Consider the following 72089-nt stretch of genomic DNA (forward strand, 5'->3'; position numbering starts at 1 on the left):
CGAGACAGTAAACAACTATGTAAAGTGAAGCAGACACACAGCACTTAAAGGAAAAAGAAAAATGCTACTTTAGGAACCACTTAAGGTGTTCTTTTACCTTTTTTAGATTGTTGTGCACATCGTATTTACAACAGCACAGCAGTTTCATGCCTGACTTGTGCTGAATCATCTCCTGAGGCATAACAGACAATTTAGTATTGATTAAGTCATTTCTCCTCTCAATGTCTGCCTCTCTAATATATGCTCTATCCAGTTACCAGCCCTCAAAAAGAAAGCAATACAATCATATTGTTACGATGATTACATCACGGGGACACACTCTATTATTCTTCTCTGCCACTATGTGAATTAAACCAACACTTTAATGGCTGTATTGGCATGCTTTAACCTGATGTTGTAGAGCTACTTGTAAACTCATTTTGAAATTTAACGCTTGAATGTTCTCACAGATGACGAGTGGTTTCATTAACGATGAAATACTTCATTTGATATGGAGCATAATTGCAATATGTTTACTGGCCTGTTTATGTTTTGTTTTATTGAGCGATTTGTCTTCTGCTCCTGGACTCAGTGCAGTGCTGTTGCTGTGATATTATTTTGCAGTATCACTTTCGAAAAATTGGCAGCTCCATGCAGTGAACCACAGAAACAATTCAGTGAAGAATGTAAATCTCCCTGCATCAACTTGTTTGGCTGATGCCAGTAAATGACATTTTGTAAGCTTCTTTATTGTCTCCTCTGTCTTTCTCTGCATTGCCTTGATTCTGGTACGTTTTTTAGGAAAATGTTTGAAAGGAATACACATTATGTGAACTATGTCAAGTATATATGCAATGAATATGCAACATGCAATCAATCTGGCCTCTGAGCAAGGTAATGTACTTTGCACAATAAATTCTAGCTTATGCAGTAAAAATGATCTCTAAGAGGAAGTTCAGCCAATTTTTTTAAAATGAATTGTATGATAGCTTTGTAAAATGTTTTCTTTACATTTCAATTGTATCGATGGAGAAAAAAAATTCTGTTGACTGTGGCCAATGTACATGCATTGTCTCTGTGCACTCATTTGCATAGGCTTTAGATAGTGAGCTAGTTGCCTTAAAATGTCAGAGAAAGGTATTTGTGTACAGTTAGCTTTGACAATAATATTCTGACCTCTTCCTTTATGTGTTTTGGGTAGAAGCTTTAACATATCTGCTTCTCTTGCTAGCTCTTACAGTTTAAAAAAATAAATTTCAAAGTTGCCTACCACAGCTTTAAAACACACAGTACAGCTGTCTTTGACGGGATCCCTTACATCAAATGACAAGTAGTTTTGTCCTCATCAGCTGCTCTAAAGATTTCAATCCAATGTGCAAAATCACATTGTGTTAAAAGGGGTTTCACCAATATTGTATTGCACTTTATTGGTATTCAGTAAAAACTGTTGATTAATTACTTTTTTTCAGTACCTTCTGTTAACTTGCTAACATCTGGCACCTGTATTGAACCAGGGGTTCCCAAACTTTTTGGCCCACAACCCCCTGAAATTACAGCACTGACCCGGGGACCCCCACAGTCCCTGAAGGTGGTTAAAGCATTAAACGATGAACCCACCCTGCACACGAACTAATAGTCCTATCCAAAGACTGGCATTGGAACAACACAATTTATAGTAAGAAACGCTAGAAGCAGGACACATGTAATCTCCATGTATAGTTGGTAGCACTGAGTAAATACATAAATGTTTAAACAGACACACAGGTGTAAGGTGATTTATTTGTAAAGAGCAACAAACACTTACATTGTCGCAGTCATGCGCAAACTTAGATTTTAAATATGTTTTACTTATTACTTTAATTTCAGTGTAAATCTCACTTAATGACTTAGACTTATTTCCAGTTGAACTACTTTTTCGTGTATATTTTCATAATAACGGCTAAAATATGCAATTTCAAATCATTATTGGTCACGGGCACAGGAGTGTTATGCTAGTAGCGGCTAATGTAGCCTCAAGCAGCTAGGCTGACTCGAGATAAAGAGCCAGCTTTAGAGGTCCAATATGCACCCTTACATCTAACTCCACACACAGATTTTGTATAGATCTTGTATCCTTCAGCCCCGATCCAATTCCGACTCCAGTGACATCACATGTGGCAATGTAGCTGGAGATTATACTGATGTCCTAAGGAGCTCTGTTCCACAGCTCAATATCCTCTTCCAGTTATATGGCACATTAAGCAGACCCTCCAGAGGCATTTATGTTTTCTGCAATGATTTATTCCTGTAAGTTAAATGTGTTTGTGTGTGGGACAATATGTTGAAATTAAAGGCATCAATCTTGTAACATACTGAGACTGATTCCTCAAAACCTACAGTATGTCCTCAAATGTGCAGGGAGACAGTTATCGTGAGTTTAGACATTGGTATCTCGGCGGTTGTCAAACAGCTCCATACCATTCAAGCTAAGTAACAAATGTCAATCTCCCTTTGCTCTAATGAGATTTAAAATGTTAATGATAGCATTACCTGGTAGGGATTAGCCTTTATCAGACACCATTCATCCATTCCAGAGCAACAAAGGCTGTAGAAGACATTTTCACATATTCAGTTAGACCTGTATACTGAGCAATAAGTACAATTGGTGGCTTTACAAAAGAACTGCCTAACACTTATTTTGAACGATTTTGTTCTATACATCAATTGTTACCAATTCTTGTGAAAAAGAAACCATGGGGGGAAAAAAAGTAATATCATTCCTGCATGTGGTTACAAGGCAGAGTCACGGCTGCTTTTGACCCACATGTCTCCCTCTGGTACCATTACCGTAAGAATTTTATTTTCCTTTGGTATTCTCTCTTGTAAGAGGCATTTTAATTAAAGTATCTGAGCGTTACCTCCTCAAAAGGCTATATCACCATCCTCCGCTTCAAGCTCAAACAAAAATGTTTACACGTTTTTTTGCCCGTAGCTTTTTCTGCAAAATATTCCAAATCCCATGTTCCCCTCACGTTGATAATTTATGAATGCTTCAGCAAAAACCAACCACGAGGCTTTGTTCCATGTTGCTGTATTTTGTCTCTTGTGTTTCTGTTCCCCCCGTACCCATGAGTGTGTTCATGGCTTTATGCATGACGTGCACATGAACATTTGGATTGTGGCTCACGCTTCATTGCTGCCTTTCCTCATGTCATTGTTTTACACAGGGACCTTTTATGAAGTTCAGATTGTTCGGGGATTTGGAGACCATCAGCACAATTGGCAAACGCGTAATGAATGTTTTTCTATTTTCTCCTCTTGTGTGGCCAGTTTGCAGTTGTAAAGAAGGTTAAGATGCACTGAGGCTCGTAGGTCTTTGCAAATATTGTAGCAGAAACAAGCAGAACATTTACAAAGGGATATCCCCCCAAAAAAAGCACAGCCCTGGACCAATGAAGGATTTACAGACGGATAAACAGTTTGTAAATTCTGATTTATTTTTTTTGCATTTTCCCAAACTTATATTGCACATTATTCATACAGCAAAGATAGGTTAGGGGACATTTGAAGGAGAAATGTAGCATGAACGGAAACTCACTGTGGATTCATCTTTATATTGCAAATAGAATAAAAGGTCAGAGCTAAAATGATATTAAGAAATCTGCAGCTGTGGGTTGCCATCAATTTGAAGCAGGCATGTTCACAACAAAAGCATTAGCTTTCAAAGTGAAATAAATAATTCCTTATGAATGATTCTAGCTTAAGGTCACAGAGATCAGGCGGATAATTCAAGTGTAAAAACTGGCTTATAAGCTTTGACAAAGTGCAGGAGAGTGAAACTCGACACGGCCATTCAGAGTAATCTCATTCTATGGGTAATAAGGGAATAATAGGAGTCCTCTGCAGGGGCATCTGCTGGTCACTTGTAACACAGGCTTAGACAGCATACAGGTATTGTTAAAAAAAAAAAGTGTCTATACACGCTGGATTTTCCTGGGCAGCCATTTGAACAGAGTCTTGTACAGCTTTTTGCTTTTCACCTTTGACTTTTTATATCTCTTCAGGATGAGATTTCTGAGCAGGCCAAAGTTCAAGGGCTGGGTCAGGTGCACTGAGAAAGAATGATTTCCTTTCACTGAATGATTCAGGACCTCCAAGAAGCGTCTCTCCTGCTGCCTGAAGTCATACTCCACACTGAGCAGAAGGAAAGGGACAAAATTACTTAAAACCACCAAAAAACACACACGTCCAATAGGATAAAATGTTTGAAATTCAGCTCCTGCTAAATGACTTGCTTTTAGAATTACATTTTTAGCCACAATTCACTTGATAGTGTTGTTTTCCTTCATGTGGGAAGCTTTTTCCTTGTCAGATTTCAAAGTGGTTAATTGGTTTCGACAGGCAGGCATTCTGGGTTCCTTTTTTTCTTTTTTTTTTTTCTCAAGGTGCGCACATCTTGTCTGAATGTCTTTATCTCCCACTTGGCCTTTAAGGACCAGATGCCAACACACAGCAGTCAGCAATCAACTTATGTAACATCTTTTTGTCATGCAAAAGCCGTCTAGAAAATAAACGGATCAAGACACATGCTTTGAATATTTCAAGATAAAGACCTTTTTCAGGTTTTTGCTTTGTAGAGCACAAGGCTTTTTTCCCCTTTCAAAAAAGACGATGAAAAGATTTCGATTTCTTACTCCTCCCTTGCACCCACAGAATTTCTGGGAAAATTGTTTTTTAATCTTTATTTTTTCTGTTGCCTCCACCTGATGCAACATTTCAGCTAATGGGTGCAAACCAAGAGGGAAACACATGGCTAAGCACTTTTGAATAATGAGTCTTTGAAAATTGTCAGGGACTGTAAAAACACTCTTCATTCCATTGGACAAACAAGTCAGGATGCCTCATTTTAAAATAAAGCTGAATTCCCGAACCTCCTAAAGCAGATCTCTATCTGTTAAACTAAACAGATAAAACATATATATTTCCTTTTTAAATCTTTTAGCCTGCATATAAACAATGCCAACAATGACTTCAGCAAGGTGACCGTGATAAATCCATCCTGCAGCCTGCTTGGGCATGTTTTTCTTCCTCTTTGGCAGCTTTAATTTAAGAAAGTCTCAATCTCAATCTGCATAAATCTGCTGTGTGAACAGATTGAGTCACAATCAGTCGGTGCTTAAATTTGACAGTTGCTCCAAAAAGATTGATGGTTTTCGCTGTGAGAGGAAAATGTAATCTCTGTATGTATTCTGAGCGGGAAACAAATGAGGAGTAAGGAGCTTTTCATTTGGTAAGCTGCCCGTTACAGTAAGTCATTCCTTTTCTGTGAAGTGAAGGGAGCCGGCTGGCGGGGAACTGCCCGGCAACTGCGATTGCCAAATGGGTTTAATCTTGATGAATACTGTCTCATGAACAAAGGAAACTTTGTGAAAAAAAAAGTATTTAAAAATTTTGTCCTTGAATAAAGTAATCCATTGTGGTTTTGCTGTGTCAAAAATATTTAGAAAAGTCATTTTGAGAGCAGCTCATGATATGTCTACAAAACAGTCTTGTTTTTAAATACTGAATCTCTTAAATGTTTAGAGCCCACAAAAGTGTATCTTAAAAATGTCCTGTCCCAACCAGGAGGACAGCACACAACTAACAAAAAGCATTCTCATTCTGTCAATACATGAATTTATGCAACAATAGTTTTGTCATTTAGGCAAGAACCGACTCCCCAGGCTGCTTTCGATCACTTATCACTCTTCATATTGCATGCAGGCAAAACTGTTAGTTGCACTATTATCTCACCTGTACACAATGCAAGCAGTCTTCTGGCAGGTTGAGCAGTTTTTGAGGTCCTGCCCAGTATTGTGGCATCGCCTCCTGGGATAAAAATAGAGGTAAATGAAATAGCAGACAGTAAATAAGTGCATCATTTTCTCTCCACTCATCCTCTCAGTCTATTAACTCAAAGTGCTGCTGGCAGCGATTAGATGTTTAACATGCATTTTAACGTCAGACATCAGTCAGTTATAAGGAGTTGGTTATTCTGAAACATGACCTCAGAGGCAGTCAAGACTTATTAGCACACAGGAGTCAATGAGAATGATTGACAGAGACACGTTGCCAGAAGGCGGTGTTAATTATTTGTATTTGTCCCAGAAGAGTTATAGGGCTAAATAAACCTCTCCAAGACGTGCCCATGTGAAACGCAGGTTTTTGACACACTCACAGCGCGTTCGCAGACCAGTCTGCAAATTAGGAACAATGAAACAGTGGATTCACATCATCACACTGAGACATGATTGTGCCAGTCTTACAACATCTTCACATTCTGTTTGCCTTCAAAAGCTATTTGGGCATCTTGTCACATATATTAGGTCTGAGTTTGTAACTCTTTTAAAGACTTATTATTACCAATGTGGATACTTCCAAAAATCAGAAGAAAGACAATAACTGACCATATTGATATTGCACATCAATGAAATATCAACATATCTTCTTAATAATTACACATGAAAAAAATGCAAACGCAAATTACATTTTGGGGCAGACAAGTAGTGCAAAGATACATTTTTTATTTTTTAATGCATCACACAGGATCCCCAAATGTCCGTCAAACTTGCACTGTCAACATTTTTTACCTGGTTATTACTGACCTAATTGGGGGTTAAAACAAAATATGAATGGTAAATCAACTTGAGCTTGTATAGCGCTTTTCTAGTCTTCTGACCACTCAGCTCTTTTACACCACAGGTCACACCTACCCATTTACAACCATTCACACACTGATGGCACTATGTAAAGAGACCATCAGAAGTAACTAATCCCATTCATACACATTCATACACTGCTGACGAAGCAGCTGGTGCAAATAGAGGTAAAGAGTCTTGCCCAAGGACACGTTGGACATGTAGCGATGCTGGGGATCGAACGCCCAACCTTCCGGTTAGTAGGTTACCAACTCTATATCTCGTGAGCCACAGCCGCCCCATTTATCTGTGTTGCATCCGTTGATGAAAAACATGTCTACCCCATACAGTTGATCTTCAATTGCAAACTTTCAGTCATTATAAGCACGTTTGCCTGTAAGCTATTGATGTCACAGTAATCGATAATTGGATAAGAAATGTACACACAAATACTGATTAAACATCAAAAAGTTTGACAGATAGCGAAACAACGTAGTGTACAAGTGAATTACAAAGCAATTTAATCGTTTCAGGAAATCCAAGTGTTTCCCACTGGGAAGACAAATATCAGCAATGCAGAACCGTTGTTTAAGTAATCCTCTATACCAGATTTTGGCAAAAAGCTACACCTGTATTGGCCTTAAAGTAGAAAATATTAATAATATATACATCATATCCAACCCTGCAGGTTCTGTATTGCAGCTAAACTATAACCTAAATGTTTAATGAGCACTGAGGAATCTTTTATTGCATTTCTAGAGGTTAAAAAAAAAGTATAAAAACCTTGGTCTTGTTACTGTGAGTTTCACTTACACCACACTAATATTCAGACACACACACACACACACACAGACTACCTCTTACCCGCTGGTGGGAGTGTAGCATGTCTCCAGGTCATGGATAATGTTAAGCAGAGTGGTTATCCTGTCCTTGTTGGCTGCCAGGCTGGCCTCCACTGTCTCCAGTCTTTGCTGAAGGGCTGCTGATTTGCAGCACTGCGGGGAGGGAGGCAGCAAAAGGGCTGCTTCAGCTGGGTGGGAGTGAGCCAGGTGGGGATCCTCCGGGCATAGCCGAGGGGCAGCGGGGCTAAACCTCGAACCCTGTCTGATGATTGCTTCTGCCTTGCAGGTCTGGAGGAAAGGAGGGGATGCCTTTTGCATTGTCGAAGATGTCAATACAGGCTCACATTCAGGGCCTGGGCGGGAACAAAGCTCTCCCTTGCTGTTAACAGGGGCTGTTGCAGTAAAATAAAACTCTGGATGTGTGTGTGCTGGTGGTAGTGATGAAGTATCTGAACTCGAGGTTTGGTGGACTGAAGATTCGATTACAGGGTGGGCATGTTCACTTGCTAGTGCAAGTTTTATTTGCATTGTGACAGAGGGTGTTGACTTATTTGGATGTGTCTGTTTTTCTGCATTGGATTTATGTTTAATGTGTGCATGCCTGACTGATACTCCCAAGGCAAACTTTTCTGCATTTAAATCTGTGTCCTGGGCTTTTTCCGCTGGTGGGCATGCACCAAAGTGTCCCTCATGTTCTGTGCCTGTGCATCCTTGATAATGTGGGAGTCTTTGTTGGTCTGTGTTTATGCAACCCTGCAGACAAGAGCTGCTTGACTTCATTAGGGAAATGTTGTTCAAAAGGCTAGTGACTTGTGATAGATTAGAATTTTCACGGTCTTTTGACTCACACGCTGCTAATTCATTGATTAGATTACCATTGAATTTGTTTTTGTCATTGTACGACTGCGTGTTTGGTATAATGGTTGATTTAGGGTTTCTTGCATCAACGCCTCTGTTTTGACTTTTTGACACATTTAGCGGCTCAGAAAATGCAACTGGAGTTGTTTTCGAGTTGTTTTCCTGATTGGAAACTACGCCTGATAAAGCACAATCATTATAAGTTTGAGTCTTTGTGTCTTTTGCTTGTTGATTTGTGTGTGTATCTTCATTTCGACCAAGTTCTTTGCCATGTTTTGTCGCATCTGCTGATTGAGACTTTGTACCTGAAAAACAGACAGTACTTTGGTTTTCTGCCATTGTAGATGAACAGATGGCATCGGTGGGAGGTGAACTTTTCAGATTGATTGAGGACTTCCTGAGGGTTTTATTTTTGTAAAGAGGGCTGTTACATGTGGATGTGGAAGTGGAAGTGGCAGCAGCTCTTGATGGCAACCTAACTCTTGAGTCTCTGGCTTTTGTTGCTTTTGGAGATGCTGTAGAAACATGAAGTGCAGGTTCAGACTTTGAGGAGGTAGGTCTAATTAGATGAATTTCAACTGAGACCGTTTTATGTTTAGTGCTTGTGTGCATAATTTGGTCTGATTTTGAGTTTTGATTCAAAGTGTGCTGTGTTACAACAGTGCTGAGAGATGGATGTGGCTTTGTGTGTGGTGCACTTGTCAAGATGTCGGTAAAAGACGATTTACCTGATGATTTGTTGACGACGTTTGGGGATGACTTAGCTTGTGGTTTATGACCTGGATCAGATGAAGTACGAGGTGGCCTTGCAGGTAAAGATCGTGCAGAAGCTTCTGGTTTATGAAAGGGGTCTGATGCACTCATTGTCCTTGATAAGGTTGGACATTTGAGGGTCATTCTTGGGCTATCAGTTGTATGCGCGTCTATATTCACTCTAACTGTGTGGATTGAGGGCGGGGTTTTATGAGTAGCAACTTTAGCAGGTACACTTTCAGTAGACATCAGTGCAGAATTAAAGATGGGAGTTGTTTGGTGAGTGTTGGTTTTGGAGGTTTTTGTGTGTAATCCAGCTGTGGTGTATGAACAAGAAGGTGTGGTTAATGGAGCAGCATGTACAGACACACTCACGTTTTTTGGCTCATTTAGTAGCGTTGAGTTCTGCTCTGATATTTTGATTGGCCTAGGATAAGTTTGTGCTAGGGGGTTATTTGATTTTGTAGCTGTGGCCATCTGTGGAGTCAATATGAGACTCGTCGGTCGTTGGGTTTTACATTCTTGTGATGTTGTGTCCAGGGAAGGTTTTGTTCTGTAATCGTCTTTTCTGGTTTCAATGGTCGCTTTAGTGACAGTGATGGTGTTGGCATGCAGGATAGTGGTGGGTTGGGTGGATGTTGAGTCGCTGGCAGAATCAATCTGTGACAGAGTGACTACATGGGCTTTAGAGTGCACTGGGCAAGCTGGATGGGGTGCTTTGCGGTTCTGTAGTTCTTCACTAAGATATAGCAGATGCGGATTGACTGAATTGTTTGTTCTATTGTCTCTGGATGTGGTGCTCTCTGGGATTTCATTATGACTTGGCATTTTCTTGCTCCCAATATGGGGTAGGGTGAGGGTTGACTTAATTGGTTTCTCTCCAAGGCAAGCATCGGCCATAGGGCTGTTCTCCCTCAAAGTGGTTAAATACTGTTTCCCGCCGCAATGGCTGCATATTTTCTTTTGCATACCGAAAGGTCTTACAGCAGATAACAGCAGCGTCTTCCCAACCTGCTCTGCATAATGACCTTCCAGTCTGGTTTGGGCTCTTCCTCGAGATGTCGAACCATTCCCAGGCTCGGCTTCATCGTTATGAACGCTAATTCCACCAATTGCTTCCGAATCCACCACGCTCCCGTTGGTGTATCGGGATGCAGTTTTCAATTTAGGCTTTGCATTAGTGGCATTCCCTGCAAACTTTGGGTTGGTCTTGATTGCTCTGGCAAAGCAATAAGTCCCACTTCTGTTCCTGTGAGTGCAGGTCACATCCTTAGAGGCCTCACCTCCTAGTGCTTTGAAAGTCACTTCCTTTTTTGTCTTTGAGTCCCCACTTTTCTGTTTTAAAATAGCCCTTTTCTCCTTGTCACTCCTTGTAAGCAGTAATATCTCCCTATACTCCGTTTCGGTGGTAATATAGCTGTTGGATGTTTGGATAATGCTATCTGATGGAGTTAGGAGTGTATCAGTTAGTTGCTGTACCGTGGGTGGTCTGCTAATCCCCGGGGACGTCTGAACACCAACGCTGCACTGAGGTCCCCACGTCTGCAGCAGCAGGGCTTCTCCGCTTCTGTCTCCTCCTGTTGTCCTCCAACCACGCACTCCAACCAGTGCAGGGACACCTAAAACTGGAACTGGAGTTGTCAGGTCGGCAGCTCTTCTGCCCATCCCCTTGTCTGTGCGACTCAAAAGTCTGAGAATTGAAGAAAGCGGCAGTGTTTCCACACCATTACATCCATCTAAAAGTAAGAGAGGAACAAGTTTACAACGAGACAGTGCCATGGAAGAAAGCCATGAGTAAGCAGGACAAGTTGAAACAAAACAAAGCTAGAACTGAGACAAGGGCCCGCTTCAATGCCGCAGTAATGAGATATAACGAGAGTGTCAAAAAAAGTTTTGCACATTAGGTGATAAGACAGAACTAATTATGCTTTGAATTTTAAACATTTCTGATGTGGTGTGACTGGGTATGAAATAGAATCTGCTCATGCAGACAATAAAGGGAAAAGTGACCCCATATTACATTAGCATTTCAAACATACCGCATTTCGATCCCCTCTCAATGTGTGACAGCACAAAGAATAATAGATTTGTGGATACATTTCTAAACAATAGCTCCTGTGATGAACACTCTCTGCTGTTTCTCTCGTTGAAATGTTTGTCATAGCATGCAGCTTTCACTCTGTAGTGCTCTACATTCAGCTCACCTTGGAAAGAAGCCATAATGTCGACTCTGATGATACAGTATAGACTTCATTAAGCACTGCGAGCATTTGACTGGAACACACTTTCACCGGGGTGGCACTTTGTGTGTGTGTATGTGTGTGTGTGTTTGTGTGTGTGTGTGTGTGTGTGTGTGTGTGTGTGTGTGTGTGTGTGTGTGTGTGTGTGTGTGTGTGTGTCCATGACACCCATGAATTCACTTGAGCCAGCTTACTTCTGTGTGCAGGAGGTCATTTTAATGATTTGTGCAAAACAACAGGGCACTAATGTGTGCATTTCTGCAAATAAGCATGCACCACACTTAAAATGAGTTTGATTGAGTGTGCTTGCAAACCTTCATTTATGACAACATTTCCATGCAAACACATCCTGACAGGGCTCCCTTAAATCCCTCCAATCCTTCCCAACAGCCTCCATCAAGGAATGTCAAAATTGCAAAAAAAAAAAAAAAAAAAAAAGGACATTTAGTCATCCAGTATTTTGACGGTTGTGTCATCGGATATTACTTGAGCTCAGTCAGGTGACCTATGCTTGTTGTCATCATCTAACATTAAGTGACAACTGTCTTGCTCTGTTAAGATGCCATTTAATCCTCCTTTGGGAGAGGAGATACGATATTGGTATATCACACACTTTTCAAATTACTAGGAATAAAAAGAAAGAGCAGTTTAACATAATTAATACTTGATGTGGTGTTGTGAATCTGTTTAGCATGCTTACCTGTTTGGGTTCCTGCTGCAAGACGTCTCGTTTTTTTAAGTCCAAAATGTCAAGAGCTAGTTTCCGGCTTTCTCTCAGGTCCTCAAGGTTTGGAGGGACTTTGTCTTCATATTTCAAGTCCCTTCGTGGTGGAATTTAAACTCAAAAGGAGCCTGCAGGCATTCAGTTGTTCAGAGCTGAGCTGCTTTAATGAGCCCTCTTCTCCACCGCTCAGAATCTGAACTGATCTACCTTTTATTGATCAGGCATAAAAGCAAGCTGTGTCCTCCTTGTTCTCTTCTCCTCTTGTTTTGGTTCTGCTGCTCCATGCTCACTCCATGCTCACAACACAGCAGTATGCTGCTACACTATGCTGCCCTCCAATACACTCTGTCCTACTATGGCTTGCCTTTTTTACCCCCTCCTCCTCTCTCTCTCTCTCTCTCTTTCTCTCTCTTTCTCCCTCCCTCTCTTGCCTTACTTCCTCTTTCTCCCTCTCTCTTATTTTCAGCCACTATCCTCGCTCCTAGCTTTCATGTATCCTGATCTACAGCTGGGTGGAGAAAGGAAAAGAGCAGGGGAGAGATAGAGAGAGGGAGGAAGTGACTTGCATCAGGGTAGGGACTGTGTGTAAATTACCGTGCAAGTTAAAAAGAAGTAAAATACATTTTCAGAACATTTAAAACTAATACAAACATAATCAAAGCTATGGTGGTCTGAAAAGTGAATAGCGAAAATGATTATACCACAATTACATGCTTATAGACAGAGAGAGTGAGAGAGAGAAAAAAATATTTCTAAAAAAATGTTGATATAATTTATTTTCCGCCATACTGCAATTTGAAGAAATACAGAAAATCAAACCAGTTCAAATGTAAAAAAAAAACAAAAAAAAACGTGCTGACATTTTTTAATATGTAGCTTAGTCTACAAAGCTTAGTCGGGACTTGGGTTGGTAACCCCAGGGTCACTGTTGCCTTGAGCAAGGCACTGAACCCCTCCACCAGCTCAGCAGCGCTCGCTGTGGGCAGCCCCCCTCACTCTGACACCTCTCCATTAGTGCATGTCCATAGGATCCTGTTTGTGCATGTGTGTGTATTTCAGCCTATGTGTGTGTGTATGTAGCGTGTTCAACAACAGAGTGTAAAACTGAATTTCCCCTCGCAGGATTGATAAAATTTATCTTCTACTTCTATGTTCCAATAACAAAATGAAACACAGTAATTAAAGTAATGTACACAACATGCTGGGTGAAAGTTATTTGTTTTGGAAAGAAAATATTATTCTTTTTTTATAGCAATAATTAGAGACCTTTGCACTGGGGAATGCAACACTAACAATAAGTAACAGAAACAACATTGCCATTTATAGTGCAGCCCTAACGGAAACCAAATCAACGGAAGTTTAATGTTGGTGACACTAAATTACTTTCCATTTTTGCAACAGAAAACCTTGGGTTCAGTGTTTCTAAACACCATGATGTGAGTCTGTCATTATGTTAGGTTATGTCCGGTAAACAAAATGACCACAAAGGCCCCGGAAGCAGAAAATGGCTGGGGGAGGAAGTTTTATACATGATCCTGTTTATATTGATCTAAAAAAAAATTAAATTAGCTGCACTTAAAGTTAAGAGTCAGTTTTATGCAGCCAAGCGTCAACCTCTGGTGTTGGAAAATTATGCCAATGTGGAAGTGAAAAAAACTGCAGTTCCTTCAGTGTCCACTTGAGGCTGGCTCCAAAAGACCCAGAAGTCCCATACACTCCCTGTATGAAAATGTCTGTTTTGACAGGAAAAATCTACATTTTTACAGCAAGCAGACAGGATCAGCAAAGAAATTAGGCGGAACTGCTTTGTTCACTGTTCTCAAATTCTACAGCTGATGAAAGTTAATCAGCTGTATTAATTTGTATTGATTTGATTTGATATGAAGCTTCTAAAGAACACTATAGGAAAGAACATCATCATAAGCTAAATACATACCTATGCAGGAGTCATTCCTATAACAGCAAAGATGGTTAAACAATAATGCAACAAATTATCAGTTGGCCTTAAAATAAAATCTGATCTTTAAATAAAAAAATGCATTTAATAAGGCAAACATTTTTTGCATTAGAATAATAATTACTGTACCCAAACATCTTAATCAAAAATTAATAAGCATTTTATGCAGAGTTTTTTTTTACCCATATTGTTCTTCCATCCATGATAAAGGGTCTGAAGTGCATTGCCAATTTAATTTATCTATTATGTGACTTAAGGCAAATATATTAATAGGACTTGTCATTTACTCGGCGCGCTCGATTTAGAGTGATCAGCAGAAAGCAGCCCTGGAGCCGTATAAAACCGTCCCTCAGTGTTGAGCTCTGTCACATTGAATCTTCGTTCCGCACTTCAACAGAAAACAAATAGTGCAGCGTATTTCAGAACTTGTGTGATCAGGACTCATTAAGACAAAGTCAGTGAAAGTCATTTCAAAGTTGATGATGAAAAACTCCCTTATTTATTTATTTATTCGCTTTGAAATCCCCCACAAAGCCACTGGATGACAGCTACACAGAACAGTTTGTGGGCTTCACTGAACCCACACCCAGGATGAATCAACACAGTTGTTTGGGTTTAATGAGAGTAACCTCTCCGCCTCAGATTAAAGGGACTGGAGAAGCACTTTTAAAAAGTCTGTTTGAAATAGAAATGTGGCTGTTAAAGACACAATCCAAAAGAAAAAAAGAGAAGGACATAAGATTCCCTTTAAAGAGCCATTTTAAGTCAACTGAATACTGGATGCTAAATAACAGCAGGATGTACATTAATACTTGATAATGGGACACACACTGTGTGCAGACCTTCATTGGGCTGAACGATTAAACGAGATCTCATTGTTATTTGCGTTTTTGGACCGCAGGAACTTGTTCATAGTTCTATGAACCGTTGGAACGCTCCCCTTCTTTTTATTCATTGAACATCACAGGAACAATGAACTATTTCAGTTCCTATAGAACCCCATTAAGAGGAACATTTTTAGCCCCTGCTTCAGAGTAGGTATGGCGGTGCAGATGCAGTCAGAAAAAAAGTTCCCATGTTGTGTAGTTCTCTGGGAACTCCCTAGTGGATAGTTCCTCTTCAAAAAGGCCCGAGAGCAGTTTGGATCGTAAACACCTAATGAATGATTTTTTTTCAGGTTTTAGTCAGACGCTCAAGTGTTACCAAATAAATTGAGTTTTTGTAAAACCTTAGATTTTGTTTCAAAATGCATGAAAAAAAAATCATCTTATTTTTTTTTTTTAGCTAAGCAGGATAATTCCCTTTGAGGAGCACATCATCAGATATTCAGGGAAGTCAGATGGTTATGTCCTCCAAGTCGTTCCTCATCAGTCAATGATATAATGTATGTTCTTTGATACTGACACATTAACAGCTTTTGTAGCTTCTTTTAAGGTTTATAACACTTCCAATTATCTGCACAACTTTTCAGCCAACTTGTTATGCAAACTCCTCTTGTCTTAGGCTTCATACCCATGTTCCTATTTTAATAAAACTACTACTCCAGACAACTAATCACTGTGGTTCTAGCTCACATTTAAGCGAGCTATGTTACTTTGCTAGAATACTGAAACTATAGGATTTCAAAGACAACTTTCTACTCTACTGCACACACCATGGAAGCTTCCTTTATGTTCCTGCGGTTCACCAAAATAGACAATGTAAGTGTTTATAGCGTATATTACATTTGAGGATATTTACAAATAGCAGATGGTTTGCAGGATGTGACAGCAGTTTCACTGATTAATAATAGTAACTGTGAATGTGTTGAAATGGGTGCAGGATGCCTGTGTGTGCTGAGTGCATTAGATTGCATTTATATTCCATCATCACTGCCCAGGGGAACACAACGCTGACTTTGTGCAGAGGAAATTGTTCCACAGCCTCAAGGTGATTACACAACATTGTATCAGTGAGAGTGCGTACTGTGCCTGAATAATGTGGCACAACAGTTTTACTGTCACTGTAACATTTCTGTGTGTTTTGGCATTTATTCCTCCTAATAGTTTGTTTTACTTCAGAGTGATGATGTAATGTTTGTAATATTTCCTTCTTTTTTTTTTTTTTTTTTTAACTTTGAGAGTCTTTTTCATCAGACCCTAAAGGAAGATTGTTGATACAAGCTCATAATGAGGTCCATGGGGGGAGCTCATAACGCTACGTTATGGGTTAATTATTGACCACGAGGGAAATGCTGCAAATGTGGACAACCTGGAAGAAAGGAATTTACATTAGCTGTTCTATGCTGCTCCTTTAAACTAATTTGTGTATCACGTCTGGCTGAAGTTTCCAAACATTTTAAGACATTGAAGCCATCATCAAAAATATTGAATGTTAAAAGTTTCTTTCTTTCGGCATGACAAGACATTCATATAGTCAAAAGTTACAAGATTTAATCTGATATTTGAAACTAGCTCAGAGCAAAAGAGTTTATTGTGCCTACTGTAATATTACCTAATAGAGAGTAAACAGTTCATTTTCACGGTTTAATGGGATACGTGTTTTTATGATTGAACGCAAGAGCTGAATGAAGGAATAGGATTCAGGAATTTTCATTCAGAGCCACATTTATAGAAACGGCCACAAGGGGGCAGATGAACATCAAGCAGATAGGATAGGATAGTGCTTTATTGATCCCCAGAGGGGAAATTCGGGTGTTGCAGCAGCACAGACAAGTAAAGTCATACAAAATACACATTAAACAGAATATATTAGATAAGATAAATAAAAATAGGGGGTATATACAAGTACAAAATGAATGATGAAGTTAACTGCAGGGAATTGAGACAGTATGTGCAGAGAATGGCAGGATAAAGTGACAAGTGATGATTAAAGTGACTTGGTACGATCAATAGCAGCAAGTAATGTAAACAGCAGAGAAGAGAGGCAGTGTTGTACCACAGTAATGCAGAGTGCAGTTATATAATATAATGTAGTATAATATAATATAATATTGTGCAATATGAACAATATAGCGTAATATAATTAAATGTAATATAATATATAACATAGACTAAAATAAAATATTTATAATAAGAATATACAGTATATATATTGATGCTAAATAATAATAATAATAATAATAATAATAATAATACAATAATACAATGTTAGTAATGATAATAATGAAGCAGGTCCTGGGGTAGTGTTTTTATGGGGGTGAAGTTTGTGTCAGGATAGACTGTTATTGTTGTCATAGGCTGCTGTTGTACAGTCTTATGGCAGTGGGTACAAAGGAACGCCTGAAGCGCTCTGTTTTGCACCTGGGGGGGGGGCTTCTTCAACCTGTTTCCCCACCAGAACACCACAACAATGAATAATATGAGTCTCCTCAGGAAGAACAGCCTGCTCTGTCCTTTCCTGAAGAGGGCGTCAGTGTTGTGAGACCAGTCCAGTTCATTGTTTATGTGGACCCCAAGGTACTTGTATGAGTCCACCCTCTCCACTTCCTCACCCTGCATGATGACTGGGGCAGGGGGCCTCCTCTTCCTCTGGTAGACCACTACCACCTCCTTTGTATGGCTGATGTTGAGCTTCAGGTGGTTGCTTTTGCACCATGTGATGAAGCTCTCTATCAGTCCTCTGTACTCCTTCTCATCGTAGAATAAAACAGGAAGTACATGCAGTTAAAAGGCAAGAAAATACAGTGAAAATAGGATATAAAATAAAAAGTAAGAACAAAAACAGCTAAAATCAATCAAATCAGAAATTAAAACTTTGAATTGTCTCAGTGGTATTAGTGTGTTGATCTTAAAATGTCTTTCAAGCAAATTCCAAGTGTTTGATGTGTAATAACTAAAAGCAGACCTTCCTAACTCTGAGTGGATTCTAGGAACCTGCAGGGTGATCCATGACCGCAAGCATGTATTGTGGCTACCCTCGTTAAAACAAAGCATATTGACATTGGAATCAATAATACAAATTGATTAATGATGATAAAATACAAATAATCATTTAAAAAAAAAAAATGTGCCTGTTCAATCAGATATTTGTGCTCAAGCAATTCAAACACTGAAGATATTCAAATACTTTTTGGTTTTACTCAAACTTAAACAATGAGCAAATAAAATAGCCTGCTAAATTTGCATCACTGTAAATCATATTCTTGCCTCTTACCCACTTGTATAAAAACATTGTGGGTTGTTTTTTTTATGTTAACACAGTGCCTGAACAATGTGGGTCAGTTGCCAGTCTCAGTGTTCACCAGTAGGTGTCAGTGTTGTTGGAGAGATGACTTCTTGTAGTAGAAAAAGGAGGGGTGAATCAATGATTTCTCCAGTCTGGAGACAGTGGGAGCTCTTGGCACAGACATCGACAGATTCCTTTTTATCTGAATAACAGATAGCTTTGTGTTCAAATGGAGGGAAAGATTAAGTTCTATCCCTCGGTGGTGTCACATGGAGTCTCTGCAGAAATGTGCAGATGTGCTGCAGACTTGTCACCCTGAGCATGATGGAAAACTCCAAACATATTAGGTTTTTTTTATTTTTTATTTTTAAGTATTGTGGTCTGCTCCTCTGACTTGTCTATTTCAGTCATATGTCAGCTTCTTGGATGCCACATCATGTCTGATACTCTGTTTCCTTTATTGTTATAGAACATGAATGTGCTTCAACAGTGTTTTTGTCTGACATAGAGTCAGTTCAACAATGAGCGGATTGTGTTGATTGTGCAATATCTGTGTTTTTTTTCTGTTTTTTTCAAATTCTCTAACAGGACAAAATGTTCCCAGGAACACATTTAAGAATTTACAACATTAGAGGGGAAAAGTTGAACAATTCTCCTTTGTTAATGGGCTGAAATATGAAATGGAATAATATAATTAGAACAATTTAGTGTCAGTTTATGTCATCCTTTTATCTTTTATTAAAAGTAGCAGTCAGGTTATGGATAAATAATGTTCCAACAGGCTTTTATCTGTACTCTGCCTTTAATAAATTAGGATAAAGCAATTCATCCTGACTCATTCACTGATATCGGGGCGGCAGAAGCTCACTCCGTATGGACCTGGGTTGGGAACAAAACTCCAACTTCTCTGGTGTACTCGCTGCGTAGCAGTGTGTAGCAGCCCCACTCTGACATCCCTCCACCAATGCATGTCCACAGGTCTTGTTTGTGCATGTAAGTTTCTCCTATGTGTGTGAGAATCATGTCTCTAAAAATAACAGTGTGTAAAACCAGAATTTCCCCTCAGGGATTAATAAAGAATATAAAATAAGATAAAAATAAAACAAAAACTGAAGCAGGAAACAAATTATTACAACCTCATCTGAGGCAACAACTAACTCATGATGCAATTAATAAAGTTGTTTCAATGAAACAAAGTAACATATTTGCACTCGCTCAGTAAATTACATTTTTATGCACTTAATGTATTTTTCTCTTCAGTCATTTCATGATTTTATTTTAGCAACATGAAGTATGATAGCACTGATTTTTAGGACAAGTATGACTTTACTGAAACCTGTTGTCCAGTTTTACTTTGTGTATTGGTCAAAGATAAAGCTTGCTTGAAAAATCAAACCCATTGTGTCTTTAATTTAGCCAAAGTTTAATTATTGTGATAACGTAGGACATCTTGAATCAATCTACATTTCAGCAGTCCAGATTTATTGCAACTGAAACATCAATCAAACCAGAAGTTCTACTCACTTTGGTAGACTTATTCTCATTAAGGATTATTTTCTTATTAAATGGAAAAATGGAGTGGTAGGTAAAATAACTTTTAAAAAAATCTCAGAACACATTGATAATGGATAAAACATTCCCATGATGAAGAAGCACCTCAGGTGAGAATCTTCTCTCACTCCACTGTCAGATGAAATCAAGTCAAGACACAGCTCAAATATGAAGATATTTAAGAAAAACTTTATTGGTGACTTATTAACAAAACACATTACCAGATTGATGAAATCATAAGAATCACTATTATCACCTTTACAATGATGAGCAGGTGTACAAAAAAGTTATTAACAGATCTGCACTGTCACAGTCCACTGGCATGTGACTCACTGCCACACCCAGCGACTGAGGAACATTCACTATACACAAGCAGAGAATACATCAACTTTAATTTTTTTTTCACATCATTTTAGGTATTTTGTCATTTTTTTCTTCCTTTTCATTTTTTTTTTGTATTCTACAAGGTAAGGGATAGATATGGAAGGTGAGTAAATGATTTGATTTCACAACAGTGTTTGTTTAATCATCATTTCAAAGCTTAACACAACTTGAGGACTGATTTTCTTATCCATGAAAATCATACGGGTAAAAACAGGAAAAAAAAAAAAGCATTTCATAGCATAACACAATAGCATTATGTATATCTAGAAGATTAAAAGTCATTTTCAACAGGATAAAAAATGTGATTCTTTTAGGTTTTTCCACAAAGTACTGTTTGCAATAGCGTATATTTATATGTATGTGTGTGTATGTCTGGATGAGAGTGGGATTGTATTGTCTTTGAGAATGTGTATCAGAGGCATATGTATTCCAATACGCATTTCCCAGTGGAAAAACATATCTATGTATATATAGTTTCTATATAGTATCTGTTTCCTTTGCTTATAACATGCAAACAGCCACTTGGTGATCTGACAGCACAGAAGTACACCTGAAGGAGAGGGCGCGGGGGCGGGGGGCGAGAGGGGGAGGGAGACATGTGCATGGGAGAGATTGAGCCTGATAGCAGCACCTATAAACCCCTGGTAAGACAATGATCTCAAACAAGGAACACTGAGGTGAGATATTATGACACTTTTCATCATGTTGATGCTGGTCCAACATCTTACCCACCTTTCTCCACCATTCTAGACCCGGGTTTTACGCTATCGGAACCAAATAAAGGTGTTGATCTTCACACACTCTACGCTCATGTAACCAAAATCTGTGAACCCAACTTCAAACATTTGAAGATGATAGATCCTCTGGGGACAACGTCCCGTTTTTCGGGGGCTTCCAGTGCAGCCAGCCGTTTTACAGAAAAGCAATATAGAATGAACATAGAGGAGCTAACTCTTCCTACTTCCTTCCTTGGTGTTGTCTACAGTTCAACTTGCAATTCACAAAATGGATTTCTAAAAGAGCTAGGCATCTACAACCAGACTATAATCTGCACCTTCATGCAGAATGCTGTTTATAAAGATAAATAAAAAGCTTAGGTGTAGCACCTGGGTCCAGGAATTTCAATATGGCTGACGCTTCTTTACATTAACTTATATTCTCCATACAACTAAAGGCTTCTATAAACTCAATCTGACAACACCCTTCTTACTATCAGCTGACAGCAGAATGATTTCAACAACCTCAAAACATGTCCCTCACTTCAGATTCTACATTTCTATGGAATAATCTGTCAAAAGTAAATAATTTGGCGGGGGGAAACGCAAATCCCAGCATCATAATGCCTGATGTTTCTGTGCAGCATACAAGCTTACCAAGGTATTGCCAGCTGTTTACTTCAACTTGTGTTGATCTTTTTTCTCGGTGTGCTGGTATCACGTTCCCTGGTTCCACCATCTATCATTTCCCCTCGTACTGCTGCAAAATACAGTAAACAATGTCAACAGTATGCTTCACCTCAATTAAACCCTAAGTGGGTTTCCCTCTTTTCAAATCCATAAACAAACCTCTTTCCTCTGCTGCTTCACTTATTTTCTAAGTGTTTTCTCAGCTGACCCACTTTGATCAGTCGTCACTAATGGCTCATGCGTACAGAAAAAAACGCAACACCTCTGCTCGTAAAAAAAGGAACGCCTTTCCTTATTAACTCGGCACTTGTTTCTCCATCATATAAGTTGCATTAACACAATGTACTACAATGACTGCTATCTTCTTGTGTCTTCATCTTCTCTCATTATATCTACTACATCATAGTCTCAGTTTTCTCAAAACTGTCAGACGTTGTTACGATGCAAAGCCAATCCGAGAGATGACAGGGCTGTCAACAACTAGCAATCAGATGAGACACGCCTAAGCTTAGCCGGAAGTTGAACCTAACAAGAGATGTATCTGTGTGTGTGTGTGTGTACATGTGTGTGTGTGTTAATATGCAAATACACAAAATGTTACTGTGCTACTGCGGCGGAGTTCAACGAGGGAGAGTGACTTGAAAAGTTGTCGTCTGACCGTGTTGATTTGAAAGAGCAGGAGTAGAGGGAGGAAACAGCCAGCAGGCGAAGCGAATCCTACAAGCACTGAAGCAGTCGAGGCAATGGTGCGGGGCGTGAAGAACAACTACTAAACATTCAGAGACAGAAGTAGAGGGATCAGGCTTGAACAGAAATGAAGCAATAAGCAACGTTCCTGCTTCTCAGCCATATAATACACTCCCATAGTATGCACTGGCTTTCAGTCTTTCCAGAAAGGGCTGTGTATTATTTTTCTGTACGTATTTGTGTGTCTGTGTGTGTGTATGTCTGCGTGTATCAGAAAGTGTGTTTTCCTGTGTGTATGAGAGAGTCAGTGTTTATGTAGGATAACATGTGTCAGACTGGGGGTGTCCCCGTTGACCTGTGCCATATTCCCTATAGCGGAGACAAGGTCAGGGCCGGTTGCATCAGCTGCACGTAGGTTCCCTACTTATATCCAAAGTATAGCCACAAATCCCCATTCACGCATTGCTAAAACACAAGCGATAGCACCACAGAACTTAACCTTAAGTAACAACTGAATAGTTTAGCAAGCAATAAAGCAGGTGCAAATGATACAAAGTCACACAATTGCACTCACTAACAGTAAAAGCAGGAATTTTCTTCTTTTTTTTTTTTGCACACTATATATTCTTTAGTGATTCCATGCCATTTTGCTACTTTAAGGACAAGAGAACTAGGTTTTAAGTCATCTTTGCCCATTTTCTACCAATTTATCTTTGCTGACAACTATGTTTAAGATCAGTTTTTCGGTTTTTATCGTCTGTCTTCGCAGGCAAAATCTGGTTTCCATTTAATTCAAAATTGAGAGGCTGAGCTTGCTTGCTTTGATAAATGTAATGTTTTGTGTTAAATGTGGTCAAAGGAAAATTAATACAACAACGTTATTGCAGTTGTTGAATTAATCCGTAGTTCAGCTTAATTAGAATGGGATAAAAAAATGACCTCTCTCCGAACACAATGGCAGTCAGTGATTGCAAACAGACAATTGGTAGAGAATGTGCTTAAACAGCCAACAACTAGCATTATCCTTCAAGAGTCAAACATGGATTCTTTTTTTTACCAATCATAATATTTCGCCAATATAATGTATTTATCTACAAATCTATGTGGTTTGTACCCATCAGCGCAATAATGTTTTTCCTCATTGGACACTCACATGAATTCTTAATGTTATAACTAGCTTCAGCCAATCAATTCCCCCCTTACTACCCATGGTACAATCGAATTAAGTAACTTGCTAATTGCAAATTAACCAACAGTTATGAAGCCACTACTTTACATCCTAATGTGGGAACGAACTTGCGCATAGTTGTTGCAACCCAGTCCAGGTCCTCCGCCTCCTCAATGTGCTATGTTACACTGAAACAGAGCTCTTTTTATTTGAGTGTGGTCCAGCTACCTTATTCCCCTACAGGTATTATCTTAAGGTTCATATACTGTATGTTGTTAGTTTTTTATTTTGTATTTTGTTTTATATAAAAGACCACATTTTTCTGAATTTCTACAAGGCCTCCATAATTCTGAGGAAAAAAAGCCTCTGTTTCATTTATTCGTTTGGCTTCGACTTCACCTCCAAGTATGCGAGCTAAAAAGGGGGAGGGGGCTGCATAAAGACAGAGATGCCATCACGGGCAGCCTCAGCTGACAATGGTCAGATACAAATAGTACACCTTTTCAGGTATTTTTGTTTTTCATTATACAAACTGGGGGCAGCAAATCACAGATCTAATCCAGTAAATCATTGGCTTTTTAATTTGGTCCAACCTTTAGATGAAGTCTGTATACTAAGAACATTTGTTTGCCATAAACTTTAGAGTTGTATATGCCAAAGAGCCAAGAAAGAGGGAGAGACAATTGTTTAGCAAGTTCACATGGAGCCAGGCCTGGTCTAATGAGGGACTGGCCACGGTACAATGTCTGATGCAAGCAGGCTCCCTCGGTTCTACAATATGCATTTGGCCTTTTTTTTCTGGCTGTTACTGTGAGGGTGGTTTATTGGTAGCTCTGTTTTCAAGTCACCCCTTAGCCTCTACTCTTCGTCCCCTTCGTCTTTTCCCTTATCCTTCTTGTCCTTCTTGTCCTTCTTCTTCTTTTTCTTCTTCTTGGCATCCTCCTTCTTGCCAAAGCTTATGAAGTCTCCTTTGTCGTCCACAGGTCCGGCGTCTTGTCGGATAGAGATGATGGCTGGGGAGCCAGGGATGATGAAGGCTTCAGGGGGGATCTCCCCGGGCTTCAGGGGCTGAGGAGGGCCGTAGCCTTGTTGGGCACCGTATCTGAAGTGCCAGCTGTTGCTGTTGACTCCAGCGCCCACTGGGGGTGACAGCTCTCCACCACCTTCTCCATCTAAAGGTATGACGACAAACAAAAGATTTGCCAAATCTGGTTACTGAATACATTTAAAAAAAAAAAAACATTATTACCACACTGCTGATTAAAGAAAGGAATTGTTCACTATTTCAGTAAGTAGGTGTCTGTTTTTTACAGTGCATACTGTAAAAAGTGAAGCTACAACCTTTGGCCACAGTTTTGTTTTACTATCTTTAAAGGGATTATTATCTTACTTCTTCTTGTCTAGAGTACAGTTGCTAGGCAACCAGCTGAGAGGCAGGGCAAGTAGCCTACTATTCCCAGCCAAGATGCATTCTAATTCTTAATCCCAACAGCTAAAACAAAAAACAAACAAAAAAAAGTTTAAAATTTCACAGAAACTAGATTCATTGTTTTAGTTTGTGAACTTTGCACCTACAGGAAAGAAGATTTTCTTACGATTATTCCTAACATGGCTAGATAGAATCCCATGGGTTCCAGACTTTATTCTAAGCTAAGCTAACTGGCTGCTGGCTACATATTTAATTCTTTAATGAGTGTGATATCTGTCTTCTTATCAAACTTTTGGGGAATTGCAATTGAGCAAAATTCCCCAAAACGTTGAACTACACCTTGAACTATCAATTCCACAGACGAACAAACAGCACCTAGAGTATTTTTAGAATTTGGTTTTGGTAGAAGCAGTATAGTCCACTCATTTTACTGAGGTAAACCCCCTCTTCTTCTATCTTTTGCATTGTAAATTATTTAAAAATGGACTGTCCTGCTTGTCATGCACTGTCCTTTGCTTAGACTTTCCATCTGGTAGTTGAGATGCTCATAAAATCTGACATACAAGGACCAACAGAATTCAGGCAAAAGCGAGCAGAGCAATAGCCCGACAATGCAGCGATAGCCACAGGGAGCGGATATTTTCAGGACAGCGATTCAGCTGAGACCACAGGAGGGAACACTGGAGGGGACTAACCTTCAAACCAGGGGGACGTTTAACTTGGCAATAGGATTTCTATTTTGTATCTGTATTTGGATGATGGCAGCCGCTTAATCCTGTTCTCGTGGGAGTGCCAGGGACAAGGATTCAACCTTTGGTGCTCAAGCAAGGATGGGACATAGAAAGGTCCCGAAACAGCAAGACGGAAAAGAAATGAAACTGATGAATTAAAAAAATATTTTGTGAAGTGAAAATGAGATACAGCTAGTAAGGTCAAAAGGTTAAAGATGCCAGAATGAATAGGAAAGAGGATGTCAGAGGAGATGAGGAGTGAGAGGGAAAAAAAGAGAGAAAGGGAGAGAGAGAGAGAGAGAGAGAGAGAGAGAGAGAGAGAGAGAGAGAGAGAGGCAGTAAGAAAGATGGGGGTGGGCGGGTTTTGCAGACACGGTGCTCTCAGGCCCACACCAGTTCCCTCTGCACTGACCTACTTTCAGTCTGGATTTTATTTAGATCAAACATAGGCCCATGCGAAAAGATTCTGTTTGATTTGTCTTTGTAGGCTATTTATGACATTGCTGGAGCTGTGAAATGGTTTCAAACACCGTCCCATTGGGAAGTACACTATTTTGAAAATACACACTTTTCGTACACACCGTGTCCCTCTGAGTCCCTAAAATGAGCTCATGGCGTACACGACTAAATTACTTGCATAGAATATGATACAAAAGCAGACGTAATGGACACTGAAGCATTTGTCAAAGATAGTCCTGCATTGATTCCCTGATTAAAATTCCTACAAAGAGCATGCAGTGCATTCCTTTTACATTTATTATATTATTAAAAAAAAAAAAAAATCACTTAAAATTGATTATATATTGACACATTCAAACACATTGCTATAAAAGACTGATATGCTTTGAATATAGCAGGTGTGGTCCCATATTTTGGCTCTAAAAGAGCCTAGACCCACCACATGACAGGGACGTCAGAACACAGTCCCACATAAATAATTTGTCTTCGTCTTAAAAATAGAAGTGTTCATTTTTCAAGTTACATTAAATAATTAGCATGTGACGGAACAGGATATCATAGAGGCCATTGCAAAGCAGGACTGTAGAGGAAAATCTAGATTTATCCTAGCTTGGGTTTTAACATTTCTGTCTCATGGTGTCTGGTTTTACATGTATTTCTAAAATGCTAATTGGCCTTTGTAAATTAGCTTGTTTAATGATTAGCCAGTGTCAGATATCATCTTCTCACCGTACCCTCAGTAAGCAGAGTTATTGCTTTAATGCTATAATGCTGTAAGTCTGTTTCTGAGGATTATGACATTTGATGGTATGGTCTGTCTGTTTGTATTTTAATCCTGGTATTAAAACCCAGGAACAGGATCTGGTGTTTCAAATAAGTCCCATTCAGTGGCTCTCAGAAAGATTGCTCCTGGTGTGGAGGAGGACAGACATGCTTAAAATAAGCTGAAAGGACAGCCAGTGATTAAGGGGAGATGTGCAGAAAAAATGTGAAGCAGGGAGCTTTAAGAGCTGATAATACAGTGTGTTGCAAAGCTGTACACAATGAAGGCACCTCCATTTTATATAACTGACACACCATTTGCTACAGTACTACCTGATGCTGCTATTTAGAGGAGGGAAGATTTGACATCAGACAGAAGAGTTTGGGAATACTATATCTACAGTAACATGATTTTAGATGAATTAAGGTAAAACAAATGGAGTTGGATTACACATGCGTGCAAAATATAAAATATAGGGTAAATAAGGAAAATTCTGATGTATTTCCCATAAATGTGGCTAAAGGGTCTCAGTGAATCATGCTAACCTTCAGCCTCCATTGTGGAGATTCAGGGCACAAAAGACTTATACTGTGCATCCTCATAGACATGCTTTAAACATGTTATTGTCTGGAAATGTTTGCATTTTGATCAGGATCAACATCCTGTGTACAGCTTAGCATATATTTCCAAAATTAGCCAGGTCAATATAACATGAAATGTGATTTTAAATAAAAACATTTTTGCATTTAAATGACAAAATGCAAATAGATGTAGTTCATTATTAACTTTAGGTTTAACCAATCACACATTCTTAATATAGCCTTGATTTGATCTATATGTGTTGGATCACTGTCCTATCTATTGATTTTCTGTGACACCTACAGATAGAGGCAACGACTAACTTCATGCCATATTGATCTTGATTTCATGGTTGGGAGAAACATGATCAAGTATATATTTTGTCTTGAAAATGTGTGTACATTTACAGGAGTAGTATTAAAGCTGCAAACTAAAACATAATTACTGCGACATACAATCGCAGCAGTACAGCCAACTTATGAGGCTGGAGCAGCCTGTGACCAACTGTATTAAAATGTCAAGTAGCTGTGAAGCGTCTAATCAAGTGCATATTGTCTCTGAGTCGTGGGACATCCCAGAGCTCTCTGCACTGTCTGCGACGAATCCAAACCTCTGACATTATTAATTAGAATCCTGACCCAGGTATTAGTGGGGAATGTTCCTGCATGTGTGTGTGAAAAATTACATTTTAACTTGCATGTCAATGATGTCATGTCTCAACTTCATCAACAACGATGAAGAGCTTTGCTTCCCTGTGGATTATAAGTAACTCTGCTGTTGCTTCATATTAGCCCATATTTCACAGGAAACAGGCATTTGAAGCGGATTATGGTGTAACATCTGGTAAGCAGGTCAGTGCAGCTCCTCGTAAGGGGGATGCAAAGACACCTGATGTAAAAACGTGGATGTTTGAAGCTTCATTTCGTCTAACCTGCTGTCCTACATTTTAAAAATGGGCTGTGTTATTTCCGGTATTGCCCAAGATGCAGTTCCAATCTAAAATGAATCCCTCGGGAGGTTTGGAGCACATGCACACATCTGACAGTTGTGAAGTGCTTGCATAAATACATGCAATACATTACAGGCGTCCTGTATTCAGTTCACTAACCTAAAACCATCTTTTCTACATTATTTTCTGTAAATTACAGATTTTTCTCCTTTGGATACCTGCCCTTGCCGAGTCCCCTTCCCTATTTTCTTCCTTTTTTTCTGTCTCTAAATCTTCCATTCAGAGATACGAGTGGTTGCCATAGAAACTGCCTTCGCCCACTCCCTGCCGATGGAGGGTGCGGCTGCTGCAGCAATCTCTCAGTTAGACAGTGTTGCCAGGCAACAGGTCACATGGCGTTCCCTAGCAACAACAGTACTGCAGGAACCTGCCAATCCTCTTAACCTTTCTCTTCCTCCATCCCCCCACACCTCGCTTTTTTTTTTTCCCTCTACCTCCCTCCGTCCATCCCCCTGTACGTCTCCTTTGCTCTCCCTCTCCAAAACTGCTTTAAATGTTACCAGATCTTTCTTTTCTTTCCCTTTTTTTTTTTAAAAGCTTCTTCTCTCTTCTTGCAGATAACAGCCTCTCTCCCCCTCTGGCATCAGACAAATGTCTCCTCATCTGCAACATAGGTCACTTGCATAAACACAGTTTTTTTTTTTTTGAAGGGGCCGCATTTAGATGCATCACAGTGTATCAGACAACTTCACCATGATAACAATTCGCTGCAGACACAAAAATGTGTCACCAAAAAGGCTCCACCTCTTCATGCATACTAAAGAGGATCAACCTGCAATTCAATGCATGTCTTTGCCTTTGCACTGAGGGTCGTAACAAATGATTTCCTAATGCAACAGTGCACCCCTAATAGGTCTGCAGTATGCCGTGCAGCCTGTTTAAAGACAATATTTAAGTCTTTACAGCTTCCCATCTGCTCAAAAAACTACACATTTCTCTGCAGCAAAGTGGCATACAGACACTGTGAGATGGTACAGTTTGTACCTTTAACAATTCCCCAGCTCTCTTTTTCCTGAGAGAAAAAAACCTGACAGACAGGAAGACATATCCTGTCACTGACTCATCGAGTGATAAACTGTGATACCATACCTCTTGCCCTCAAGTCTCTACCTATGTTTTAATTCCTGCAGACATCCAAAAAAAAAAAAAAAAAATCAATGATAGGGATCTGGCTCAAGGAGCAAGGAGAGAGCTCACAATGTTCCAAAAGCTGTTTCGAAATCTTAGTTACGCAAGCCCCCCCTCCTGAAACTGACAGAAGCTGTTAGTCATTAAGAGCCAGTGTTGACAGGTCATTTCTGAGGCCAGTTGTTTGTACATTTAGACTGTGTGGCTACAGCTTTCCAATGTATCCGCCCACTCAGGACATCTTGTTTTCATTAAAAAGCAGTTGCCTCTTTCAGTCTGCAGCTCGAACCGCTTTTATGGGAGGATGCAGTTGTTTATCTGTGGCTCTGCACACGAGCCCCAGGCTTTTGGCACCTCAGCTAAGCTCTGTATGAACATCACGCTGGAATTCAAGATCATGTAGATATTGAAAAGACAGAGCTGTCAAAACACAGCCATATTATGAGAGCCAAATTTAAAAACAGATACATGCAATAATTGTATTGTCTTTAATTGGATGCAAGGCAATGGATAAGTTATAATTGGTCATTGCAATGGACATTCAAGTGTGAAGATTATTTGATGAAAATGATTTCTGTCATTTACAGATCTATCACAATAGATAGTAACAGTTCATGGAACAGTTTGGGCAAATATTTTGCATTCTTGGTGAGAGTTATGCTACCACCGTTAAGTCTGAATAATTCAAAGCTGGAGTGTTTTGAGGGTTAGCTAAGCTCAGCAAAAGCACCAATAATAAAGTAAAACCCGCCAGCCTGGCTATGACCAATAAGTACAAATAAATTAAATAGCCTAACTGCAACATTAAGACGATACCTGTTTTGTAAGAAAGAACGTTAGCCACATTGTAAAACCAAAACTTTTGAAAAGGTTTAAACCTACTGTAAGCAATGTAGCTATTTTAGTCTTCATGCTAAGCTAATCTACCGGGCTCCAGCTTCATATTCAGCATGCATTCATGAGATTACAATCAATCTTCTCATCTAAGAAAGTGAACATGTGTTTTTTTTTTTCACAAACTTCAAGTATTTATAACCTCAAAATGAAATGACCCTAATTTATATTCATATCGTCTTTTTAGAGGCTTAGAGGCCTTTTGGTCTCTTTAACCCTAACACCTTTAAATAACCAAGCTCTTATCATTTAGCCATAGTTCAGCCATAAACTGTATTAAACATAACTTCATAGTTTTCTGAAAAAAACATTGGTTAATACCCTCTCGTCTTGAAATGGAATACTTTTTTCCCTGGCACATACCAAAAGTCTCCTCAGCCTCCTTTATCTATTTATGAACTCCTGTGTTCATGTTCTTTGCCTGTGAGCATCAAGCTTCTTTGGAGGCACAAGTGCAATGACAAGAACAAGAACAAGATCATGAACACTAATATCCTTCCACTGGATTACCCATTGAATAGGATTTTAACAAAAACCAGTGTTTCAAATTAAAGGTGCCTGTTGTGTATATGTACATGCACAAGTAGAGATCAGTTTTCCTTTTCATATTTTAGTTACTCTGTCACTTTTACTACAAATACTCTGAAGGTCTATATTCTTCTTCACTGCTAGACTGTAACTCACCAGCAGCGCTGGACACAGTGGGCCAGTTCTGGACCAGCATCCCCTGAGCGCCTTGCATCACAGAGGACTCCTCCATGTGGACTGAACTGAAAGTAAGAACAAATACATCAAACTCAGTGACACATAGTAAATCAAATATTCATTCAACCCCTGAAATACTATCACTTCTTTATCAATGCATTTGACTTGCAGGTATTGATTATTTCTCCCAAACATGTGCTTTTTTTTCATTGATAGAAAAATATATCCTCAAACCCTCAGCTGAAATAGTAGCCCAGCACACCAAAAGAATGCTTTTGCAGTCATTACTTCATACAATCACTGTTTCAGGCGTGGACGGTAGTGGTAGCTTAGTTGCAGGCTGACCATGTCCTGTTTCTCTCCTCAACCCCAGTCTAGAAAGTATTACAAAAAAAGAAAACATCCAACTCTTCATGTATAATTCTCTGCTTTAAATCATCAGTGAATAATTTATTTAATCATCTTTACAAAAAAACGTTTCTCCTGCTAATGAAGCAGCATGTTATACTAGATCAAGCTTTATTATTTAAAGCTGTGCTTATATGTTGAGCCTCGACTGCACTTTTAAAACTGCTGCAATATGGACACTATGTGCAATAGCCACTTTTTAACTCTTTTTAAATACTGTGTGTTGTTGCCTCATGTTTGTCTCCTTCGACCTTTAATCTGCTTGTTTGTATTTTTGGTTTGTCCATTTCTGCTGGGCTGTTTGTCACCCACAACATGTAGTATGCATAAAATGACAATAAGGAAACATATGCTATCTTATCTTATATGACAACTAATGAACAAGAAGAAAGGATAAATAATACACATATTTGAACAAGTATAGGTGGATGTAACTTTAGTCTTTCTGCTTGAAACCTTGAGTGCTGCTCATAGGTGATGGCGTTTGCCTGGTGAGTTGCACTCAATAAGCACCTTGTGTGTAGTCTGATCACTGATTTTGTGGCTAACTTAAATATCTAGTGATCTTTGGTTGATGAAGAAATAGATGTAGAACAAGTTTAATGTATCAACTGACATGAGTAATCCAATGGATGCAATCATTACCCCCACTGAAGAAACGACCCACTGTTAATGCAGGTAAGTGTAGAAATAAGCCATTATGAACATTTCAGTTAAGTTACTTTGGCATCTTCAGTGAATTCCTTCCTAACAAATGACAGATCATTAGTAGGGTTTTTATTTTATTTTTTAATTTGTCGCTCCTTCATTCATAATTTCCCTAACTTTAAACATCTGTTTGTTCTTTCTTGTAACAGTTAGAGTTTAATGCTGACTGCAGCTGCTTCACAGATAAAAGATTCATCGAGCAAATCACTTGAAAGCAGTAGAAAACCTCATCATCCAACTTTGGACAGTTTTTTATATTTTTCCGTTTAATAATTGGTTGAGTTTCAAATATGGCAGGGATGACTAGAATGAAGAAAGAAACAGCCAAGTAATAATTAAAGCAACACATGGTCCTTTTCAATTCCTTTTCAATGTCAGTCCTGATGCAAAAACAACAATAATGTTGCATATTCTGCACAAGTACGTGTTTACAGATTTTACTTAGCTGTTTCACCTTAAAGGAAAGCAACACATTCACAATATCTGCAGATGTTTTTTGTTCCTTTTTAGATGTTCTTTAAATCTGTCAACAAACTCTAGTTGACATTTATTTACATATTCAGTTGCCAAACATAACCCATTTTAAAGGCATTCATTTTCAAGTATTTTCAGCTGATCTGGTTACAGAGTTATATTTTAATAATGCGTATAAAATGTAGGACACTCACAACACTCCAAATGGAAAATATGAAAAATTCAGGCTACAAGCACAACATAGACTCTCTGGTTGGCACCAAAGTGGAGTTCTTGAAGTTTCACTTACCCACACATAACCTCCTCAGTGAATCCACATTTTGTCCTTTTTTTGGCTTTGTTTTGAAACAAATGAGTCCCAACATGTTTTTAAGTGAACTTTAGCGGTGGAGGAGGGCATATTTCATTCAATTTGGTCAGAGCCTGGCTAGCTGTTTCGCCCTTTTTAAGTCTTTTAGCTAAGCTAAAATGACTGGCTGGGTGCAGTATCTTCATATTTAACATATAAACACTGTAAGATATAATAAGAATACATACATCTTCTTATGTTAGTTCCAAAGTTTTAAACTATACCTTAAATTAGTTTAAATTTAGCAGCATAAACATGTTTTATGCTGAATACCTTGTAAAAAAGCAAAGTCACAGGGAATAAGACTTTGGGAGATTGTAGCTTGAATATCAATAATTCCCCAAAATAACCCAAACCTCCCCCCAGTAATACAAAAATACTGAAATATGACCATCCATAATCATGAAAATCAATACACTTTGAAACCCTCACAAAGCCTGGTGCAAGGATGCAGCGTCCAACCCAGGCCTTGATATTTCCTCCCACATTCATAATGTATACCAAGCTCACTGTATAGGAGACTCTACTCTTACTGGAACCGCTGCAATGCAGCACATACAGAATCCATCTCAAACTGCATTTGTTATATTGAACAGGGATGGTTTTTTCCAGACTATAAAATGAACCATGTATATTTTAAGCCGTGAGAGTTGTCTAGCTTGTGCGAATAAGGCACAGAAATAGCCAACAGAGTTTTCTTACACTGACTGACTAGCTACACTAGGAATGTGGGTCAGTACTGTGAGTACCACATCATTATGTGTAGTGTGATACATTACAGCACGCGTTTGTTGGGGCTAAGAGTTAATGCGAGCCTGTGAATGGTGTCTGTGAGTGTTACAAGCTCTGCCATTCCAGAGATGGCAGCGACAAATTGCGACGATGATTTATGTTAATCCATGTCATGTTACAGTGACTTGATGACATGATGCACATTATGATACCCTCCACACCATAGAAATTAACACTAATATCCAATTAAATCAAACTTAGACAGAGCAGAAGACTGCACAACTGAGCGGTAAGCATTGTTGGCATGAAATTATGGAGATTCAGTGCGAATGATAAACATGTGGAGGTAAAAAAATTCATTAGTCCCTGATGTCCCGGCTGTCCTCCTTCCAAATCAGCAAAACACCTCATTATGTATTTCAATCCAACTTTTGTGAACAGATCATTACAAATTTTAAAGTGACGGATGTGGATGCACCAAAACTATTCTATCCCAGTTGTTTTCAGATCTTAATAATTTCAGTATTCCCTGATTTGCAGTAATGAGATTGCCTACATGTGTAGTGCTTCATGAATCCAATGAAGATGGGAATACTCAAATATGTTTCCCTCTTACACAACATTTTAATTAATACCCCAGATACGCTTTTAACCCAAATCTTAGAAACCTGCTCATTATTGCGGTGAGATGCCAATTTTGAACGTAAGTACAAATTCTTCTTATGACTTAATTGGGCATTGTTATTGTTTAATTATTGCAAATCTGTGCTAAAGCATACATAGTGCGTCTTAATGTCAATCTCATATTGGGATTTGATCAGCAATGAGGCGTTATAAAGCCTCCTTTGAAAAACAGAGTGCATGAAACTACACCCAGTGAATTAACAAGTGGGACTACAGACTAAAATGTCCTCTTCTGTCTCTGCTCCCAACTCCTCCTCTCATCCCTGAACAGAAATATACAAACACACACAGAAACGCACACATGTGTGCATGCTGGGCAGTCGTAACTGCAGACGCTGATGCATGTGTGCATCTGATAATCTGAGAAAGGTCATAGTCAGCTCATTTGTCCTTCACGCTTCCTGCTTAAAGACTGTAACTGGGGGAAGCGACGCTCAGAATGTAGATGACCTATATAGTATTACACCGCAGAGGAGCAGTGCTGTGCATCCACTGATGAAGGCTGAAAAAAAAAAGACTTAGCCCCCAAAGGAAGAGGACGGGGGTTGGGGGTTCAGACAGATGCTGAGAGGACACTAATGTTCATCTTCAGTAATGGCAGACTCTGTGTTTTTTAATCTGATAAACGTATCTGTGGGAAGTCTCATTTGTCAGTGAACATTTTCCTTAAGAGATAATATGCATCTCTGCTGGGGTAAAGAGAAATATGAGGGCATACTTAAGTTGTTTTATTTGGACAGGATTATGACAGTGTGAGCAGCATGCATAGGTGTAACTTTTTCCACATTATCACAAGTTGCAAAAGAGTTAAAGATGGAAAATGCTTACCTCTGCATCCCTGCCCTCAAAGATGCAGAATATCGCCAGTCAGCATTCGGGGCTTTCGGCTGAGCGAGCAAGAGGTAAAAGAGAGAGAGAGAGAGAGAGAGAGAGAGAGAGTTAAGTTTGATCTCATCCTGTGCAGATGCAAGCTGGGCTATGGTCTCATCAATTAATCATGATAATCCCAGCTCTGGATTTGATAGGAACACTGCAATGGTCCCCCCCCCCCCCCTCTATTTCTCACACACACACACATGCACACACACACACACGTATACATATTGATATTCAACCACAGTCACAGACACAGAAGGACTCTAAAAAGGGCAATCACTGAACACCATATTGATGAGTTTTTGGACACCATGGCTCTATAAATGTGAGAGCTGGGAGCGTGATGCCCTTTCCCTGAGTGCTAGGCTGTTTGTACAGACAGATGTGTGTACCTGTCAGTGTGTAGCATCAGTATATCTGTCTGCTCCTGATGAACCTGGGCTGAGTGCTTGACACTCCCAGCAGGCCTCTGGTAAATTACTGCCTTTCAAAACCAATAAGACAACGCGATCATCGTCAGGGCAACCACATACATGCCCTGGTCTCCACTAGCCAATGTGAATAGAGTTTATGCAGTATGTTGTTGCTAATTTGTAGGATGTAGCATGGAGAAAAATAAACTATGCTGATAATCTGGTGATGGCATTGCGCCCTCTGCCATCTTTTTTGCTTGGACATTTTCTAGATTCTATTTCTGATTCTGACTGCTTATTTCTAAACAAGCCATCATACTTTGTAGACACCCTCTTGTTCATTTATGCTGGTAAACAGCTGATACTGATGATGAAATTGAACTATCATCAGTATCGGCTGATGATGGTTTAAAATTGATTATCACAATCAGCCCATATGACCATTTCTGATAATATAAAAGGCCAATATGGAGACGTGGTAATTAGCTTTAGATGATCTAGTGCCATTCACTTGAGCATCCTAGACATAATTAGTTACATAAGAGTAATAAAATGCTAATTTGTCATGATATACCTTTGTTTGAATAGCTTTCTTGTTTTTCTCAGTTTAATCCTACTTATGTCTTCATCTGCACAGAGTCCTCACAATAAAAGTATGCATAATATATTCTCTGCAATTAGCCGAAAAGGGCATTTATGGCATTGGTGGCCAAAAATGAGTTGCCATTATCAGCTAATAATCAGCTAATATAAAATATCACATAGTCCTGATATGTTGATGTTTCTTCATAGCCAGTTAAAATGTCACATAAACTTCCTTTTATGCTTGTAGTGCTAGCAGTTTCACCTTTGGGTTCATCATTTTAAGGCTTGCCTGTGCTAGATTTAGCTGATGATGAACTTAACGATCAATGTATTTCCACTCACTGCCCCTTTCATTCCGCGAGTCAAACATGATCTATGACAGAAACTTACAAGTATCTCAGCGTTTTCTTCGCATAAACAATCACATGCATTACTTAACAAAGAAGCTGAACCAGAAACTGTATGTTTATAACAAGATCAGATCATACCTCACCAATACAGTCTCTGAAACATATCTACATGCTATGATTCTTTCAACAATATCCTACTGTCTCCCAATTTGGTCTCTTACTACAAAGGAAACCATTGAACCTAAAGCTAGACTGCATAGTAAAGCTCATAAAATAAATGCCCTCCCCACCTTACAACCATAACTGTACTGCACTTTCTCACTGTAACGTCATGACTTTTCAGAATTACACAAACATTCATGCTATTAAGTTTTACTATCAGATCCATAACAATAACTCGTCTCCAGCACTTAGTGCTCGGGTTCCTTCATCCAACACAAGTCAGGAATGCATCACTAGATCACTCTTGCATGCATTAATCCCAGTACCGGTTTACAAAAAAAAAAGATATGGTAAAATATTGTTCTTTTATACAGATACTAAAGTATGGCATGAGGTCCCATATTTTGACAATGATCTCAGTTATGCATTTCAAGCAGGCCTATAAACACCACCTGATGAATGGACAAACTTGCAATTACTGATTTAACTAATTATGTTAATTTCAGTTATTTCTCCCCTCTGATTGGCTGTGTTGCTGTTAAATCTGATGGGTTGTTTTTTTAAATGCCTGTTGGTCTGTGTCTTTTGTCTGCTCTTTGTTTTTTTGGGTGCTGCAGTTTTAACTAACTCAGGCCTGTTTAACTGTAACTTTTGTAACTTTCCTTTAATCTTTTCCTGTATAATAAATAAATGCTCTCATGTTTAAAGATCCATAAATCTGATATCTTGAGAAAAATCACGTTTTTTTCTAAATTATTTTTTCCTGTTTAGAAATAGCTGACTTTTTCATTACTATTTTTTTTTTCCCGGAGAAGGTACTTCTCTCTACTTCTCTGTAAGAAATGCTAAAGATCATCTGTCTGACAGTTGAAGCTGAAATGTTTCAGAATCATGTGTGGATTCCACCTTGTACCTTGTGAGCACCAAATAACAAAAGCTGTTCTGAACTTGCTCAGCAGCTGCAAGTGTTCCAGATAAAGATGGTACATTATATTCCTCAGTTCAATTCAGAGGGGAGTATTTTCCTCTGGTAGACCAAGCCTCTTTGAGTAAACCTAATTTGCCGGGCTGAGGGACAGAGGCTGAAGGTTAATTTAATCTACTTGGATACACTTGTCTCGGTACCGGAAGAGGTTTTCTCATAACTAATGTGCTGGTGACTGGCAGCTGTTAATGAAGATGATGCATCCAGTGATAACCCCTAAACTGTGGGAGCCCTATCCTTAACAATCTGATTATACTATCCCTGTAATTGAACAACAAATGCTGTTCATCTCTCTAGCTTAAACCCAGCACTTAAATATGTGGCTGACATTTATTGACATGCATGGCAAGTAAAGCAGGTAGACAGGACCTCTTAAACAGGATAACACAGAATAGACAGCAGACAGACGCATTTCTGAATTGTTACCTCTATATTCATCGTGTGGTTTTTTGTGTATTTTCCACATTTTTAAATGTAATTCAGGGAGGGTTGAAAGCATGTCTAGGAAATCGAGTGTAACTAATAAATTATACATCTAAGCTAAGACAGTTTTATCAGTCGAATGCACTTGTAATGCATACTTTTAGACCAAGAAACCATGACCTTTAAGACCCCAGTCACAGGCAACACCAACTACTCCTGCAGGGCCTTCGATAAAGTCAGTTAACCCCAAGTGCTCTAGTGTAACAGTTTTACTCGCAGACAGACACACTTCCTACCCACACACACTCGAGTCAAACTCACTTGCATGGAGAATGAGCAAGTAGTGAAGACTACATGACCTGTTCTTAATGTAGCTGTGATGACAACCCTCAAACTGAAACACAAATCTCTGAATCATCAGAAATAACACAGGAGCCTGAAAAGCATCAGACCTGACACTAATGCGGTGTGAGTGCTGAGCTGGGCTGGTCTTAGAGACTGCACGGTACAAGTGGGAACTGAACAAAGAGAGGCCTGTGAGGATTCAATTCACTGCAGGAGGGGATCAAACTTGGCATAAAGAAATATCATCACCCTGCGGCACATACATAACACGGACAAAATCGCGACTGCAACACAAACTGGGGCAATAACCTTGAAAAAGTAGTGCTTTTTCTGCACTTAATATTGTCGTATCATTTGGAGTTAACTAAAATTTTAATGAAATTCAACCAAATGATGAATCATGACCTTCCAGTAATGTGTATAAAGGTAAACATGAAAACTTAATGACCCACCTCTGGGCAGAGTTGCATGGAAGCATCAGGCATACTGAGTCTGCGTACAAATCCACTTCCACTGGTGAAGAAGCGGTCTGCACCGCTGCCCCAGGTGCCACTGATGGGACGTCCAGTGTTGTAGAACATGAACGTGTCACTGCCAGAGGTGGCTGTCAGGCAGGTCTTGTAGCAGTAAGTCTTTGTAAGGGAGCCGTTCCCACGCACTTCAATGTAGTGAGGCTCCACTTTAAGGTCTCTTCGAAGCACCACATTGTTATTAGGTTGTGCCCCGGCTCCAGCACCGCCTGGCCCACCGGCACTAACGCTGCTGCTCCCGCCATCTGGAGGGGGCTTCTGTGACCCACAACAAGGGGAGCAAGACCCAGGCTGGCTGCAGTAGGCGTGACAGCGGACGATTGCCAGTACCACCACAGTGACCAGGAAAACGAAGGTGGTGGCACTCAAAGCCACTATCAGGTAGAGGGTCACGTTGGAGAAGAGCAGTGTGCTGTGAGGTCGGATGATCCTCTTGGGGTCAGGAGCCACTTTGGGCGGAACCTCCATGACGGCTACGTTGATGGTAGCAGTGGAGGAGAGGGCAGGCTGTCCATGGTCCTTCACTAGAACAGTCAGAGCAAAGGAGGTGGAGTTGTCCTCCATGATCCTTCGAGTGGTCCTGATCTCACCAGTGTGTTCATGCACCTTGAACAGGTCCAGGTCAGTGGCCGTCTCCAGCACATACACCAGCCAGGCATTTGGACCAGCATCTGCATCATATGCTACAACTTTGGTCACCAAGGCACCAGGCTCTGTGTTCTTTTGTACTGTCTCCAAGGAGCGAGTGCCGTTGCCGGGAGGATTAACTATCAATGGTGCATGGTCGTTCTGATCCATTATGTAGATGTAGACAGTCGCGACCCGACTAAGCGGAGGAATGCCCCCATCTTGGGCTTTGACCTGGAAGTGAAACTCTCTCAGTGACTCATAGTCAAAGGCTCGCAGGGCGTAAGCCTCGCCTGTATCGGCCTTCACAGACACATACGAGGTGACAGGGATGCCGTGGTTGTTGTCATTGAGCACTGTGTAGGTGATGCGTGCATTCTCTTTAATGTCTGCATCTTGAGCTTTCACGGTACACAAAGAGGCCCCTGGAGCATTGTTCTCTGTCACATAGACAGTATATGAAGTCTGCTCAAACCTCGGTGGGTTGTCGTTTACATCAGCCACATCCACCTGTATGGTCTTCTGGGAGGAAAGGGGGGGGTTCCCTCCATCCGTGGCACTCAGAGTGACATTGTAGGCATTGGTGGTCTCGCGGTCTAGGAAGGCTGAGGTAACCAGGGTGTAGTAATTTCTGAATGACTTGATCTTAAAAGGAAGGCCTGCTGGGATCTCCAGGCTCACCTGCTTGTTAGCGCCGGAGTCTCGATCAGTCACACTAATGAGGGCCACAACTGTGTCTGCACGGGCGTCCTCCCTCACAGGGCTCGACAAGGACGACAGCACTATCTGAGGGACATTGTCATTCACATCCACCACCTCTACCACTACCTTACAGTGTGCCGCCACCGCCCCGGGGCCCTTGTCCATCGCCTGGATGTACATCTCATAAGAGTTGGTTTCTTCATAATCAACATTGCTTCTCACCCTTATCTCACCTGTGTTTGTGTCCATGCTGAACATCTGCCTCACTCTCTCTGGAGTGTAGCTGCTGAAGGAGTAATACACCTCCCCATTGGTGCCTTCATCCAAATCAGTAGCATTCAATTTAATTACCAGAGTGTCTTTGGGTGAATTCTCCAACAGTTTCACCTTGTACACCGAGCTGTCGAACATTGGGATATTGTCATTTGAGTCCAGGACCCGGACATTGATTCTGGCCGTTCCTGTTTTTTCAGGCGTCCCCCCATCCACGGCACTCAGAATGAATTGGTGGTAAGGCGTCTGTTCTCGATCAATGGGCTTTTTGAGCACGAGCTCGATGTGCTTTGTATTAAGGGAGGGTTTGTTGGACACCAGCGCGAAATGTTCGTTTGTGCTCAGCTGATACATACGGATAGAATTTGACCCAACGTCTGGGTCCTGGGCGTTTTCAATGGGGTACCGAGACCCGGGTAAAGCAGATTCTGTGATTTCCAGTTGATACTCATCTCTGGGGAACTGCGGCGCATTATCATTGGCGTCCACAATCTCCACCTCGACATGGTGCACCTCAGTGGGGTTTTCGACCATCACCTCCAGATTAATAAGGCAGGTGTTGGATAGATCACACAGTGCCTCCCTGTCGATCCTCTCATTGACGAGTAATTTCCCATTTTTCGCGTTGACAATCACATAGCGTTTGCCGCTGTTAGAGGTTACCTTAATTTTTCGTGTGGCGAGCTTTCGAATATCAAGCCCCAAGTCATGCGCCAGATCACCGACCAGTGCCCCATTTTCGAGTTCTTCCGAAATAGAATATCTTAACTGTCCAAACGAAAGGCCACAAAATAAGGAAAATATCACAAAATAAAAAGGCACATTATTCCCTATCAGGTTGCATATCCCCGCCACAGCCATTGCAAGCTCATAGGATCCGCAGACGGATTAAACGCAGCCTTCCGCCTTTTTAGCTTGCAGTATCTTGCATCCCAGCACCTCATTAAGGTGGGCTAATTGGTCTTCCGTTAATGAAACAGAAGCGGCTCATCCATTGTGGTACCCGGCTCAGGTGAATCCTCTCCAGCGCACCCATATTTCCTTTGTCCGTGATGCGCTTTTTTTTGTCTCCAATGCGCGCTGCTGACGGGTGTGTTTCCCTGCCACTAGAGCCGTGAGATCTGTCAAGTCTGACGAAATCCGACCTCAGAAAACCGGATAAGGAGTGTGTCCCTTTCAAGATAAAACACATGAGACGGTCTCACCTTTCTGCCAGTTTGGCTCATTAGTGAGTTGAAAAGAAGACACGAGTAAAAACGCCCCTACGCAACATTATTGTGTCCTTACTGCTGAGAAAAAAAAGTGTGATTGGTATATTTTTCAGGATTTAGTTTTCATTATTATTCTTGTCATACGCCCTGCATGTTTTAACTTGTTTAGCAATAATGCATGTTGAACAAACAGATAAAATGTCCCTTTCTAGTGTAAAACCTTCAGCTACCTTTTTTCGTCAAAAAGCTAAAATTCTTCCTGTACTACCTGTTCATTTTTCTTTGAAAATGTATGAACTCATACAGCATGTTTCTTAACAGATCATTTATCTTGAAACCGTAACCGGAAGTTGCCTAATTGAATATAGCGAGCTTGACTTGGGAAGGACAGTATCCCACCCTAGCGCGCACTCAGACTCCAGCTCTCTCCACTGTGGCGCAGCTCCCCTCCTCCTCCTCCTCCCTTCCTCCCTTCCCACCCATTTCTCTCCTCTCATCCCTCCATGTCGGGGTCTGGGAGCTAATAGACGACCAACACATGAACGCACCCCCACAATCTACACGCATATAGCTTTACTAGCCTATAGTTTAATCCGCGACTTCAGGAATTCATTCCAAAAAAAAAATCAGAAATTTCACGCACGTGGTTGACAAATCTATGTTGGAATCATTGCAATGGAAAATACAACCTCCATAGGTTTATTAAACACTGAATTTACCGGTGTTAAATATATCCACCCTCATGTTGCTCCTAAAGGCAATTACACATCTGCACACTTCTAAGCATCACCCGCACCAACCCCAGAGAAATTGAAGGCAAAAGCGTAAAAATTAATAAATAAATAACGCTGCAACATACTCAGACACATGTTTTGTGGACTGGCTCATGTTTGTCTCTTTGTCTGGACTGGAATCATAAGGATGGATAATTCGCCAGTAGCGATTCTGCAGCGCAGCCCACCGCATGGCGAGCATTTGGCCAAGGCGCAGCAGAATGAAAGCATTGCACTGACAATCACAAGCTTCGCTCCACATGGATCACTGTCAGTGGTAGACCCCAGACTGTCAGGTCACATAATCGTATTTAAGATGCCCGTGGTGGACCCCACAAAGCAGGAGGCTCATGTTCTGTCTATAGGCAATAGCAGCCTCTGTATCCCGAGGAGACACATGATATAGGTTTATATATGGGCACGGAGACAAGCAGGCTGACAACGTGCTAATAATAAGCTATGCAATTAAAAATATATATATGCTTAGGCTCGATGTGACACCATTTGCATTTGTCTAAGAAAGATCCACACAGTTTTCTGCCTTTTAAGTTAATTTTTACAGGTCGATGCATGCAGAAATGCAACTGGCATAATTATTATGTTACCTCTAATTATTATGTTAAAATCGTTTCTTGGAAATAGCCCTCCAACGTTATATTTGGTGCTCAAAAGTCAAGATAATGCATGATAACAATGAGGTTCACGCAAGCACTTTCCTTCTTTGGTTTTAGGGAGTTCATGTTCTCCAAAGTGGAAGATTTACATAAACCTCAGGTGTAAATGTGTTTGGCAAAATAACCAAGCTGTTCACTGATGATGATGGGGGTGCTGGTGAAACCCCATACAGCTCTGGGGTTTTCTGTTTTTTTTAGTGTTCAAAAAAAAGGTTTGAAGCTTCAGGGCTTCACATGCAAACATCTGGTGACAAAATGCTTCTGTGTCTGGGGCAGAAGCACAGACACCTTTTTGATATTATACTTGAACGTTAAGTCTTTCTGTAGTCATTATATGTGTGCAAAAAAGTAGGTAGGCCTAAACGATGGCACACAAGTCCACTGTTAATGGTTGATAACTTAAGTAAAATTTCATATTTGTAACTATATGATGTGAGAGAAAAGTGATATTAATTCAATTCCTTCACACTTTTATAACATTATCATACAGTTAATATGTATTTGATAATTAATTAAGCATCCCTTATATGATTTTGGATCATACCCTGTTTTATTGTTGTTTCGGTGTTCCACTAATTGAAGCCGTTCCCCTAGTTGCGTGTTAATGATGACAAAGGTATGCAGATATACTGCATTTTGGGAACACAGCTGCTTCAGTGACCTATTTCACAGACTGTTTCTTTATGCAGAGATGAACGAGGTGCCCTCAGTGAGAGCTGATGGAGCACATCTGGTGAAGTTTAGTCAAGTCTCCTGCCTGTGTGGATTTGTCTTGCTGTACTGACTGCACTTTTTCAAAGGTTTATTGATATGCATTTAATGCCATTGCTGGGGCTGCAGAGACTTTTTTTTTTTGCACGATTATTGTGTTTTTGTACACCATCTGAACACCTTAAATGTTTGTCTTCTCACTCTTGGCCTCTGTTGGGAAATACACTCTTTTTACTGCAAGCCTAAGTTATCGCTATGTATGTGTGTTTTGATTGGCTTTTAGAGTGAATTTCCTCCCAATTTCCCCAGGCTAGAAGGACTGCGACCCATATCCTGCCCAGTAGCTCCCAGTGAACGCCTTATTAATAATAATTATAATAAATTTGATTTTTAATGCACTTTACATTTTCGAAACATATCGCAACGTGCTACAGAGTTAAAAATAAAAACAATGTCATCAATTTAAAAAAAAAACATGGGAATAAAAACCTTGTTTCTGTATTTTAGCTATAGTCATATAAGACATGTTTTTTTTTCCTTGCCTGAAATTGATGTATCTCCTTTTTGAAAAAACTGATATTTGGCAACCCCAAATGTTTTTTAAAACATGGATGTGGAATTGATTATTAGTATACATTATATTGTCATGTGTTGAATTAACCATCAGTGAGTAAGGTTCATTTTAGACCCACACACCTCCAAAGAGTCTAATGTCATGTTTTAAGTCCAGTTAAACCTGAAGAAGGAAGGTAAAAAAAAGTGGGGATTATAAAGCACTTCTGAGGCATTGTTTATGTGTATTGTGCTGAAGCCTTAATGGGATTGTTTTAAAGATTTCAGAATCCATGTTGTGCACTGACTGGTTTAACTGACTGTCTGTCTACTTAACCAACACCTAAATGAGTTCATTTTACAGAAGGGCTTCATGCAGCATGTTTTACTGCTTTTATTCAAATGGAACAGAGTGGTGTTGTAGTCTGACTATTGCTTTGTGGAAAAACACCGGAAGATGATACAATACTGAAACTTGTAGTAGCACCACACCTTTTATAGAACACATTTCCTTTGTTCGAGCAATTTTACACAAACTTACTTCCCACACAAACAGAATGAAACGATGAAGTATTAACAAGGGCTCGATAAAAAACAACACCAACAGAGAGTTTCTTGTTACACTACATTTGTATACATTTTTAATGATCTGTGGGAAGAGGATTTTTTTTCACCTTCAATGGAAGCCTTCAAAGATGAAAATTCAATCAGTGTTCAATGAAGTCAAAACACTTCTTACACTAGTTTGAGTTAAGAGCTCAACTATTATGTATTTGTTAATCTCTAATTGTACAACTTGTATTAATTAAAGGGGGGAGGGGGTCTAATTTTAAAGCAGTTATGGATACACCAATCCAACAACTTTAATGGATAACCATAATGAGTTGTAAAGGGACTCAGGCACATTATTCCTCAGATTTCCTGGTATAGTGATGTGTCAACACACTAGGTATAGGAATCATCATTCTTTTCTAAAAGCAATGCAATGACAATATCCAGTTTAAAAAATACATTAACATGTGTGGATGCACTGATTAATTGATTTACATTTCAGAAATAACAAAGACTAGGGTAAATTGTGCTACGATGAGTTTTCAGAAAATATCCCTTTATTTCTCATGTTAATGGGAACATATTGAAGGAGCAGGCGTGACTCAAAAAGAAAGAGACTGAAGACGAATTGCTAGGTCAGTAGCCACGGTTCTCTTGTGTAAAATTTGGGGTAGAGCCCAGAGATAACAACATTATAATCAGGCAGTGAAGGAATTAGGCGCCTTGTGTTCATGTACCAAAAAGGAAAACTGGAGGGACACCACTGAATATTTAACACACCCTGCTTTTAGTTGAAAATAGAGGAATATTGGCTGCAAACGATGCTTTAGTTTAAAAAAACAAAACAACTACGAATAAAATAATCAGTACCAAACTCATGCTGCGAGAACAGAGCTGCACTATTTTTAGCTGAATCTGAGGGAGTCTGGGAAATCCGTCCAAAACAGACAAAGTCGGTCACAACATCTGGCAGGGCAAGGCTGTCCTGATAGCCTCGAGCACGATAGATCCCTGCCTGAATGCATCTAGTGGTGAGGCTCTGTAAGGGCTCTGTTGAATAATCTATGCAGGGTCAACAGGACCGCTGTGGCATGTTATAATTAAAACAGTTGAATACTAGGGTTTCCCGAATAACACTTCTGTTAGTGCAAGTCAAATTAAGAAATAATATATAGATACAAGCTAAATTACATTAAAACAGGAGCAGGAAAATGGGAAAATTAAGACATTAAAGTAAAAATGGGCATGGATATATATATATATATATTTTTTAAAGCACTTTAAAACTAATTCAAATGGTTTCAATAATTTTGTTTAATCTCATAAAGATGCCCAGAGACATGTGGACATGTACAGTATGTCCTTCCCCTCACTGTTAAACCGACTAACAAATATCAGCATGGGTATTTAAGGCCTCCAAATAAATGGATATACTGATCATGAGAAACCCAAATAAAGCATTCATAGCTTATACTTGGTCTGATGTGAAAAGTTGTTGACCTGCTAGTATTTGCTAGCTTGCCTAATGAAAAATGATCCTTGACACATTCACCTCCACACTGTTCAACAGAAATCAAACATTAACTGTCAAGTTAGAGGAGTTTAAACAGGCAGAATACACATTGTTCACCTGCTTGGCTATAGGTACCATTTTGGATTTCTTGCATAAAGACTCATACATAAATTGTTGTTTCCATAGCAACAGGAATTTGATGAATTTGTCATAGCCAGCCGTGTTCAACAGTCTAAAATTGATGTACTGTCCTCACAAAACATTAATACACTCTTTGATGAAATATGCCCTTTTTTTAAAGATTTATTTTTTGGGCTTTTTGTGCCTTTCATGGAGAGACAGGACAGTGGATAGAGTTGGAAATCAGGGAGAGAGAGTGGGGAACATGATGTTGGAAGGGAGCCACAGGCCGGATTTGAACCCAGGCTGCCATGCCTGGAAGACTACAGCCTCCATACAAGGGGTGGGCGCACTAACCACTGCGCCACCAGCGCCCCAAATATGTTGTTTTTAAGAGTTAAGATAATATGGAGCGGGAGAAGGGAGAAGTGGTTGTAGAAACAGCTACAATGTCTTTGAGCAAGTCTGTATCTGCCCATCTGCCCCTGTGATACCAAATTTGTCTTAAAGTCAAACTTACAAACTACATTTTCCTTTAAGTGTTTCTGTCAGATATTTAAGTTTAGTGTTAAGAGTCTGTGCTGGATTCCAGCCTACACGCAGTCCTCTAAATCCATCCAGAATGGCAAACATTAACTAGCACAGCAGTGACCCTTTGGCAAGGGCAGCCACACATAAAAAAAAAACCTGCCACAGGCGTCACTCAAGACTGAGACTAAATCTCCCTTCACTTAACTACATCATATTACTTCTACATCAGTCCTACTCCTGGCTCAGCATAGACGTCTTGAGTCCCTGGTTCCCCTCTGAATGAGAAGCCTGCTCCTTTTTCATGTGAGCACTTCTATAAATACATATCTATCAATGGTCACGACATGAATTCCCTGTAATCTGCAGCAACGTTTGCCTTATTAAAAACAAGATCTTACAGACGTCAAATAAAAGCAACAAGACAGAAGTTGTCTGGGGAGATCTTGGGTCTTAAAACACATAGTTTGCAGATGCTGTAATAGATTTGTTTTCCTGTCTGGTCCACTGTTTGTGTCTAGATCAGAGCAACAGCCTGTTCATATCCATCTCTGCTGCGATGCAATAGCTTTTATCTCTCCACACTCAGTCTGTGGCAACACAGACACAAGATAAAACAAATGACACATCAATCCCCCCCCCTCTGATTCTGCTCCAGTGACAACATTACTGCACTTTTTGCTTAAGACTCATTCGCTGCTGTGTCCTTCCAGCTGTGAGGAAAACCCAGGCTCTAGGTGTTAGGACTCCACTTGACCCCATTGTGCATGTTCTCCAGCCAGGGTCTTCTCTCTGCTTATCTGACTCACTCATGCAAGTGGGTCACGCACCCTCAGCCTGCCTCACACTTCGACTTAGACTGTTGAAGTCGGAACATGGTTTAAATTAAGACAAAGATCATCACGATTGGCGGAAGAAAAGATTTAATAAGTACCTCAAACTACTTTTGTCAAAAAATCACAAAGATCTCTGGACAAGTTTTTAATCACAAAGGAGTGATTCAGTCACAGTTTGGTTTGTTGGCTTTTTAAAATCATATTGTTCTGCTTTTTGGCAGTTGCCATCTTTCTTTGAGAGGCAGAATTGGCCATATTTTGATTGTGGACACACATACTTCAGTCTCTGAGCTGGTTGGCAGCTTAACAATGTGGTGTCTTGTCAATCACTGGTAGTCAGAGGCTAAGAATATTTCCAAATGATTTATTGTCGGTGTTGCTTTACACAGCACCATGACTTGTGGAACAAACACCACGCTTTATTAAAGAAGACATGAAACCATTGATTGAGACCATAAACTCATTAGGCAAAATGTTTGAACAAAGTGCATTCACACAGTTGGACACACTTTAAGTCTTAGGCTATTCCTCATTGTTTTTTGAAATCCAGGAGCCTACATCTACTTCTTATTTACAATCTGTGTTAGTAATACAATGAATTAATCTGCAGGGGTTTTCAGTGAGTTGCAGGCCTTTAATGACTTTTTGCATTTGCAGGCAGTAGGCTTATTGAATCAGAGTTATAGAATGTTTTCCAAAATATTGCATTAAGATAATGAGAGTAATAATAGCTATCTGGTGTCCATTGATGATGATTGTGCGCAAATCCTTCCATTACACAAAGTGACTGTTATGCACTCCTCTCTCTCTCTCACTCTCTCCCCAAATTATCTCTCTCTTCCAGATGGAGGCTCTCTGAACGATCAGACCTGTTGTTAATTGCTTTAAATTGTTCTCTTTTTGTGAATGGAGGTCTGTTAGCCTCTTTTTTTTTTTTCTTTGTTTAGTTGCTATACAGTTTTGAGAGTGTATGATCTCTTTGGGCAGACTTATAGTTTTCATTCATTCATGGCATTCAAGTATTCTAAATGTATTTCAAAGACTCTTGACTGAGACATTGTTTATGTCACTGATAACAAGACTCAGGCAAATGTTTCTGTGTGTCTGTGTCTGTGTTGTTGTGTCTGTAACAATGACTCACTGCTCACCCTCACATCCTCCAAAACCTCCAAGTACAGACAGAGGGCACCAGAGAGCAAATCTTCTCTGAACTACCTCTGCATACCACATTGTGACATGGCTGCTGCTGCTGCTGTAGTGTTAAGCAGTGAATTGGACGCCAAGTTCTTAAACAACATCAGAAGACTCAGTTTAAAATTTGACGTCTGAAAGGTCTGTGGTTGCAAACACAGGCGCTGATTTCAAACCGACTTTCATGCTGAGCAAATCTAGACAGGATTGAGCAAATCCACATAATCTGGTTAAAATATGCTTAAGCAGCTTCTGCCTATCTCTGAAAATCTCCATTTTTAATATTCTAATCCAGTATTCAATACGGAAACAGACAGTGTTCAAAAGGGAAACCCATTTCCTCGATCAATACACTACTGATCTAGCCCTGCGCAAACAAAAGCAGTTCTGCGATTGAGAAGGAGGAGGCTCATGAGGTGATTTATGATGAAGTCAAAAGTCGAGAAATGAAAGGTCTACAGCTCTGCGCATAGAAGTCCTGATGATGTATAATGGACTGCTTAATTGCAAACCTTTTCAAAACCATCAATCATAACCCGATAAAGCTTTTACTTCTACTTTTCTGTGGAAGGGAGGAAAGTTTCTCAGTGCTGCTGCTTTTCTGTTATTGCTAAGTGCACTGTTGAAACACACTGAGGCTACAAACGCCTAACATAAAAGGGTTGGTGGTGAGTTAACTCATCTGCCCTCCCCTCCACTTACAGAGAATCTTAAAAATGCACAGTATGCTTATTGATTTTTCGCCATGTTTCCATTCAGGGTCGTGTCAGGACTTAATCCTGTTTAGCATACAATAAGCAAAGGAAAACACATGTGAAAGGTCACCAGGCCATCCCAGGGCCCATGTATTCATGTTTTAGTACAGGGTAGGAAACCTTACTTTCATCATGAAACTGGATTGCCATGTATTTTTAGACTATGCTTTCTGAACAGCCCAAGAAACCACAGATGTGGGTGGCTACTCACAGCTGCCCTACATTTTATTCTTACCTAAGGTACTCTATAGAGAAATAACTGGAGTAATAAGATTTTGTTGAAAAGCATTTCACAGGGAACCCTGTAGTGTGGCCTGTTTTACAAAAAAAAAAAATATATATATATATATATCTTTAAGTGGAGAGTGAAAGGAAAAGCAGTCTTTGCAGCATCACAGCTTGGTTGCGCAACGCTTTCAGCACTATGGAGAAGCGCCAGTGCTGAAAACAAAGCCCACTGGGGAGGAGGATTGACGGAAAAAAAAAAAACTTCAGAAATACTCAGTACACATGAATGTGCTTATTTCCTCCAACCTACTTCCAATCCTTTTAGAGAAAAAGTAGCCGAAAGTCCTTAAGGTATTTTAATCGAGCATTACCTTTTGTTTCAAAGGGCTGCTGGGATGAGTGTCCCCCAGGTTCACCTATTTGACCCAGAGAGCCTGTGTCATTTTCTTATTTTCTTACTTGTTGCAATAAATCCACTGATTTTTAGTTTTATTGTGTATCTGCAGTGTTTTCGGCGTTAGGGACTTCAATGTCAAAACCTCCGCTCTTGAATAATGAAGCCAATGTGGAAGTGCCTGCAGTTTGTCGAGTGTCCGCTTGAGGCTGGCTCCAGGAACACCGGAAGTCACATTCACGCAAAAAGCCAAAAATGTATACAGCCTGGTACAAAAAAACGAAATACATCACATCAGATTAGTTATTGGCATCACTGGCACACACTGTACGGGAAGTGAATTCTTTTTAAAGGGCCCTGTTTTCATTTGGAAAACGATACGTGTTAGCCATACTTGAGTGTGTCGCTGAAATGATTGACAGGTGGGAGCGATGTAACGGTTCGTCAATAAGCTCTAAGCCTGTCGTTAGGTTGACTGAAAGTTAGGGAGACAGCATTTCCAGCATGGTGGCTGCTGCCGATGAGCCTCCGGAGCCCCCCTGCAGTGACAGGTGGCTGACGTCACTCAGGCTTTATCTATTAATATTTACAGTCTATGGCTGTAGCACTTCTAACCTTTTCTAGTCCTACTGAATAAGTATCGTAGAATATCTTCCAAAATCTCACATTCAATTGATGAGTCCAGTGATATAGTGTAACTATTTGAAATTCATGTCCCAAATTGACCTTAGTATCTTTGTATAGTTCCATGAACCTAACAGTGTTACTCTACGCTGCGAGAATGCTGTGGAATGTAAAAAAAAAAAGCATATCGCCTTGTTTGTTTGAGTTCTCTTGTTTGTATAGTTATTAACTGTTTTTATAAAGTTCTTTCTTGGTTGTCTCTAACTGTTACTTTCAATCACTTGGCATTTACAGGAGCCCCCTTTATTTCTAGGGAAATTAAGTGAAGCCAAGTCAAGTCTGGCATCGATAAATCCCTCTTGAATAGGTCACAGAGAGAGAGAGAGAGGAAATATATGAGGAATTAGATTGCTGGACAAATAATCACAGTAGTTTTTATTTGTCTGATATATGATACATGTTGTCTATATATCATATTTCCTCCTTAGCTGTTACAAAGCAGTATCCACATACATATGCGTGCAAATTTACTAAAAAGAAATTAATTGCAATAACTGTTATAAATATACAAATGAGTTGTGCGTGCGCCATGGATTGTAATGAGGACTTCTTCATATCATGCTACACTACTTCCTCACACATCACGTCTCCTGCTGGACATCAGACTGAGAGCTCTGTGTGGTCACAGAGAAGGCCACATAATGTGTCTCTAGGCTTTCAATAATCCAGAAAAAGCTATTATTTGTCTGCTTCTGCCATTTGAACTGCGAGCACGTCTCCTTTATTTGGTTTTCAATTTCCAAGAATTAGTACAGCGTGTTACAGTGAGAAACTGGGTCAAAATGTGTGTATGCAGGGAATTTCAGTGAGAGAATGAGACCCGGAGAGAGAGATGTGTGTGTGTGTGTGTGTGTGTGTGTGTGTGTGTGTGTGTGTGTGTGTGTGTGTGTGTGTGTGTGTGTGTGGCTTTCCAGAAGTCACTTCTTCTAACTTTGTTTCATTTTTCATCACAGACCCAAAACACAGGCACAGATTAAAAAGCTTTATTCAAACTAGTATGATCAGGCAGAACATTTAAGCCAAATAAGCAACATCAAAATCTGACAATTAACCAGACTATAGAAAATAAAAGAAATAAAGCAAGACCATTCTCTCCCATTCTGTCTTTGATCCACTAAGTGGGATGGATCTGGATTATGGTTTTGATACAACTCTCGTGGCATACTGTACAATCTGAGTGGCAAAGTAGCCGAGGAAAACAACTGAGCTGTGTACACGAATGAGAAATAACACACTTTTTTTACTATGCCGAGCACAAGCACCTCCTGTGCCATTTGATCACAGTGAATACAGATGATATCAAAAAAGTCTACGGTATAAAAAACACAAAGTATAAAGCAGTTTGATTTTACAGTAAATGCATCAAATGGTTCTTCTGCTCTGAGACCCAAACACTGAGCTCCCACTTCACAACTCTTGAGCCATTCACGGTAGTTAATCATTGGGGTAACTGTAATTAGTAATACTGAGGGACATGCCTTGATTTTAGCCATAAACAGTCGCAAACATCTTTCACAATGCAGAAGGCACGCAAGGAGCTCATCGTATGTGCAATTTTTTAAAATAAATTCTTACAGTTGGCGAGTTCAGGCATTGAATGCACACAAGAATTATAGATCCTTCATCACATGACTTCCTCAGTCTGACAGACAGACAGACTGTGTTTATGTCTGGTCGTCCGGCAACGGGGAGAGAGGAAAGGAGAGGTTTGATTTCCCTGACTCAGACTATGTATCGCAATACATGTAGAAATGTTCTCTCTTGCTGCATAACTGAGCGGCTGCAGCGTTAGCATTTGGATTCCTTGTGTATTTTTAAAGTGCTATCATCTGTGTAATACTTTCTAAGCACTGTCTCTTTTTTTTTCTTTTCTTTTTTTGCTGTGCGGAGTCAGCACCAGAATACTGTAACTATAATTAACACCCTGTTCCCCCTTCTCACAGTCAAATCTCCTTACCTCACCCAATTACATTTGATCATTTAGCACCCTAATGAGTAGTCTTAATAAGCTCCTTGTTTCTGAGAAATGAAAAGTCCTGGGCTTCACAGCAGCACAACGGCGCTACCTTTGAGGTCATGAGAAGTACTCTTGTTTCTATTTGAACTATCAAAAACAACATCATACGCACCAAACTACAAATATGCAACACAAAATGCCCTTCGAGAAGCTCACAAAAGCAGCGTTAAAAGTCATTACTTAAAATATCTATAAAAACATGAATATTCATAAAACAACACCTCGCCTGGGCCGTACTGTATATTTCCCTTACACCGAGGCAAAGATAAATTCATTTTAATATTCTTATTTTTTTTTCAATAAACAGTATTTATCATTACAAAATATTTTTTTTTTATTTCACTTTTAATTGTATTTCTTTCAATTGAGAGTTGCACCGAGTGCTTTCAGAAAATGAGAATTCAGCTTAAGCCTGGAAAAAAGTCAGTCAGAATTAGCTTGTAAAGATAACAGTTTATAAATGTAATACGGTAAACCTTTTGCAAATAAAGTTAAATTGACATTTAAACCTGATTTTGAAAAATTATGTCCGTTACAATTGAATGATTTCCTTGCAGCCCCATTGTGACCCTGCCCCCTAATTCTGCTGATTGCCTCTGAATAGAGATTTGATAGAAAGACACCCCCCCCCCCCCCCTCCTGCAAGAGGAGACAGGCTGAAACAGCGGATGCACTGGATTTTCGACACGATCACATTTCAGATAATTTCATATTGCTGTGTAATTTGTGCCTCCCCACTGAAGCCAGAAAACCGATACTTTGTAAGAGCACAGACGTCTATAAGGTAAAACCTGATGCAAAAGTGAAGGTGTCAAAAGTCTTTTTGCTTCTTTGACCTCTTTATCGTCATAGAACTACAGTATCTACAATCAACTAAAAAGAGAAACAAAGTATCTCCTGTTTTTTTTAACTTAATTTTACAGTTTTCTTTCATTCTTTTTTGTCTTTTTTTCACACATTCATCACTGCTGAGTACAACAAACATTGTAAAAAATGAGAATTGTAAAATCAGATCATTGGTTTTTTTCATCAGAGAGTAACAGTAGAGAGTAAAAATTATTATTCAAAGAGAAAGAACACCAAGTGCAAAGCCTGAATTTGTGACAGAACCAGCTACAGTTCAGTATTTATCAGAGTAATGGAAGAATCATATTTACCCTGACTCATCTGACTATTTTGCAATAGGCGTGTTTTAAACTTCCGTTTTCAGAAATGTTGCATGACTTATGTGAGTTAAGCTACTGATGTTTTCTAGAACTACAGCACACCGCATAAACCCTGGAGAAAAAGGCAAATTTTGTCCATCGAGGAGAAAGCGTTAAGGAAGGAATGATTTACTACATGAGGCAACTCTAGGAGGATGCCCAAATAGCCTGCGATGAATGATTTATATTTCCATGTCCAAATATGTTGTAGAATCATGCAGATTCATGCTTGAAAAGAGAAAAGAAGGCAGAAAGCTGAGGTGATTCCTGGTCCATGTTTGTATGGGGGATTGGAGGAGCAGAGGAACAGAGGGAGGACAGTTGTTTTACATCTTCTTTTGTGAGTCATAGGGAAAAACCTTCATCCAGAGACTTCCATGAAGAGATGATTATATCATGGCAGTTCTCTTCTGGGTCCCTGCAGAGAGGAAGAAGAAAGAATGAGCCGAAAAGGAAGGCGACCTGGATTTACTGTAGAAAGTCCTCACTCATGCAACGGTGGATTGTGACTGGTTACTGCCACCATGTCATTGACTTTCAGGGACATTTAGAGGGACATTTCAATCAATCAATAACTGAGGTGCATTTTATTTTGTACCTTTCAAATTATGTTCTTGAGAATTCTGTTTTTTTTACCAAATCATTCACAAATAATAGAGCAATGTATTGTGTGCAGCTTAAATATAACAGTAATAGGGAAGTGAAAGGTGTCATTAAAGCATGCACAAGCAGGCATCACAGTGTGCTATTTGGTATTGGGTGGGCCAATATTGTAAAAAAAAAAAAAAAAGAAGCAGGTTCCATGTTATTTTTGGAAACATTTGAGAGATGCCCAAACAGAGTTCATGTGCAGGGATGTGGAGATAGTTGACACAGTCTCTGCTCTCAGGTATGTTACACACAGAGAACCTATTTGGGACAATTCATTCCCTAATCCCCCTTTTTTCCGGTCTGTGCCATCACTTTGCCCTGAATCTCTGCCAGGCCGGCCAGATGTGCGCAACACAAGTCTGTCAGGCAGCCAATTTTTATTCTAATCTCAGCTCTCAGGAAGCTGATAGGTTTTTTTTTTGCAGTTGAGAGACTGGCCAATTTATATTTGAGCTCTCACAATGGCTTTGCACTGGAAAAACAAGAGTATTGTATTTGTGGGGGGGACGGAGTGTGACCGAGAACAAATGGAAAATATTTGATTGTGCTCTATTTAATCAGGAGGAGACCAATAGATAACACCCACATTGGGAACTGTGACAGTTTACCAAAGCAAGGTTTTTGAGCCAAACCAATAATGTATACCAAATAGAAAAGGATAGGAAATTATAGTGGCTCTACAGAATGTAGTTAGCAACCAGCATACCTCCAGTTGTAGAATGGACTTCCTTTCATTTTGAGTACTTAAGAACAGAAAAAAGAGACAAGTTCAGTTGTATGTGTGAAACTCAGACACGCTTACAGTACATACACATCACACACACACACACACACACTCTCTCTCTTTCTCTTCATGCACCTGTGCATCAATGCATATTCATGTTGTTTAATCTTTCAGGGGATCACTTGTTTCAGTTTAGTCTGCAGGTCCAGCTGCACAAAAGCAAACAACATCTGGATCAGCTTCCACATTGGTTACAGTCTACCGAGTGCACTGCAGACCCCCAGCATGATGCATCAAACTCAGCACAGCCATATAGCTCGTGTCCTTGAAGAGAATCCCCTCTCCTCCCCCTCATGTCTGGGCTTCTTTGAAGTACCCCCCTCCCTACTCTAACGCCTACTAGTTATGCTCTGATTGTATGTTATGCATCTGCAATAAAATGACCTACATACAACAAAGGACATGAAATAGTAGCACATTTCCAGTTTGGGGGTATTTGTTTGGCCTAATTATGCAATGAAAGTGCAGAGAGTTCGCCTTGGTAATCCACCATCATTATGATCCTAATAATGATGCATCAATCTGCGGCAGCATTTTAAGTTGTAGCTGGAGGGATTTTTCGTTTGGAGTTAGAAGCCAAAATTGTTGGGAATTTAATTTTGCTTTTTTTAAATGATCAAATATAGTTCTTTCGTCCAGAATCACCGCATGGATAGTTAAAATAAATCTCTTTACAAGAAATAGCCCCAAAGAGTGTCTAATTTTAAAATACTTAATAACATGTGTATAAAATAACATGAAGAAAGAAAGAATGATTCAAAGTTGACTTTCAGAAATGTGTCTTTGGAATTTTGCACGTGATGTATTACTATGTACTATAGAATGCATTCAGAAGTAAAAGCTCAATACAACAGAACTCATATTAGCCTTACAGGGGGAAGAAAACATGATATGATCGTTTCTTTAACAGAGCAGATAGAGATGATAGTGTGTCAATTAGTGGTCTCAGAAACACCTGTTCCTTCTGTGTTGTCATTAAACATCCCTAAAAGTGATGGTGTTCCCCCTTTTTTTTTTAGTCCCTTCAAAGCCTACCATTTTGTTCATACGTACCTCCAGTGTGGATGCTCTGGAGTCTGTGGTCTCACTAGGCCCTATGCTCCGGGGTATACTGGACACAAAGTACCCAGCTCCTTTCGGGATGATGGGCTGTCTCACCACCACCTTGCCCTTCCTGGTCTCCGCCAGGAACAAACTGTACCAGTAGGCATCGCTGGAGATCAGCGTGGAGTCTGCGATGGTGGAGCTCCTCTGGCTTATCATGCTGTTCCTGCTGATCACGCTGTTCCTGTTGGCTGGTGGGAGCTTGATGGCCTTTGGTTTTGGTTTCTGACACTTGAGCACAATTATTACCAAGATGGTTATCAGCAGCAGGAACGACACGGCCCCTAAACCGATCACCAGGTACAGGTTCAGGTCTGTGAAGACGTCGTACTCTATGGGCAACTCTGTGGTCTCTGAAAAGGACATGGCATGTTCTACCGTTGATATCTTGATGGTGACGGTGGCAGAGAGAGCGGGTTGGCCATTGTCTTTGGCGACGATCACCAGCCGCTGTACTCTCGGGTCTCTGTAGCTGAACATCCTTGTTGTCCGTATCTCCCCGTTGTATTGGTCCAAGCTGAATAGGGTTGAGTCTGTGATCTGCAAGAGTTGATACGTGACTCTGGCATTCTGCTCAGAATCTGCATCAATGGCAATCACTTTGGCGACTAAGTGCCCCTTATCCGTTGACCTGGGTATCACCTCCTCTACTACGGAACCCTGTGCCCGCCACGGTGACACGATGAGGGGGGTGTTGTCGTTTTGGTCCAGAATGATGATGTGGACCGTCACGTTGCTGCTCAGCGGGGGGACACCAGAGTCTCTTGCCTCGATGTGGAAGAGGAACTCCCTCTCTCTCTCGTAGTCGAAGGTCTTCAGGGCATAGAGATCGCCGTTCTCAGGGTTGATGGAAAACAGCATTGACATGGACGTGTTAACAATCTCCTTCTCCATTATGAAGTAAACCAAGTACTGGTTCTCATTGAGATCTGGGTCAAATGCGCTAAGAGATGTCAATAACGCCCCTGGTAGATTGTTCTCAACGACATGGATGGTGTAGAAGGACTGAGGGAACTTGGGTGCATTGTCATTGATGTCCAGGATCTCTAAGGTGATGGTCTCGTTTTCAGATAAGGGAGGTGAGCCTTTGTCTGTTACCCTCAAAGTGATGTCATACTTGCTTATTATCTCTCTGTCCAGCGGCTTGGACACAAGCAGCTCAAAGTAACCCTCTGATGATTTGTCAAGGCGGAAAGGTAAAGACTTTTCTTGATTCAAAGTGAGCTCTACTACCCCGTTCCTTCCAGAGTCCCTGTCTCTCACACTGATCACGGCAATCAGCGTCCCTACAGCAACATCCTCAGTCAGGGAACTTTTCACAGACTTGATGGTCACCTCTGGGTAGTTATCATTCAGATCTGTGACATTCAACAAGACTTTACAGTTTCCCGTGAGCGGGCTTGCCCCTCGGTCCTGAGCCTGGATGTGCATCTCAAAACTCTGACTCTCCTCGTAATCAATCACCCCCTTCACCTTGATCTCGCCTGTGTTCGGATCAAGAGAAAAGATCTCCTGAGTCTTCTCTGAGGTGTACAGAGTGTATGAATACACCAGCTGGGCGTTTGTGCCTTCATCCAAGTCTGTTGCATTTAAGGTCATGACCACTGTCCCTGCAGCCGCGTTCTCAGAGACGTTCACTGCATAAACCGGCTGACTGAAGAGGGGGGCGTTGTCATTGATATCCAGCACATTAATAACGATGCTGGCTGTGCCTGAGCGGGGAGGAACCCCTCCATCCACAGCGGTTAGAATCAAATTATGGGATGAATGCTCCTCTCGGTCCAAATTACCGCTCAGCACTAAATCGACATATTTGGAGCCATCGCTGCCGGTTTGAATGTCAATGTTAAAGTATTTGCTCTCACTCAGATAGTACGTTTTGATTGAATTCGCCCCCACATCCGCATCCACCGCGTTTGTCAATGAAAACCTCTCACCGGGAGGGGTTGCCTCAGATATGTCCAAGTGCATTGTCTTCCTACGAAACAGCGGCGCGTTGTCGTTGATGTCCATGATTTCTAACTCGAGGTTAAAAATACGAATGGGGTTTTCTAGTATGACATCCATCTTCAGAAAGCACGAGGTTGTTTTAGTCATGCATATGCTCTCCCGGTCTATCTTCTCGCGGATTATCAGCTCCCCCGTTTCTTTGTTGATGTCAAGGTAATTTTTGCTCTGAATGACATCGAGTTTCGCGCTACGCTGCACCAAACTGCGAACATCCAGACCCAGATCTGTGGCCAGATTGGCAACAAAGGAGCCCTCCTCCATCTCCTCCGGTATAGAGTAGCGAGTGATGGACAGCGCGCATCCCCACAGTGCCATGAATGTAAAAACCGGCACGATCAACCGTGTCCGTAAAGGTGCATCGAAGAGCGCCATCATTGTGGTAATCTTTAAATGATGAAATGAAACAGACCCGTCCTTACGCTCAGGTTGTCTTCATGTAGGGGAGCGCCGGTGTCATTCTTGCCTCCACGAGTTGAAGCTGCAGCTGCAGTAGGCCATGCACGGTACAATACCGCTGGAGGAGCAGGGCTCACACACCACGGCTCTGCAGGGGCGTAGCCAAGCTTCTGTGTGGGCTGAAGGGGTGGCCGTAATGAAGGGCTGCATATTAGAGGAAATCTCACATCAGAATGTCCAAAACTGAATTAGAAAAATTATCTCAGTGAAGAAATACACATGAAAACATACGCTTAGAACAGGTGAAACAATTGACACAGGTATAATAAAGATGAACTTAAAATAGCCTACTACTTTCACTTTCAACTACTATTTCTTATACAACCACAAAAAAAAAACTGTTAACACTCAATTGTCAGCCAGTAGCGTATTAGTGCATTGATAAAGGGTGCAGAGAATACTTAATGAGTACCAAGTGACTTATGATAACGTATGCAGTCAGTGCAGTTTGCATAGATTTGTGTGATGATATTACGTTTACATGACAAAAACAGTGTAAATAAGTCATTCATATTGGTATTTACTGGCAGAGAGGGTTTCTGTGTGGTAGGGTTATTGCATATTATTTAAGGAATTGTATACCTATTCAACTGCTAGTCTGAAACTTGTCTCAGATCTTCTTTTCTGAGGAAGAGAATCACACCCCTCATGATGAAAAAAACACATTTACCATATGGTTTTATCAATCTCACCTCTCAGTCTTCAAATGTATGAAAACTGTTAAGTAATAAGATCATGAAAAAGATTACTTTTGTTGAGCTTTGTTAGGGAATAAAGATCTTATATCTAATTGATAATTGTCATTATTGAAACATCCATCACAGGGAATAGACATGAGAAGCCAACTCCCACAATCACATTTTTTTCATTGGTAATAATATCAATTGCTAAAATGCAACTATTATGTTAAAATGCAATGGTCTCCTTAGTTATTGTTTGAACAGCTGATGACTACAGACTGACACAAAATTATTTCTAACTGCACTAAAAAACATCCTCTGAATACCAATAAAACAATAAGTACCAATGGCATCTGTAAAAACAACAAACCCCAAATTCAATCCAACACAAACCACGATAGGAAACGAGGCATTATGGAAAGTTGCAGTTACAGTTTTGAGCAGCACAAATCTACACCAGATTGTAATTACTACAAACCTTCATAATAACTACCAATATTACATTGACAGACTATTCATTGTCAAACTGCAAGAGGCGCCTGCTTAATATCTGATGACGATATTTATGAGATCAGTTTTATAAATAATGTCACTATGTATGTCATTTAGTTTGGGAACTAGAGTCTTCATCAAATCTATAAAGACATTTAATCTACCCTGACATTTGTGTAGACTAGACTATACACACAGACTAATCTCATCAAAAACAGACAACGTTAAATAGATTTTTTTTAATAAAAGTTGCTGTTTTGAAATGCAGCTGTACAAAAAAAACATACAATAAAGAAGACAACTAGACCCTCCAACTCCCAGGGAATCAGCACAGGACAGCAACAACTATATATTGTCTTTCTGATTTTCTATTTTTGTCTTTTTTTGGTCCAAATTGTCTTAATTTCCTTATTTGAAATGTAACTATGTACTGTATATGGTAATGTGACTATATATTATAATTCATGTTGGAGTTATTTCTGTCCCTGCCGTGCCATAGCTAAAGCAGATTCTACTTCCTGTAATTGTTTGTGCTGTCATATTTTAATGTAATTGGTTTCCTAAACTAAGGGGATTGTAGCTGACATGTTGGGCGATGAGATGAGGATGGTCCTCTTCATTTCTATCCTTTAGCTCCATCCAGTGGAAGTTTAAAGAATTACAGGATAATCTCCCATACATGCACACATGATCACCTCTTAATGCATTTTAAAGCTTTTAATCTAACGAATCTATTGTAAAATGTTAGCTTAAAAAAAGTGAACCTGTTATCAGTAATATATTATTTCAAATCATTTATCTTTTTTGAGGTCATTTACCTTTTATTATAAAGCGTATTCAAGTAACTGTTAACCAAAAGTTGTATGTCTTCACGAAAAGTTCTGTCATAATGTCAGGTCTACAATGTAAGGTATGGACAGAAGTGTCTGTCAAATTAACATGATGTATATTCTACAGTAGTAGACTGAAGACCAAAAGGCTTGGGAAATATTAAATGACAACAAATTAAAACAAAACTAGTAAGTATCCAGTCCCTATTGAAGAATGACCAAGAAAGCATGTGGTCACATTTATAAAATTAAAATAATAACTCATGGCCCAAAGTTCCCTAATGTGTGAGGCACAAGCAAGTAAAGCACAGCCACATGTTACATTACTGCTGGCCACGCGTTCATTTAGACATAGTAAAGAGATAATCATTGTCATTATTTTAGCGTATGGGCTTTAGGGACTGTTCATTGTTGCTTTCGCTTCGAAAAAATGTTATAACGAATTGATGAAGACACTTGATGTTGATGATGAAAGTAAACAGAGTTATTTTTCTTTTTTTCTTTACTACACTCTGTAACCAAGGGATAGCCTACATTACAAATGGTTCACACACTGCTGCACAGCAAAGATGCTTACTTAAATACTTTATGTCTTTGACAATTTTTTATTTTATTTTTTTGTTAATGTAAGAAAAAACACAAATTTGTCAGAAAAAAAATTCTAGAAATGAAAAAAAACAAAAAACACCTTATCAGTGCCCTAAACAATATGCAAACTGTGCACATACACGTTAAGTATCTTCATAATGTAACTGTGATGGAAAGGCTCCCTCTAGTGGAGAAATTAAGGAACATGCCTCTGCTTAAGCATAGAGGGGGAAGCCATGGATTGTTGGGAGAGATATGGAGGAGAAAAATAGAAAAAAAGAAAGCACAGAATTGGAATCTGACTAGATTTAAAAATAGCACCGAAGACAGACATATGCTGTGTCTTTGCTTTTAGCATAGGGGACTTATAATGACTGCTGAGCCTGGCTGTTTTTTTTATTCTGGTTGTGACACACTCAAAGATAAATCTTGGCCTGAATATCTGAAATTATTGGCAGGGCCTTTCCGGATTTCAGTTATAAAACGGCCTGACAGTCTCTTAATAACAGAAAAACATATCCAAATTTCCTCAAAGGTTTCGCCCCGTCTGAACTGGTCTTCAGAGACTTCAAAATACATCTGAACGTAGCCCTCAGCACTCAGCCTTTTAAACATGAAGCAGTTCATTGAAACAGTCAGGCTCCACACCTAAAGCATCCTCATGGACAGCAATAGATCAGTTATGGGTGGTGGGTCTGAAGGATTGTCTACCTGAAACCCTGACTTTACTGTCCAGAATTTTAAGAGAAAGGGTTAACTAACACTCAGAGCCATACTGTAACAACAGTCACTTTTCCACCCTGAGGTGACATGTCAAAGAGGAAGCATTCACATGACTTAGACTGGGCTCCTGCATTCAACTTTATAATATCTTAAAATACTCGGCTGATTACGTCATAGCATGAATTTAGAAAACATGGGTTTGATAGTTAGTGTCACAAAAAGATGGTAGTTCATTCATTTTACCCCTCTGGATAGAAATGTCAGTGTCAGCACCTTGGGGAAAAAAAATGTGTTAAGAGCTATTTTACAGCCACCATGCAAAGTGAGTAGCTTGAAGCTAGTATTTGATTTGAGCTCTCAATACCATGAGATTGTATTTCTTTTTATAATCTATACAATACTGTATCTGTATTTGATTTGGAAAACAAAACTACTCATTCTACATTTTGATAGTGTTCAACTTTATATTCATAACCTTTCTTTACCTTTCTTTACCAAGTTTATGTTGAAGTTAAATATTCTCTATCTGTCATTTCAGAAACACATGAACACACTACTTCATCATCTTCCTATGGCAGGCTTTTTGGTGAAACGATAAATCAACAGATTTGAGGACAGATTTATTTATATTTAATATATATATACTGTACATAGAATATTTACAGCAGCGATTAAGTGCTTCATTTGTGGATATATAAATCACACCCAATAACAAATGCCAATCTGGAATGCATACAACATATGAAACATCAGTGATCATACAAACAGTGGTATTGCAGTAACATTGCAGACGTAATATTGCCCTCAAGGGAAAACTTTTTATATCTGATGTGCCATTGTAATGCTGAACTGCACAAGTCAAATGAGCAACATTACATCTGTGCTGTGCTCCATGAAACTCTACCCCTCGGTGAACCCTGCTTCTTTACATCCACACCCACAGGGTTATGTTTGTCCTTTTAATGTCATATTTCTCGATTAACAAGCATTACAAAATTCTGTCCTGTTTTGTACGTGTGCTGCTTTACTTTTCTATCCCATCACACCTATACCATCTGTGTTGTGTCAGGGCTGAATTACGCAGAATGGACTTGTGAACAAATGAGCTTTCACTAAATTTCACCATGCATGATTGGATGATAGTTTCTGAACTTTTTTATGCAACTAAAATGTTAACAGAGCTGCGTTTAGCTGACATTTGTGAAAAATAATGCCCACAAAGATATTTTAAATATAGCAGTAATACATTTATTTTTTCTTAAATACAAATCTTTGACACATAACATGATACTCATTAGCTGTCCCTATATGAAAATAAGGTGCAACCGTTTTATAAATGTCCCTGGTACATGGACAGCTCTTGTTATATAGACTTAAAGATGCTGAAATGATGGATTTTTCTTTTCTGTATTGGACATTCACTTTGATCTTATTGAGCACCAATATCTTCCAAGCAGAGCAAATCCTGAGCTCGTAGAAAACTGCTGAATAAACACTTTTTTTCTGTGTTTAAGTTTACACCTTTAATGCTAGACTTTTCCTTACTTTATTTTAGTATTACAAAGAATAAAAAATATACTGTGGTATGGAGTGGTACCAATTCCCACCTTAAAAAGGAGAAACTGTCTGTCATCCTCCAACAACACTACTCACACTGTAGAAGATATGTGTAGTTATTCGTGGAAACCAGTCAATAGCATAGTATACACAGAATGTACAGAAATGTGATGAATCACTTGAAGATGTCGTTGCTTATGAGGCTGTCGTCCCTGTCAAAAGTTTGTTCATAATTTGAGATAAATCTCTTCTTCTTTCCAAAAGTAGAGAAGGTGTTGTACACATCCAGCTCTCCTCTGGGTGCCAGCTTCAGGGTGCTGTAGTCAGACGTGGTGCCAGGTATGTAGACATTGTGTTGATAATCTGGAGGCTCAGAATGAGGCTGAGTGTACTTTGGAACCCATGAGTAGTTTGGAGCCGCTCCCTCTTGAAGCGACATCTTGCAGTCTGAAAAAAAAATGCGCATAAATTACAGTTTGTATCGGCAGATTATTTCTGCAAAGAGCCCGTATTTACATACAGTATACTTGATCTGAATGAGTTGGCTTTAAATGCATCTTCTTAATTTTTCTTGCAAAAAGGCTAAACACTTCTTGCGGGGACTTTGGTAATCCTCATGTTGATGCATTAAAATCCCCCCACAGTTTTGAGGCTGGGTATTATCTGCTTTTCAGTTTACTGTTTCATAGTTCGGAATAAATCCTTAGGCACAGACCCAGGAGAGCCCCCAACATCATCGCCCACTTTCATGTGTGTAACAAAGAGCCCGAAATGCAAAGTTCCAGCCTATACTGTACCTTTCATGTGGTTTCCCCAGGTCCAGTACTGTGGAGCTACAGGGCAGGAAAACCCTTCAGCATCGTACTTTTGTTGACGAGTTAGTGTGCCCTCCATGTTGGCTGAACTATACCTGCAGAGATGAAGATAAGCACAAGTTTAAGTTTAGTCGTGCCTTTGTGTGGTCATGTCTGTTGGTTGTAATTGGTGCAACTGTGCGTTCACCTCTTGTATGCCGAGTTGCGTTGGTTTTTGGTCAAGGTCCAGTCCTTGTTTGAATACTTGAGCTGCACAATTGAGACATAAAAAGATTTAGTGAACTGAATTTAGATGCAATGATACTAATCTAATGGCAGGTATCAGATACAAAGGATTCTGTTCAGTCAAAGTAAGTTTACTGAAATGTGTTTTAGTCTGTTAGATGAAGATTAGAGGTTATATAGAATGAGGTCTGACAAAGTGAAATTGCTGTGAAACAGCAGGCAAAAACCAAGAGGCAATTTCTCCCCCAGACAATTAAAAAAAAAAACATTATATGGATTTCTAACATTGGCACAGAGAGTAACAGGCTCTCTAAAGCAACCTTATAATGATGGAAAAATGTTGCCCAAAGAATTTCCTTATTTATTTAGTAACTAATCTCCTTATGTTGCTAATGTGAGGTTAAATATATGGATGTACTGATGCTTTTGACAACTACAAGATCAAAAGACAGCTTCAAGACTGTGATAAAAATATGCATCTCTTTTATCTTTGAAACACCTTTTATGCGGGTGTCATGCACCTTGACACACTGTGGTAATTTGCCCAGACTGCAAGGTATGCTGTCACAACATGTGGGTTGTTTGAGGCTATATATTCCAATGGATTTCTTGCAAAAAAAAACAACAAAAAAAACATCACAAAAAACATTTGAAGTTGTTTTTATATATAAATAACAACTCAGGGTTTCATTTTGATTATATTTCAATCATTCAGTTATTTTTTTCACTTTAAAGTTGAACGTTAAATTGTTTTAAAACCATATATCATAAAGGTTAAAAAGGTCCTCTTGTGTGACAAATGCATTTTGGGTTGCCCTAACCAGGCTGTCATTTCTAATTAGAGTGAAACAACCGGATGACTAGTGTTCTACTTTTGGGATAAGTGTAATACTTAAGTGATATGATAAGAGAAGTAACCCAATTACGTCTTTTTTTGCATGTTTGAGTGTATTTCAGTAGGCTATATTACCTCATTTGGGGTCGTTGCTCTGTTGTTGGCCAGCTCATTCCGGTCCAGCGCGCTCCAGCCAGAGGTCAGATAATCTGTGCTCTTGGCGTTGTTCTGCTGCACTGACATCACCGGGCTGCAGGGCTTGAGGAACATGAAGTCACTTTTGGATGATTCCGGAGTCAGACACATTTTGTAGCAGTAGACCTGCGGAAGTGCTCCGTTGCTGGTTGCCTCTGCGCAGCCTGGTGCGCTTGCGGACATCCGGACGTTCAGGTTGGACTTTTTGAACACCTCTGTGGTGGTGGATGCTTCCGAGCGCGTGCAGCAGCCGCAGCAGCAAGCGCTGATGGAGGGGAAGTTGGACTCTCGGTTGGACGGTCTGCCCTTCAATCTGCGCACTGTAACCAGGACGATTATAGCCACCAGAAACGTGAAGGAGATTGCGCCCAGAGACACGATTAAGTAGAGGGTGAAGTTGGAGCTGTGATGCGGGCTTAGTGACAGGTCACCCAAATCGGGCTGTAAATCTGGCAGGCTGTCAACCACTGACAGGATGATGGAAACTGTGGCCGAGAGGGGCGGCTGACCATTGTCCTTCACGAGAATGACCAGTCTGTGCCTCGTGGGGTCTTTCTCCACCAACTGTCGGATTGTCCTGATTTCCCCCGTGTACAGAGCCACGCTGAACAAGCTCGGATCTGTTGCTTGAAGCATTTGATAAAAGAGACGCGAGTTTTGACCTGCGTCCGCGTCCACTGCGCTGATTCTGGTGACAAGGTGACCGGCGTCAGCGGATCTGGGCAATGCTTCACTGGGCGCTGAGCCGTTTTGCGTGACCGGCGACACAATAACTGGTGCATTGTCGTTCTGGTCCAAAACGAAAATAGTCACTGTAACGTTGCTGATCAGAGGAGGGAAACCAGCATCTTGCGCTTGGACTGTGATCTGAAAGTTTTTAAGTTGCTCGTGGTCAAACGATCGCAGTGCGTAAATGTTCCCGTTGTCTGAGTTTATGGACACATACGTTGACATGGCCATTCCCTGTATGTCAGCATCCATTATGGAGTAGGAGAGGTATGCGTTTTGGCCAGAATCTGGATCCTGTGCAGTCACAGAGCAGATGGATGCACCCGGCGCGTTATTCTCAGTCAGATACACAGTGTATGAGGGCTGTTTGAAGCGAGGCGCGTTATCGTTCACATCAGACACTTGAACCAGGATAGTTTTCCGCGTGAATAAAGGTGGAGAGCCCATGTCTCTGGCAGTGAGAGTGATGTTGTACTCTGCGACTGCCTCTCTGTCCAGAAAATCAGAAGTTACTAATGTGTAGTAGTTCTTAAAGGATGAGTGAAGCTGAAATGGGACATGATGGGGGATCTCACAGTCCACGTTCCCGTTTTCACCTGAGTCTTTGTCCATCACGCTTATGACGGCTATCACGGTCCCCGGGGGCGCGTCCTCCTGCACAGGTGTGGACACTGATGTGAGGATCACCTCTGGGAGGTTGTCGTTTTTATCCAATACATTAACTAACACTTTGCAGTGAACAGCCACAGCTGAAGGGCCTTTATCTTTAGCCTGGACATAAATTTCATGCATCCTGGCCTTTTCATAATCTATCACTCCTTTCACTTTGATTTCACCCGTGCGCGCGTCTACGCTAAAGAGCTGGCGCACTTTGAGGGGAGCGTGGCCACTGAAAGAATAGGTTATATCAGCATTGGGACCCTCATCTAAATCGGAGGCATTAAGTTTTATGACAACAGTTCCTTTAGGTGCGTTTTCAGCTAGCCTCACTCTATAAAAGGACTGATCGAACACAGGAGCGTTATCATTTGCATCCAAAACAGTGATATCAATTTGCGCAGTGCCGGATCTCTCCGGCGCGCCCCCATCCACCGCAGTTAGGACCATTTGATGCGCACTTTGCTGCTCTCTGTCCAGCGGACTTTGGAGGACTAGCTCTGCAAATTTACTGCCATCACTGCGTGTCTGAATGTCCAAAAGAAAATGTTCATTAACGCTCAGCAAATAGGTGCGCAACGAGTTGGATCCGACGTCCAAATCCTGTGCGCTCTCAAGTGGGAAACGAGATCCTGGCGCAGCGGACTCCGATATGTCCAGATTAAACTCGGTCCACGGGAAACTGGGAGAGTTATCGTTCACATCCAAGATTTCCATCTCTACCCTGTACAGCTCCAGAGGGTTTTCTATCACCACTTGCAAGTGAAAGGAACAGGACAAACTCTGCTCACATAGTTCCTCGCGGTCAATTCTTTCATTGACAAATAAAACTCCGTTCTCTAAATTCACCTCCACATATTGCTTCCTGGCACCTGAGACTATCCGGAATCTGCGCGCAGAGAGCTTGTTCAAATCCAATCCCAGGTCCTCGGCGATATTGCCAACAAAAGCTCCATGTTCCAGCTCCTCAGGGATGGAGTAGCGGATCTGTCCCCAGGCTGCATCCAAGACACAAGTGAACAACGCAAAACGGCACACTGCGTGCCATTTCCCAAACAGTATCTTCTTCTCCCCTTGTGTGTCCATCTGTAGGCTGAAGCAAAGCTGCATCTCACTCCAAACACTGTGTCTGAAGTGTGCTCAGATGAAATGTGGAAAATACAGTCTGGTATAAACTTGACATTGGCGGGACTGGCACAGCGACTGTCTGCCTGAGAGAAAATTGAGGAGAGAGAAAGGGATGTGCAAGGGCTACTAGCCTATCTCAGATTAGTGTGCGCTCTGTGTGTCTGTGTGTGCGTTTGTTTATTATTGGCCCTACTGTTCCAATAAGGGGGGGGGAAACGACATCTGCTCGGATAATCTTTCCTGCCTACTAGCCCGATCAAATTCATGTCACAGTCCCCAGGCTCCGACCGCAGGTCAAACACTTGATTCAGTTTCTTATGAGAAGGTTTCACCATTTCAAGAGATATATAATTTAGCATAATCGGATATAAACCAATGTTCCTGCAGCAAATTTACTCTGAGTCACAAAACTTGTGACAGTTTGGTGTCAGTTCTTAACCCACTTTAATTTCTAAAAATGCTTCTCTAAATGCAGTTTATAATGGTACAAGATAGTAGGAATGGTTGACTTGTAAATCAAAGGATTTGAATTCTATAAGAAACTATTAGATGAACTGGTGATCATACTTAAACTGAACAGTGCAAATTACAATATTCAATATCATTTTTAGTTTATGTTGGTTATTGAAATGTTTAGTTAGTTGATTAAAGGGAGAGGACAATCAGCTTCAAATAGTTCTACTGGAGGAAAAGAATCATCCACTGGAGTTATACATTAATTATTTTTTAACAATCCGCATTAAAGAAAGACTAGGTCGGTCTTTTTTTTGGCAGAAACAGTTATATTAATACTTGTACCTGCAATGGCAGTAAATGATGTTTTTCAGTGAAACTAACCTCTTTAGTTTGGGTTTGAGGAGTTTGAAGTCTGCAAGTTGGAAAATGGGGCTCAGGAAACAGCTCAAAATCCCAGAAGTCATTGCAGAACCCTGGCAGCAATTCCTCTTGTTTTATACAGATATTTTTTCTTCTCCACAGCATATTTCCGTGCATTAATACTCATGCGGAGCAGTTGTATCTATTTACCATCTACCTCAATGTATGCTCCACCCGGTTGCTCTAAAAAACTCTGTTCCCCTGGTTATAAACGGAAAACACAATCTGTCTGCAGGAATGAAGCTGCAGCAGATGGTGAGGTTTTCCACGGGCTCATGCTCTTTTTAATTAATGGAATGGAGATTAGAGGGCATTCTCCCTGGATCATTAGTGAACAGAGGAATTAAGACATTTTGTGAGGAATAATCCCAGGGCTATCCATGTGATGCACATGTGGTTTTCTCTCTGTGGTCATACTGACCTGCTTTTCACAGCCTAAGTGCATGGCATCACTTACTCATTGCAGAGACTAAGTAGCTGGGATAAGGGGACACAACCACCACATTTAGGGATCAAAAATACAAAAGAGATTATCTCCCATGTCCCTGTCTCTATTGCACACACACATACACACACCATCTCTCCCACTCTGTCCCTCTCTCCCTCCCTCTTGTTTCACTCAAGGGCAAAAGCAGAGTATCAATCCCTTTGTCTTTAACTACTTTCCAGCTTTAAACTGTGGGATTAGAGTAGGTTAGCCTATATTCTGCAGCTTTTAACACTTAAGCGGTTTTAGTTGCGTGGAAGCAGAGTTGTGCATTCCGCCTAAATGGAAAAATGTCTCTCATGAAACGTGTTCTGATTGTTACTAATTATTTTTAAATTTGACTCAACCTCCTGAGAAACATTACAGATGCTGTGCACCACCTGGTGTGAAGAGCCAACAGCAAATTGACCTTGAGGACTTCTCACATGATTGACTGCTGTGGTTATGAGTGGAAATTCCACCATCCATGCCCCTGTTTGTCTTGACACATATGACATGTACAACGCACATGCAGAGGGGAAATGGTGCTAAACAGAGACACAACATGATATAAGAACTGTTACAAATTGTTGCGATAGTTTTTAGTCTGGGAAACAGACTTAAGGTTGTGACTAAGATCATGAGCTTGTGTGAAAATGTGTGCATAAATTCGAATGTACTTTGGTCAAAAGGAAAACGTTGGTCTGAGTTTATCGAGTGCACTCAACAGAACAAATAATATTACCAAAGAAGGGGATTCTGGCTCCGATTCTGTCTGTAAACATAGTTTTTCATTAATAAATTAAGCAATTCAATAGTCTGCAAAAAATCCATTTGGATATTGCTTCATGCGCATGGGTGATTGTGTTTATTATTAAAGACTTTGTTGAACCGCACAAATGTTGTTCTCTCCTCCCCTCGGAGTACAGGGAAATTGGTAACTGAAAGGAATTAGAGGAGATGAGATGTTAACTCCTTATTCCTTCTCAGTTTACTTTTTTAACTCTAGCTGGTGTTTAGATATGTATCATCACAATCAATATGGTATTTACAAGTATTGTGTCTATACAGTCCAGTAACAAAAAGGTTTACGGTTTTAAGGGAATCTTCTTTCTTCTTGGCCTCGATATATTAAGAAACTCTTGTTTTTGTTATGACATCATCACCTGGCTTATTATAGGTTCAGTGTGTATATGGAAAAGAGCGACATCTCAAAGCAGAGTTGTTGTTCAGTTGTTCACATGGCAACCTCTTGACACTCGTAGTTGTCTCAGAAAGCCTCTGAAATCATCAACACTATTCCTGTCCAGGCAACCCACAGTCACAGGGAATCGAGAGTGAGAGACAGAAAATAACCTTTTTCCCACTTGATGCATCACCACCTCACTGAACAGTGACACCTTGTTGTCATGGCACCAAGTGTAAACAGTGGTGTTATGCATTCAAGCCACAGAAGGAGACATAATTACCTTTTTCATCATGTCCTCTCTATAGAAGGGTTAATATGTTGTAATCAAAGCTTCCATACATCAGTTAGGCATATATATGATCAAAGTGAGGTTGCCATGGTGTGGAGTATTATCCTTCAGCCTGACACTAGCTTTTTTTTTTTTTAGCTGGTCTCCTTAAGTCATCAGGAAAACCTCAAA

At 40.1% G+C, this 72089-nt stretch overlaps 4 protein-coding genes across 6 annotated transcripts; all 4 read right to left on the bottom strand.

Moving 5' to 3' along the window:
• Positions 1-3432: 3432 nt before the first annotated feature.
• On the bottom strand, positions 3433-12549 carry LOC109981431 (uncharacterized). Of its 2 annotated transcripts, none has more exons than XM_065963331.1 (4): positions 12029-12549; positions 7500-10824; positions 5752-5826; positions 3433-4152 (listed from the first exon to the last, which is right to left on the bottom strand). In XM_065963331.1, exons 2-4 carry the CDS (start codon positions 10751-10753, stop codon positions 3933-3935), a joined length of 3549 nt encoding a protein of 1182 aa, XP_065819403.1. In that variant the 5' UTR covers positions 10754-10824; positions 12029-12549; the 3' UTR covers positions 3433-3932. The 2 variants fall into 2 exon arrangements, with proteins under 2 accessions (XP_065819403.1, XP_065819404.1); XM_065963332.1 differs by having other exon boundaries at positions 3998-4152; positions 10568-10824.
• Positions 12550-19896: 7347 nt separating this feature from the next.
• LOC109981421 (protocadherin alpha-C2) lies at positions 19897-41817 on the bottom strand. Its single transcript, XM_020630200.2, has 4 exons — positions 39016-41817; positions 35253-35311; positions 31049-31134; positions 19897-24544 (listed from the first exon to the last, which is right to left on the bottom strand). The coding sequence occupies exons 1-4, from the start codon at positions 41554-41556 to the stop codon at positions 24231-24233; spliced, it is 3000 nt and encodes a 999-aa protein (XP_020485856.1). The 5' UTR covers positions 41557-41817; the 3' UTR covers positions 19897-24230.
• A 10568-nt stretch (positions 41818-52385) lies between these two features.
• On the bottom strand, positions 52386-59739 carry LOC109981443 (protocadherin alpha-C2). Of its 2 annotated transcripts, XM_020630229.2 has the most exons (3): positions 57128-59739; positions 55997-56033; positions 52386-55057 (listed from the first exon to the last, which is right to left on the bottom strand). In XM_020630229.2, the coding sequence occupies exons 1-2, from the start codon at positions 59561-59563 to the stop codon at positions 56022-56024; spliced, it is 2448 nt and encodes an 815-aa protein (XP_020485885.1). In that variant the 5' UTR covers positions 59564-59739; the 3' UTR covers positions 52386-55057; positions 55997-56021. The 2 variants fall into 2 exon arrangements, with proteins under 2 accessions (XP_020485885.1, XP_020485884.1); XM_020630228.2 differs by lacking the exon at positions 55997-56033.
• Positions 59740-64182: 4443 nt separating this feature from the next.
• Positions 64183-71336, bottom strand: LOC109981413 (protocadherin-10-like). Its single transcript, XM_020630182.3, has 4 exons — positions 66525-71336; positions 65517-65578; positions 65312-65424; positions 64183-64961 (listed from the first exon to the last, which is right to left on the bottom strand). Exons 1-4 carry the CDS (start codon positions 69078-69080, stop codon positions 64690-64692), a joined length of 3003 nt encoding a protein of 1000 aa, XP_020485838.3. The 5' UTR covers positions 69081-71336; the 3' UTR covers positions 64183-64689.
• Between the last annotated feature and the right edge of the window lie 753 nt (positions 71337-72089).

Source organism: Labrus bergylta, chromosome 14 (assembly GCF_963930695.1).
Source record: "Labrus bergylta chromosome 14, fLabBer1.1, whole genome shotgun sequence".
NCBI classification, from domain to species: Eukaryota; Metazoa; Chordata; class Actinopteri; order Labriformes; family Labridae; genus Labrus; species Labrus bergylta.

Coding starts and splice junctions, on each gene's coding strand:
- LOC109981431 (XM_065963331.1), bottom strand. CDS start 10,753: ATGGGCAGAAGAGCTGCCGACCTGACAACTCCAGTTCCAGTTTTAGGT. Junction 5,827..7,499: donor TGCTACACTCCCACCAGCGG/GTAAGAGGTAGT, acceptor TTTTTATCCCAG/GAGGCGATGCCACAATACTG. Junction 4,153..5,751: donor ACTGCTTGCATTGTGTACAG/GTGAGATAATAG, acceptor CCTTCTGCTCAG/TGTGGAGTATGACTTCAGGC.
- LOC109981421 (XM_020630200.2), bottom strand. CDS start 41,556: ATGGCTGTGGCGGGGATATGCAACCTGATAGGGAATAATGTGCCTTTT. Junction 35,312..39,015: donor CCATGCAACTCTGCCCAGAG/GTGGGTCATTAA, acceptor TTGCTCGCTCAG/CCGAAAGCCCCGAATGCTGA. Junction 31,135..35,252: donor TTGAGGGCAGGGATGCAGAG/GTAAGCATTTTC, acceptor TCTTACTTTCAG/TTCAGTCCACATGGAGGAGT.
- LOC109981443 (XM_020630228.2), bottom strand. CDS start 59,563: ATGATGGCGCTCTTCGATGCACCTTTACGGACACGGTTGATCGTGCCG. Junction 55,058..57,127: donor CCAGAGCATCCACACTGGAG/GTACGTATGAAC, acceptor TCCTCTCTGCAG/GGACCCAGAAGAGAACTGCC.
- LOC109981413 (XM_020630182.3), bottom strand. CDS start 69,080: ATGCAGCTTTGCTTCAGCCTACAGATGGACACACAAGGGGAGAAGAAG. Junction 65,579..66,524: donor GAGCAACGACCCCAAATGAG/GTAATATAGCCT, acceptor TCAATTGTGCAG/CTCAAGTATTCAAACAAGGA. Junction 64,962..65,311: donor CTGGGGAAACCACATGAAAG/GTACAGTATAGG, acceptor TTTTTTTTTCAG/ACTGCAAGATGTCGCTTCAA.